At 33.2% G+C, this 72,089-nt stretch overlaps 3 protein-coding genes across 3 annotated transcripts; all 3 read right to left on the bottom strand.

Annotated features, from left to right (window-relative positions):
- Window positions 1-6,653: 6,653 nt before the first annotated feature.
- LOC120086524 (auxin-responsive protein SAUR77) lies at window positions 6,654-7,320 on the bottom strand. Its single transcript, XM_039043224.1, has one exon. The coding sequence runs from the start codon at window positions 7,260-7,262 to the stop codon at window positions 6,891-6,893; it is 372 nt and encodes a 123-aa protein (XP_038899152.1). The 5' UTR covers window positions 7,263-7,320; the 3' UTR covers window positions 6,654-6,890.
- A 3,294-nt stretch (window positions 7,321-10,614) lies between these two features.
- Window positions 10,615-16,995, bottom strand: LOC120085886 (CCAAT/enhancer-binding protein zeta). Its single transcript, XM_039042149.1, has 16 exons — window positions 16,265-16,995; window positions 15,627-15,702; window positions 15,406-15,525; window positions 15,056-15,131; window positions 14,779-14,847; window positions 14,596-14,676; window positions 14,340-14,411; window positions 14,058-14,150; window positions 13,551-13,700; window positions 13,303-13,386; window positions 13,067-13,210; window positions 12,832-12,921; window positions 12,649-12,731; window positions 12,176-12,544; window positions 11,710-11,932; window positions 10,615-11,592 (listed from the first exon to the last, which is right to left on the bottom strand). The coding sequence occupies exons 1-16, from the start codon at window positions 16,938-16,940 to the stop codon at window positions 10,924-10,926; spliced, it is 3,075 nt and encodes a 1,024-aa protein (XP_038898077.1). The 5' UTR covers window positions 16,941-16,995; the 3' UTR covers window positions 10,615-10,923.
- A 40,825-nt stretch (window positions 16,996-57,820) lies between these two features.
- Window positions 57,821-66,812, bottom strand: LOC120087051 (phosphoinositide phosphatase SAC2-like). The gene is made up of 16 exons (XM_039043895.1): window positions 66,750-66,812; window positions 65,444-65,648; window positions 65,169-65,334; window positions 64,658-64,880; window positions 64,305-64,381; window positions 63,889-64,079; window positions 63,706-63,800; window positions 63,388-63,521; window positions 63,170-63,295; window positions 62,266-62,572; window positions 61,571-61,692; window positions 61,399-61,467; window positions 60,724-60,879; window positions 60,059-60,133; window positions 59,889-59,963; window positions 57,821-57,917 (listed from the first exon to the last, which is right to left on the bottom strand). The coding sequence occupies exons 1-16, from the start codon at window positions 66,810-66,812 to the stop codon at window positions 57,821-57,823; spliced, it is 2,181 nt and encodes a 726-aa protein (XP_038899823.1).
- Between the last annotated feature and the right edge of the window lie 5,277 nt (window positions 66,813-72,089).

Raw genomic sequence — 72,089 nt, 5'->3', positions numbered from 1 at the left:
ATGTATTTCTCTCTCCTCCACTTTTCATATGACATTGGCCCATAATGACTCCTTATCAAATCTACATCAACACAAGTTCAACTCTACAAATCAAATTTTTCTAGAAATCTCGTGCAACCTCAAAAATGGAATACATGTTATTAATATTTGGATTTGGTTTATTGCATAAGCAATTTGGACATAAATTCAATTTGATCCTTTTATTTGATTTTTTTTCCTTTTATTTGATTGGTATGCCGTTCAAAACTTTTGATCTAATCTCTTAAACTTTAGTAAAATCTGATACATTATCATGTTACCACATATTTTCTAGTTTATTTATTTTCCTGTTTACTTACATGCTAATGAGCTTACGTTTTCTATTCGAGTGAATTTTTTAATTGAATATGTTAAATTTAGGACCGAGTAAAAGATAAGAAAAACAATGGGCAGAGAGGGAAAGATATATTTTGAGAACTATTTACCATGTTTAACTAAAAGAAAAAATATCTTTTGGTCTCTGAATTTTTAAAAATAAATATATTTAGTTTCTAATATTTTAATTTGACCATTTTAAATCTTAATTTTTAAAAATAGGTTTAAAGGTTCCCAACTAATAATTCTATTAAATTTAAATATAAAATTAACTAAATATATAATGTATCAAGATGACTTGAATACAAATATATTTTTTAATCTTTCTCATTTCTCTCTCTTCTCTCTCTTTTCCTCTCACCTCCATTTCCATCTTCTCTCTTTATCTCTCATTTTTTCTATGAAGAATCTCATTAAATTTGCTCACTTCTCTCTCTTGTCCTCACTTCTCAACCTCCATCTTCTCTCTTTGTCTCTTAATTTTTTAGAAAAAAAGTTTGTATTGCGTTTAAGTAATTTCCATCCTTTATTTTAATTTTCTATTTCCTTTTTATTTTGATTTTCTATTTTTTTTCCAAATTTTTGTGTTTCTGTTTTTTCATGGTGTTTACTGCTTTGTTTGTGTGTGTTTTTAAGAAAAAATAAATTGCATTTACTGGTTTTGGTTTTTTTTTTTTTTGGTGATTTTTGTTTTGTTTTCTTTGGATGTTTCAAGAATGGTTTTACGGTTCAACTATTTTAATTTAATTAAAATTAAAAAAAAAAAATTGCTTAAACATTGTATGCAGAAAAATGAGAGACAAAGAGGGAGGATAGAGATGGAGATAGAGAAGAGAGGGCAAGAAAGAGAAGAAATGAAAGAAAAAAGTATGAGATAAAGAAAAGAGAGAAGTGAGCAAATTTCATGAGCATTTTCATAGAAAAATGAGAGACAAATAGAGATGGAGATGGAGGAGAGAGGACAAAGAGTGAAGAGAGAAAAATGAGAAAGATTAAAAAAATATATTGTTTCCAAGTCGTTTCGGCACATCATATGTTTAATTAATTTTATGTTTAAAATTAATAAACTTATTAGTTGAGAGACCTTTTAAACATAGTTTTAAAAACTCGGGATTAAAATGGCACATTAGATATCAAATGCACCTATTTTTAAAAATTCAGGGATCAAAAGGATATTTTTTCCTAGTTAAGAAGTTTAACTCTATAATCGCCAAATTCGAATATGTCATAATTATAGACATAATTCATAATTTAATCTACATGTTTTTTTCGAAAATAGATAATTGGTAAAAATAACAAACGAACTTAAATGAGATCCAAAATAAAAAATAAAAAATAAATACTCAAATCAAACAAGCTTTTAACTTGCTTTTGAAAGGAGTCATTATGGGCCAATGTCATATGAAAATGTGTGGGCCTATTTTAATCTTTAGCGTGGGCCTTAATGAGGCCCAATTAGCCCACAATAGAGAATCCATGGCCTCTATATGGTTGGTTTTAGATGAATATCCTAAGAACACGATAATAATACTAAAACAACATACACTATAAAACACATATGTATACTACTATATTTTTAATTTTAATTTTCAAATTGTAATGGTCTTACAAGACTGCCTATTTCATGACTAACATGACACTCTTAATTAACAAATATTTTTAGATGGAACAATCTCCTTAGAATTTAGAGGTTATTGCAAATATAATAATGAAGTCTAAAATATCAATAAATATATCACAATACAAAATAAATTTACAAATATAACAAAATTTAGATTTTATTTTTGAGATTTTGTTATATTTATAATTTTTAAAAAATGGTTGCTATACATTTAATTATTAGCCTAAAAAGTACTACCAACTGAAATTATTTAATTAAAATATAACACTAACCAATCAACTTTTAACTTATAAATACTCAAAAAGAGTAAGATAATTTGTAAAAAAAAAAAAAAAAAAGTCTCCAAGCTATAAATTTTTGGTTCAAGAATATTTTTCTATATATCTTATTATTTCAATTGACTCAAATGACACATAATATGTGTTAGTGATTAAAAAATATATATATGTAGTTCAAATCTCCTCAATCCGTATCGTATTAAAAAACAATATATGACATGACATTTATGGTCCAACTTCGCTCACTTAAGTAATCGGTGATAATTTTCAAGATGGTATGAGTTTGAAAATAATATTTATAAAGTTTTGGGACATATGAAATACAAATTTTAAAAGGTTTTGAGGATTAAAATTGTAGTTAATTGGAATGAGATTTGGGAGAAAGTATCCAATGGGCAAAGGGGTGTGGTAATAGCACACGGTTTAAAGGCCCATTCCGCTGCTGATTCCCAATTCCCCATTTTTAGGTTCAGAAATCAGATTTGATCTATCACAAATAATTTACAACCACAGCATTTTAATAATTAAATTTAATTCGGGGTGGGGGGACAGTAAAGTGTTATGTGTCAGCACAGTAGGGCACAAATTCTTAATTTCTTTATTTTTCATTTTTATTTTTGTTTCTTTCCAGTTTTGGGGTTAAATTAAAAGAACCAAGTCAAGCCCAAACAAACGTGTTTATTCAAAGGGTCAAATAGATTCTCTACTTTAATTGCGGCTATAAATATATATTTAATTACAACCCCTTATCTAATTTCTCTTTCATTTTCCACCTCATTACCAAAAAGCTACATTTACACACACAAAAAAGTTATAAATGGTCAAGTCGGTAAAATATATTAAAAAATATTTTTAAATATAAATAAATGAGTTGACTTATTTATAAAAATATAGTAAATTATCACTATCTATTACTAATGGATAGTTTATGTTTGAAAATATTTTTCACTAGTTTTGTTATTTAAAACAATCCCCTCACCAAAATAGTAGTAATTTGTTAGGTTTTTTCCCTTAAAAACAAATGTTGCAATTTTTACTTTTTTGGTTTAATTTCAGTTATTTTAACAAAAAAAAAAAAAAAAAAATGTAGTCATTGAATATTATATATTTATAGGTTCATTAACTTTTAATTTTTCAATTTTTTCATAATTTAAAAAAAAAAAAAAAAGTAAGTTTCTTCTCAAACTCACTAATTTCTTTCAATAAGCATCAAACATCAAAAGAAAGAAAGAAAGTCCAATCATGAAGCTTGTCCATTGAATGATCTTCCTAAGAAATCACAAATTATTTGGAAAAAAAAATCTCTCTAAGGTTTAATTAAGTTAGATTTAAAAGATATATTCATTAGTTCATTACAAATGACATTCATGAAAGTGTATTTCCTTTTTTAAAGAACATTCCAATGAAAGCTTATCAAGATAATAAAAATTGTAACACTTATTTAATTTAAAACAAAGTAAGATGTTAAAATATTAAATGAAATTAAAAGTCCGTGGCTAAATATATAGCAAGTTTTTTTTTTTTTTCAAATTTATCCTATATATTTATATTGTATTTTTTTTTTCTTTTAAAACGTAAAATAGTAATTGAGTATTCTAATTAGTGTCATCTATATATGATTAGTTGCTTGCTTAATTGTAATTTTCTTATAATATTCTTAAAACAAGTTTAAATCCATCTCAACTCAGTTTTGTTGTCTTTAATTTCATAAATCACATTAGTATAAAGTGTTTTCTTAATGGCAACAATCTTGTAAATTAAGCTTTATATTAATCGAAGACATGTTCTTTCTTTGATTGTGTACAATATCTTTTAGTAGAAAGTTATTTTATCTAAAATTCTAATGGAGTTATCAAAATAAATATAGCTCTCATGTACTTAAGTCGAAGGTTCAAATTCTAATATAGTACATAGGATATATGAAAGTTCAAAATTCTCTGATAATTTGTTTTATAAAGAAAGAAGTAAAATTGGTCTTAATTATAAATTTCAATTTGACCAATAAACTTTTATTTGATTAAGTGCATGCATGAATTTTCATTTTGATACCAAAAAAAAAAAAAAAAAAGTCTTTAGCTATGATACTCAGCTGAATATAAATAACTTAATAAATTTCAAATAGAGAACCAATTAATTACTTGAACTTAATGTGTGTGGGTATATTTTAAATATCCTTTAAGCCTAACTTTTATTTGGTACTATGAATTTGCCTCAGTTTTAATAAGAAAAGAGATTATGATCTGTCATTAACCATTAAAATCTCTCATCACCATCAAAGTTCCTTTTTTCCTTCTTTTCCAACACTCTTTCTCCATATACTTTCAAGGGAGTATTTAAAATGATCACCTTCTTAATCTGAAAGCAAACTTGAAAAGTAATTAATGTACATAATTAAAGCAATATGATTAAGTATATGAATTCTCAATGCATGCATGCCCAATACAATCAAAATGGCTCTCTAATTACTTTTCTAATTAAATTAATGTAATTTTCAAATTTCAAACATGAGTTGTATATATAATCTTTCCAATTTTCTTCACTTTTTTTCTAATTAGGATGGAAATTTCAAGTTCTGCCAAACAATTTGTCCACCTTTTGACAGCTTTCTTTCATACCTTCTAATTGTTTGTATTCTTTTTTTCTTTCTTTTTTTTAAAATTTAATGCTGACTTCTGAAAGTTAATTAACACTAATTATTATTTGAAAAAAAAAAAAAAAAAACCACTCATTATAATGTCTTCATTTTCTCTTGCATAGCCATTAAAATCATTATTTTGGGATGATATGTATCTTTACAGTTGCAAATATAAATATTAGACTCAAAATATTAGCAGATATAACATAATGTTAAAAAAATTGCAAATATGACTAAATTTAAATAGTCTATCAGTGATAGACCATATCACTGGTAATAGTCTATCAACGATAAAGTCTATCGCTGATAGACTTGTCTATATTTGCAATTTTTTTTTAAATGATGTTATACATTTGGTTATTATTCCTAAAAATGCTACCAATTGTAATTACTCTATATATAAATATATATATATATAAAGCAAATGATTGCTTGGGTAGGGTACTTTCGTTGTACATGAACCCTACATTTGCCAAACTCATACCAAACAAGACTTTTGAGAGGCAGGATAACATGATTATAATCCAACTTCAAAAACTACAGAAATCACACAACTTTATGTATATAAATGGTTCATTATAAGGTCATTTTGAATTGCTTTTAAGTTTAGAGAATCACAAATTTTTTTTTTTTAAAAAAAACGTAAACAATAGAGAATTGATACAAAGATTTACGTGACTCACTAACAGTGTATTAGCTATGTCCATGAGCAGAAGGAGATAATAGCTTATTATTAGTTGAGATAAAATATCATATTACAGATTCAGAGACATCAGTAGAGTTAGAAAGTTTGTGTAGTAAACTTCTCTAAAAAATAAAAATTGTAAATAACATAAATACGAATACGACTTAACGAAACTTGATCGTTAGAAGCATCCATTAATAGATTCAAGTCATTTTACAAGAAAATAATAATAATAATAATAATAAACAATAGAAAAATTATCTATTGAACCAATTTTAATAGAGGAAGAATCTCTAACTTGATTGTTCGAGAATTTAGGAGATAGTGACAGAAAAGGAATTTTCTACCTTTGACTCCAAATTTTTAATAGATATTTTAACCCAAATAAAATGTTTATTCTTAAGAAAACAAAAAGACTACGGAGAGTTGACAACAAATATAACCCTAGCAATGACCAACGTTGTAAAAATAGAAATTTGAGGAAGGTAATAATACAAACCTAATAAGTAAAAAAATAATTTGAACAAGCAGAGGTTGATATTTTTTAAAATATATATATATATACTCTAATTTTTACAATTACTTTAAAAAAAATCATATTTAGAATTAATTTCAAAAGAATATATAAATGGACAAAATTTCATAAAATGAAATCACTATTATAAAATGGTCATGAGTCAATCGTCCCTTACACTACGTAACAGAATTTGGAGACTTAAAAAATAAATTCCTTTTCATTTCACATCAAAGAAAAAAAATTGTAGACACATTTGTATATATATTTCAAATTTTCATATTTGTAACTTTAATTTTAAATCCATAGACATCAAAATTAAAAATTGAAATGCTTTATATTATTCATATTCTAAGTAGAGCCGTCAATCAACGATTAATTTAACGCTAAATTGATTGAAATAATTTAAATAGATATTTATTCATTTTTTAAATTCTTCATAAAAAAGTACAAGTTTAGTTCACCCATCGGTTAGAGAGAGTTAACTTTTATTTATTTATTTGGAACAAAAAAAAGTCCAATTAAAATAAATGAGCTAATAGAAACACGACAACAAAAACCAAGAATTAAAATTAAATTATGTAATTAAGTAGCAATCTTTAATTATATTGTTTAATTAATCATGATTAATTATCATAAAACTAAAAAAAAAAAATACACATTCCAGCAACGACGTTCAATTTCTCTCAACAAACATTAGCTACCAAACATCTTTACACCTTAATTAAATTATTAGACTTTGTATTATGCATGCCGTTCACCGCCGTCGTCCATCCGCCGCATTAACCGCTACAACCGCCGAGTCAACAAGTGTAGAACTCGACGAGTTCCTCAGTCGACCCCAATTGCGTGGCCGCATTCTCCAACATCCACAACAAATGCTCAAACATGACGACCTCACAAGAAACCACCACCGCGCCTTCGTCGTCAAACGATGACTTATCAACCAACTCTTGAAACAAAGGATGTGCTACGACATCCAAGCTGACATAATACGGTCGTCGGGACTTACCGACATAGACCGTACGAAGCTCCTTAGAGATGTTTTCGCCAATATTGGCACCATCACTCACGGCGGCAACCGACACCGAGCTAGAGCTCCGACCGAGCTTGGTAATCGAAGGCCATCTCTTAATGGCTGACTTGAGCTTGGTGAGAGTTCCGGCTTTGACCATGGCTGAAAATTGTAGAGAGAAATAGGGAAAAGTTTAGAGAAGGGTGAGGGAAAGAGAAAGGGAAGCTTCGTTATATAAAAACAAAGGAAAATGGAAGAAGAAGAAAAGAAGAAGAAGAATTATACGTACATGGCCCACACGCATATTGATAAAGAGTGATATTTTTGGTTGCATTTTTATTTTAATTTTGTACATGAGGTTTGGTAATATAAAACGCCAAAATATCATCAAAATAAAAAAAGAAAATGGAATTGTTTGTAATTTTAATTAAAACATTCCGTTGTAATTTATTTATATATATTAAAAATGCAAATTAAGATATAATCATCAACATATACGTACCAGGTTTTGACACGTGTAATGTTTCAACTTTCTTTGTATAATTGTTCGTGTTCAACCCACCAACTTCATTAATCAATTAAACAATATTCAATTTTTTTTCTTTCCTTTTATTATATTGACAAATCAATTTTGTTATTTTGTTATCCGAAAGAATCAATTTGGTTGTTAATTCTATGGCGAACCGTTATTTTTAATGCATCACTTTTTTATTCAATAAAGTTATGAATTAAGAAAATGAAGTGGTCATAACCAATGGAATGATACAAATACATATATAAACGATAAATTTATAATGTTTTTAAAGAAAGTTTTACCAAGAATTTTGAGATCCAATTTTTAAGAAGGTGAGTAATATCTTGACAGATTGAGTTATACTCATATCGAGCTATTTGATGATTATGGTTCAAAATTTAAGTTAGTCTACATAATTTGATCAAGTAGTTTCAATTGTATCACCGCCGGACATTGGTACCAAATAATGAATATTAACAATTTTCTTGTGATGTATTTCCATAAACTAGCACTACTATATTTCTTTCGAGTTACTTTTTCTTCTCTCTCTTTCACAATTTATATTCCATCAAGTAACTCAAAATATTTCATTGCTGAATATTAATGTTCATAAATTAACTCTATAAGATTTCTTTTCCAAGTTGATTTAGTTTTCTTCTTCTCTCTTTCACAATTTTGAATTCATCACATAACTCAAAATATATCATTATTATTACCGAGTATTAACAACTCTTTCATGTGTAAGAAATCACTAATCGTTGTTTTAGTTGATGAATTTCTAGTCCTCACTAATGAATTCGAAATTTTGTAGAAAGTTTAGCGAATAAAAATTAATATCAAATTGTTAAAAAGAAAATGACATAACATGAATTTTCTGATACATGATACATCATCAAATGAACCTAAAAACTTAAATAGAGGAACTACAATAAATTTAATTAAATTATTTAATATAAGATATGAATGGAGAGTAAACCAACACTAATACATTGATAAATTTCACACAAACAAAAGTGTTTGGGAGAAAATTGATCAAAATTAAGTGATTAAATTGAAGCTAAATAGTAAATAAGATGCCAATTGGAACATATAGATAAGAATAAAAAGTATTTTATTTAGAGAGAGAGAATGAATTGAGAGAGGAAAAAGGGATAGGTGATGGAAAATGCCAGTGAAGACCCAGTTGTCGTTTTGAAAGGGTATTAGAAATATAAAAAATGATTATTATATCATATGAACAAATATTTAAGCATATCAATAGTGTCAGAAAAAGGAATCGTGCAAAAAAGAAAAAAATAAAGCTTTTTTTTAATTACAAAATAAATAAATAAATAAAATAACTTGTTGGTTGGTAATCTGCCAATGCCATCCAGCTTCAAAAATTCGTCTTTGATTCAAAAAAGGGAAAAAAAAAAAAAAAAAGGATTGATTACCTTTCATTTAAATTAGCTTTTTCTTTGATCCCATTGAACTGCCTTTTTCTTTTTTGTATTTAGTTGCACTCTATGTTTTTGTTATCTGCCTCCTCAGCTTTTCATTTTTCCAACCAAACATCTTTCAAATCCATGTCCTTTTTCTTGTCTTGTCTCAGTAACACATCAGTTTCTCTTTCAACTTTAATGAATATGGGATCTTTCTCCCAATTATTAGCATCAGTCAACCCCTTTGTCAATTTTACTGTGAGAGATCAAATCAATTTAATTGAATTTTCATTGCCTTCTCAAGTTCGATCCGAGAATGAATCATCATTCTATGTTAAGTTCAACCGTTCAATTCAGATAAAATTTGGTCAATTTTAGTCTCTTATGATTCAACGGTCATTGAATTTTCTACTTCAGTCAACAATTTCAATCGATTTGGTTAATCTTGTTAGTTGTTTTGGGGTGGTTTTATTGGTCCTAAGTTTCATGACTTCAGTGAAGTTATCAATTCAATCAACTTCAACCTATATGATCAACCTTGTTGGTCTAGTAGCTAATTGAATTTTCTCATTGCCTTCTCACGTTTGCATTCCATACGAGTACAATCTGATAACAAATCATCCTTCAATGTTAAGTGCAGTTCTTTGATTTAGATAGATTTATTTGTCTCTTAGGTTCAATGGTCAATGAACTTTCTACTTCGGTCCACAATTTCAATCAATTTTCGTTTTGAATGGTTTTATTGGTTCCTAAATTTCACCTACTACAGTGAATTCGATTTTCAACCTATTTGGTCAAACTTGTTGGCCTAGTAGCTCACCAATGTCAGTCTCGTATTCAACTTGCTAAAACACAAATCTTACTCTCAAAGAATTACTACTAATATGGTAAAATATACTTTTTTCCTTCAATATTCAACACGTCACAAGCTCCACACAATTCTTGAATGCTATTTATCGCTGGATAATAAATCACTGACATATTGATAAGATTTCAGTTTCCAGTCAGCTTTAAAAGAAAAACTTAAATTCTCCTCTCCATGGCTTATCATAGAGAGGTTGTCAGTAGTTGGAGCAAAGTTTTTCACACCAAAACCAATAGTTTTGGGTGGTCCAAATGGAGAAGACAGAAAAAAGGACAAAACCATCGAACCTGAATTGGATCTAAAGAGTAATCTGTGACAAGTTGTTATCCAATATACAACGTGATAGTTCTGCCACCTATAAACTCATCAGCAAAAACAATGCCGCCCCTCCTTGCTTTCCTTTTAAGATTTTCTTTTGTTTTCTTTTGGTAGCTAGCTTAACTAAAGCCTTCTCATCCTTATTCTATGTTTGGTGAAGAAACTTTACAGCTCGGTCCTGATTTGGATCGTACGGGTCAATCATTGCACTAATCATCATCTATCAAAACAAAAACTTTTATCTTCTACCAAATATTGAACCCATATAATCAGAGATTGCAGCTCAGAATCTTGGAGATCAATCAATCAGTAATATAGGATTCATGAATCTGATAGAAACAAACAAAAATTTCACCATGTTGAAGATATGGTGTCTGTGTAATGTGCACAGAAGTTAAGACAAAGTGGATTAAGATTAAATATGGGAATCACAGAAGACAAAATATAATTCTGAATGAGAATTGTTTGGCAAACCTGATGTCGAAAGCCGACTTCCCCACATGGCGATGTATGTTGGTTTTTGAGTTGATCCAAACCAAAATTAATGTAAAGAATGCTCATTTCTCTAATTTTTTTGTTTACCAACCAAACCCAAGACAGTTCTAATAATAAAATTTCATATGCAGGTTTGGTGGGTATCAATTGTTTTTCAATATGGGGGTGGGGTGGGGGAGGGTCTGGTTAAGGATAGGAATGGAATTACCTACTTGCGAGAGTCTCTCTTCCTCTTCCTGGCCTTCGAATTTGATTTTGATTTTGACTTCGTCTTCTCTTTAGTAGACTTTTTTTTAAGATCACCGTCCTCGTTTATTAAGTGCTCGTATTCTTCGAGGCTTGCAAAAGGTGATGCTTTTGCTTTCCTCTCCTTAGGTTCATCGTCTGAATCCTTTCCTAAGTCGTTATTATCGCTGCCGCTTAGCATTTCATCACTGCTAGAACCTAAATCTTCTCCACCTGCAATGTCAGAATGTATATCCATCTCCTCATCACTGCTATTACCAACCAAGTCTTCATCGCTTTCATTGGCAACTTGATCCAAGTCATCATAGTCATAGTCACCATCTGCTTCTCCTGAAGGATTAGCAGAATCCAACAAATTCTCAATCTCTTCGTTATCACTCTCATCCGCACCAACCATGTCGACATCTGACAGATCTTCGGCAGCATCGTCGTTGTAGTCAGCCTCAACAGCTCCACCAAACAAATCTTCAGCAGCCTCCTCATCTGCTCCTTTCTTCTTTTTCTTCTTTGGTTTCTTCGAGGAGTTCATTTTAAACGTGTAGAACTTGTGGAACACAAGATCTTCTGGGGGCACATCTTCTTCAGCCAATGACAATATTTCTGGTCCAATTAAATGGTTGTTCATGTCAAGCTGAGAGAAACAAAACATGAGTCAGCTACTCAAATCCAATAACTTTTTCTAAGCATGAAATGACATGAAAATGTCACATAGCAAAAAAATGATAGAATAACAAAGTCAATTGAGCACCTTCTTGGCTGGTTCTATTTGGGAACCACCATGCCATGTGCTTGCTTTAGGTTTCTTCTCCATGAACTTATCCAAGAAAGCTGTAAGTGACAAGTCATTAAGCGGGTTCCCATTGTAGACAATATTAGCACCGGAAAGAAGAGTTTGAGCCATGGTAGCAACTGATGGGTGCACATGAGAAGCTAGGACTACAAGCTCCCACCAGCTTGCACGATCTGCGTTGCTGATGGTAGTTCAATAAGAATTAACGAGTAAAAATCGACACTTAGAAAGAAAGAACAAAAGAATAAGTGTAAACGATCCAAAGTCGCATTGGCTTCACTTTTTTGAGTCATGTTAAGCAAATACATGTTACTAGATGGATTAGCTATCATCCACTTGTAATTAATATTTGACTTCTACTACCATATACTAATTTAATATGATGGTTGAAAATTGCTAAAAAAGATTTGAGAAAGGAAATTACCAGTAAGATGGCTCCCTGTGCCGTGGATTGTACCCTCCAGGAAGTGACAATCCCTTACAAGGTGTAAGAGATTGCTGCCCGTTTTCACCAGGTTTTTTTACGGCGGGTTCATCAGCATCTTTGGAATCATATCTCATGAGCAACTCCCCATCAAGATCTAAACTTTCGTCTTCAGAATGAGAAACTGGAGACTCGTCATCTTCGTCAGGAGAATCGTCGTCCTCCGATGAAGCAGCGTCACTGTCACACTGGACATCATCTTTATGTACTCTTAGTTCAGTGATTGTTTTGTTGATATTTTCTTCTTCTACTACATCTTCAAAATGTTCAAGTTCATCATCAACCGACTCATTCTGGAGAACCATATTCCTGTAAACCCAAGGCTCTTTTAGACTTAACTGAACTGAGTAAATACTGTTAATCCTTCCAACTCAAACTTAAAATCATCATTAAATCGTACTAAACAGCATTACCATAAGGAAGGCCTTGCTTTAAGAACTTCAGAAAGAAGAAATAGGCATCCACAGGCATATTGAGGTGGTTGTTGAAGAGCAACCTGTACATCAAAGATTCGAGATATAGCAATTCCACAATAAATGTAAACTCTTAAGAACAAAAGTAAAATGACATTGGGAGGAAGAGTAAGCGACAATTGCCTGCAAGATACGCTTTGCATAAGCAGCTACACGCTTTAAGTTCACATCATTCTTCATTGCTCTCAGAAGAAGACCAATAAACATTTCTGCCTGCAAATAGGTCAATTAAAAAAAATATAATTCAGGATGCTCTTAGAAAAGATTAGAACACGTAAAATTACAATTATAATGGGGTGCTCGACATATCCTAAGTAAAGATATGTGAGTCCCAAAATAAAACAAAAGATAGGCTTGCCTTTGACGAGTTCATGGCGGCTGGAAGTAATAATTTTGAGTACAGGGCACGGAAGAAGCGGTCACTGACAACTTGATTTTTGGACGATACTTTATCGAGAAGCATAAACCCTTGAACTGCCACATTAAAATTCTTGGAGTGAACCTGAAAAAGTAGACGTTTATCAAAATTTGAGCACTTTGATAACATAACCTCAAAACTCTTGAAATAAAATTAATGTACGCCATTGAGCTTACTAGCTGAAAAAGCATCGGTGATTGAACCTCAATGATGTCATCAGCTTCCTTGCTCAAGACGTAGGGGAACGCTCTATTTACTCCCTATTAGACAGCCACACAGAGAGAACAATCAGAATATAAATAGAACTCCCATAAATAGGATCAGGGAAAAAGAACTTAAATTTGACTAAAGAAAATGCTTGAATTCATCTTTCAATTTACCATTTCTTAATTTATAACTTTAGAAAAATAAACAGAATACTAACAGTTAGAAGAGCAGACAAAATCCTAGAATCCATTTCGACATGTGATTCCAAGAGATCTTTTGCCTTGGTGTCTTTTGAAGACCTTGAAGCTTTTTTCTTGTCTTCTTCACGACTGTTTTGCTTCTTTTGGTCATCGGAAGCAACCAAAACCTGCGATCATTGCACGCAAATCATTTTCTTCTACTGACCACAAAATGAGTCCCAAATAGTGGAACTAGTATATTTGAGATGATTTGTTAAGATCAACTAATCAAATCAACCTTCTTTTTCCATGCATTATGTTGTGTCAAATTAGCCAACAATAATCCAATAAGAGGTCATAGCATCATATCCTTTCGATAGTTCCCTAAATGACAAGGACTTCTAAACATTACTCAACTTTCAATATTGTAATCAGAACCTTTTGAAAGTTCACTAGATTTTGATTTAACCTAGAGATTTATAATAAAGGCACAGATAGATACTATTGTACTAAACAATAGAAATTAAAACTAACTCTGCCACTACCTTGAACAATGCAAAGTACACATCTATCAAATGTTTGGCCACCTGCGGTCCATCTCCTTTCTGGCTGAGGCGCATTTGGCTCAAAAAATTCACCTACATGAAAATGGCTAAAACAATAATACAGTGCACCTAGTAGGTCTCAAAAATGACAGATCATGGTTAACTTGCTGCACAATCCCATATAAAAGGTTTGGCATACAAAACCACCACAGCTAAGGAGTCTAAGCTCTTCCATAAAACATTTCTAAACACAAAAGAGTAGGGTGAGTAGGAGATACATACAGCATGATACTTCGCTCGTAATCCCAAATGAGGACGAAAAAGGAAAGAGTCCACCTCGTCAATTACGACAGCCTGTACAAAAGAATTTTAGTGAAAAACATGTAGAAGATTATGCACAAAAGCTTATATAAGATACCTCTGTGGATCTATCAGGTTCAAAAACTTGTAAAAACCACCCTAAAATGAAGCCTCATTTTCATGGATGATGGAAAATGGATTGATGAGGTACCAGCAATGTCTAATTCTAACATTATACCTTCATGTTTGGATGATCAGACAACAGGTTTGATAAATGATAATCGGCACTGGAAGCAGTCTTGTTTTCAGGATCACCCAACTGGAAGATGATATCAAAAAGGTATAGGCAATAAAAACTACAACTACCAATATATAAATATTAAAATCGAAATAAGATAAAGAAATAGAATGTTCAACTCACTTTGTTAACTAGTGCTGACAGTAGCCTGCGCTCTTGTTCAGATTTACTCTTAAGCAGCACATAAATGGTCTGGAACAACAGTGAAATTTAAGCATTTTTTAGTTTAGCTTTAGGATAAACTATTCTAAAAGTTAAGTTGACTACAGAAGTCCATTACTGTTTCCACGATTGAAATACTCGATGCTAAAGAATCTTATAATATGACTAGACCAGAGAAGAGGAAAAAAAAAAGGGTGGGAATAAATTGTGTCCAATGAGTGAGAGTCAGAAAACCAACCTTCAGGGCCTTGTTTTTCAGCGCTGGCAGATCATCTCGTGATGCTTCCTCAAGAGCAATAACAAATCGCTCATACCTTGTACATTTAACATCAGACAAGAAATTTAAAAGTTCTAACAAAAGAGGATACCAAAAGGAACTCCAAAGTGCAAAAGCTACGAAGTAGTGTAATTACTACAAGTTGGTTTAAAAGGCATGCACCAATTGGAGGTTTCAGAAACAACCATATCAAAGTAATGCAAGAAATCAGTGATCCAAACGTATCAAGCTTAGTCGAATACTTGAATAAAGAGAGAAAATATATCATCAGTTGCCATTCTGCTCAAAAAATATAATGAAGTGCAAAGTACCTTTGCTTCAGGCATTCCTCCCAAAACCAAAATAGTAATAGAGAATTTCCGTCTTTTGTATCAAGAAGATGATTTAATGGCCGTTGTAGTAAATTCTTCAGTTTCCGATCAGGCAACAAACTGACACAAAGAAGTAAGAGGTAAGTTTATGATAAGCTAATCCATAAAACAAAAATGTAACTACTCTACTGCACAACAGATACCACAATTAGAGATGCCACCTTGAGATGAACAGTTCCATCAACGCTTCAAAACCCGTCAATGCATGGCGCTTCCCTACTTTTGATGTGACCATCCCTTTAAAAACCAAAAATACAGTTTCAGAACAAAATATGGTGCAAGTCCGAGGCTCTGATGTAACTATCAAATCCTCCCTGTTAACTTAACTAACACGCTAAGCAACCCTAAGATAACCTGTTTCATTGCGCAACAACAGATCACATAATCCAAACTCATATTCATCTGTCTAGTCTAACAATCCAAGATTGAAAATGTACAATGTCTATGGGTGTTGAGGATAAGAGTATTGGGTTCTTCACATTGGCTTTTTTAGTCAAGCCAACATTTTGTATCTGATTTTGCTTTACTTAAACAATAAAATGCAATGACCTCTAAAACCCCAAACAGACGGTTAAAGAAAAACAAAAACTTGCCAATTTCAGCTACAAATATCAAACTTCCAAAACCAGCAATTCAAATGCTCCTCTATAATGATGATGAATATCCACGATGTAATGAAACAAGAATATAAATTCCCCCGTACTCCAATTAAACTTACAGCATGCTGAATGAAAAAAAGAAAAGAAAAAAGAACTACTATCCCTACAATATAAAGTGAAAAGTTTACCCTAAAACTTACCTAACAACGCATCAAGTGACCTTATATTGGCAACTGGATTATCCCCCACCATGACCGAAAATGCCGAAACCTTATCAGCAGCAGTACCCGACCTTTGTGTGGTGACCAACATCTTAATATCTCCACTCTTTCCCCTTGAAGCCTCATAATCCTGAGAATATTGCGCCATTAATCTCTCCCCAAGCTCCCTCTTCTTCTGCACCAGTTTCTTCCACTCTTCCACGTCTTTTTTCACTTCAATCTTCTTCTCGTTTCCCATAACTTTCGCTTCCAGTTCCGCAGCATCAACATACCACGTACCCAGAACACTGGCTTTCACTAAAGGAAGCTTCGGCAGGTTCTTGAATTTGTCAAAACTTCGAGGCTTGTCGTTGCCATCGTCGAGAGCAAGAACGGGGGGCTTAGGCTTAGGCTTCGGCTGTTCCTTAGATTTGGAATTGAGAGCTTTTGGCTTCTGGGTTTTGGTGGGTTCTTGTTCAGGAGTTCGTTTAGGCTTTTTTGGGTGTTTGGTTGGCTTGAGAGGGCCTTGTTTGCGAAAATCGACATCGTTGAAACCTGAAGATGGGGTTGAAGAAACGAAGCCGAGTGATGAAGCAAAGGAAGCAATTTCGCCTTTGAGAGTGTCGATGTCGGCGACGGTGTTTGAAGCTTTGTTGGTGGCTTTAGAAGCCGCCATTGTTGTAGAGCTCGCGAAGCTACTTTTCGCGGGGGACAGGGTTTTAACAAGTTCACGGAAACAATTTGGGGGGTTTGACCAGGTCTCCGTTCTGCAAACCCATTGGATGACCCACCTTAATCTAATGTTGGGCCTAAAGTTCGGCCCGTTGGAACAATCGCTGCCCATTAGAGAATGTGAAAGTCGATCTCGTCGAGTAACCGTTAGTTGTGCAGTATGGCCAAAACGCAATATCCAATTGGAAATATAGTCATTTTTTTATTTTCATGATTTATGGTAAAAAAATCGTCGATGTAGAGTCCATCTCTTACTTACGTTTCCAAACATGTCCCCACAGATCTCACAACTTCTTCCACAATTCTACCAATATCTCCCAAAAAATTGTTTGCGTATTTTTAGACAAACTACCTAGCGAGATTTTTGTGGGTATAGTTTCTATTTTTTTAATTACAATTTATAATTTAATAAAGAATAAAGGGTTAGTTACTTGTCATTGATTCTGTCTTCTATTTACCTACGATCGTCGAGACTACACAACAGCCGAGAAAGGTATTTCCTCCCTTCTGTCATTTGGTTTGTTTTCCTTTCGTCGTGGAGTCTTTTGAATTTAGTGTTGCTTCCTTTCTACTGGTGTATTTTCTAAGCTTCTTCCCTTTTGGTGTATTTTTTGAACATAAAGTATTTATTTGTGTACTCTTATATTGAATTCTAGATATTTGTGTAACGTTAACACATCGTAATTATAGTTTTTTTAATTTATATTTCAGCCAAATATCGCAAGATCGAGATTTTATATGGGGACATGTGGGACGACAACAAACGATATAACAACTTTAATATTGCTTGTTTGCATGTTTCGGTTGATTTCAATTTTTGACCGTTCACGAAATTTATTGTTAAGAAGTTACATATTCGGGATAACTGTTCAAAGCCTCTTTCAGTGTCGTTTATTATCGAAAAGAGTCACAAATAAAAAAATTAGAATACTGAACAACTCCTATCACTACAAAAAAACATAGTAATGGTAGTAAGTCCAGGTCGATCCGCAGAGAAACACGATTTGTTTCATTAAGCCAATATCTTCACTAGAGCGGTAAATGGGAGGTTTTAGTATGAAATAGATAAACGTGTAAAACATAAAATGTAAGGGAAAATGTAATCTAGGATAGTGATCTATCTAATTTCAAGAGTAAGAGAGAGAATCCTATGCAATTTCTATCATGGGACTCGATAAATAAACAAACTTCAATTCATACGTGTACAACTACCAAATTGATATAATTTAACTAGACTCTACAAAAGCCGACAACTAATTAAAACAAAATCAATCAAGCGTCCTAATTATCAATTAAGGTCAAAAAGTCAATACCCTAATTGAACTATATGCTCTTAATTCTACTAGGTTCTCAGTGATCATATAAAATTAAAATCATATGCATTAAGAATGAGGATTCAATTGTGTAATTAACTGACCGGATAGCCTTGTTCAATTAACCCATTCTTGGAATCTAGGTTAAACATGCATTATCAAGATTCAAGACCAACCTATAAATCTAAGCATTCACATTCAATCTTTTGCCATTGGGTTATTTCAGGCACAAACGAACACAAAGGAAATGCACAGGCTTGAAATCAACTAGCTAAGACGTGCAATTATGATACGGTTGTCACTCCAACACATAATGCAAATCTAAATTATAGCGAGATTCAAAGAAAGCATGGAATTGAAGAATGTAAAATTCAATCAAAGAAATCTCAAGAAAATTGCATCGAACCTCTTACTCAAATAAATTAGATGGATTTACCTCTTAATCCATAGATAAATCAAGAACGATAATCCAATCCATCGATTACAATCCAAAATTAAACATAAATCTAACCTATGGATACTGAAAATACAAAGGGAATGAGTGAATTCCATTTTGTGTAACTGTGTTCCTAGCTCCCCAATCAGACAAATCCCCAAAATAATAGGCTTGTTGAGTCGGCGATCTGGCCACTCTCACCTATACAAATCAAAGGACCGCCCTCATAGGCAGTAGTTCACAACTATTCAAGTCATGTTACCTATGGTTATCATGGTGAAATGAAAGTCTCTATTATGAACGACGTTATATAATGAGACTAAACATTTCGTGGTCTGGTTTTATACAAACTTCTTTATATAGAATATCTCCGCATACATGTCTATACATGAATAATCAGGATCATATCATTTGTAGAACTATACAACAATTGTAACACCTATAAAATGAGTCATACTCGTAGTGTCACAAGGATAAGGTACCCAGCCTTATCCATCTACTGCAAACCATTTAAATTATCACTTAAACATGATCCACCTATATGTCTCCACTTACATGTTTAAGTTACAAAGATAACCTTGAATGTTAGTTTATTGGTTTGTAATTAATGCAACTAAAATATCATATATTTTATAAACAATGAATAAAATATCACATATTTTATTAAATACATAATGAGTTTGTTCAACAATGTTTACAAACTATAGAACCCTACGAGATTTAAGGCATCAGCCCCAACAATCTCCTACTTGACCTAAAGCTAGTGGGGTGTAAAATATAATCAAAATACAAAGTACACAAAATAAACTAGGGCATAACATGCGTTCAATACAAAATCTCCCACTTGCCTTGGTCCAGACGTGACCTGTCCCATAGACCCATAGTCTACTAGTGACTTTCAAGCACCATAGTCATGAGGGCCTTTGTGAATGGATCAGCAACGTTGTGCTCTGAAGCTATCTGTGTGACAATCACGTCCCCTCGATGCACAATCTCTCAAATGAGATGATACGTTCGCTCTATATGTTTGTCACGCTTATGACTCCTAGGCTCTCGGAAAGTAACCACAGCACCACTATTATCACAATAAAGTGTGATGGGCTTTAACATGTCTGGAACAACTTCCATATCAGTCAAGAATTTCTTAAGCCAAACGAATCCCTTAATAATTTCACAAGTCACTACATACTCAGCCTCCATGGTGGAGTCAGTGCACCCTTGCTTAGTGCTCCGCCATATTACTGCCTCTCTAAAGGAACTCGTTTTAAAGAGATCCTTGAGCGGAAGCGGATCGTCCAAATTCTATTTTGATTGAAAAACAAATTTACAGCAAATATACAAGATATGCATTTTTAAATAAATTACATAATGTTTTTTTTTAATTAAGAAATAGAGTTCAAGAGATTATACCTTTGAAGAATGTTTCTTTGTGTAAACTCCTCGAACTGTCACGAACTCAAAAACAACAACAAATCTTGAAGACCCTATTCAAGAAAATCACAAACCAAAATAGAAAAAACAACCACCAGGAGCCTTCGGTATACTCATGATGAGAGCCTAGGAGTTGTGGGCTTTGACTATTTTGATAAGGAGGGAGTTTGAGTTTGGAGGAGGAAGAAAATTGAAGAAAGACACAGAACGTTTCTGTGATTTTTCTATCATATAGTAAATGGTCTTCAATCGTGTAGTGTCTTGGGAAAGTATCAAAGAAAAGAAAATTTATTTTTCGTTTATTCCAAATTGCCACAAAAACTAATTAACCACCCACTAAGGTGGTTGAAGAGAAATTAGAAAAATTAATAAAATAAATATAAATAAATATGATAACTAACTTATATATTATTTATATTAAACTATATGTTATATCAAATATAACACATAAACTACAGTTTTAATATTGTATCATATACAATATAAATCCTAGTTCCTTTTCTCTATTTTATGGCATTTAATATAAATCATATTTATATTATATTTAACAACTATTTGAATCCCATTCAAATATTTATTTCCTCCAATTAAACAATAATGTATCAAATACATTATAACAATTATATAATATATAATTGAAATATATAATTAAATTCCCTCTTATTAATTTGAACAATTCAAATTAACCCAAAAACTTATTCTCAACTAAATCCGTTTAAGCTACCAAGAGGACCTTATGGACCTGTAGTTTGAAGCTCCAATAGTACGTGAATAATTAATTAAACTCTTTAATTACATTATCTACCATCATTTAACTGTCGGGCACTCCACTAAAGACCGACAGCTGCACTATTCGCACTACAGATATATTTCTCCATCTATTGGATATAACCAATCAACAGTACGATGACCTTTCACAAATTGCTCGTAAGTACAATTGGGCCAAATTACCGTTTTGCCCCTGTAGTTACATCTAATTCCTTAAGTACCATTGATTCCTCTAATGAACAATAGATCATAGTCTCACTATGACTACATCCCTCTCGAGGCAAGAGAGGGTGTGGCCCCACATTGTTGAAGACCCGGAATCAGCCCTTAAGGGAGAAATTTATCTACTTATCCATGCTTCGGGAAAGGAGTGAATTCCATCTTGTGTAGTTATGTTCCCAGCTCCCCAATCAGACAAATCCCCAAAATGGTAGGCTTGTTGAGTCGGCGAGCTGGCCACTCTCACTATATAAATAAAAAAACCGTACTCATAGGCAAGAGTTCACAACTCACTCAGGATTCAGGTCATGTTACCTATGGTCATCCTAGTGAAATGAAAGTCTCTGTCATGAACGGCGTTATATAACGAAACTAAACATTTCGTGGTCCGGTCTTATATAAACTCCTTTGTATAGAATATCCCCGCTCGCATGTTTAATACATGAATTATCAGGATCAGATCATTTATAGCACTTTACAACAATTGTAACACTTACAAAGCAGGTCATACTCATAGTGCCGCCAGGATAAGGTACCCAGCCTTATCCATATACTACATACCATTTAGGTTATCACTTAAACATGATCCACCTGTATGTCTCCACATACATGTTCAAGTTACAACGATAACATTGGATGTTAATTTATTGGTTTGCAGTTAATGCAACTAAAATATCACATATTTTATAGACAACCTATTTTGTAAAGTCAACTGGAGGCCTCCCACTACTACAACTGAGACGATGTGCCCGGTGCCAACTCATATCGTCATCTCACCAATCTCAAGTTGTCGCTAGGATCTAATCCCCTAAAAAGAAGAACAAACATGGTTAGTGGCCCCATAATCTATAATCTAGACAGAATCATCATTCTCCACTAAACAAGTCTCCAAAATCAGTAACTCACATTTACCTTGATTGGCCTTAACCTTCTTCTTTTCCTTCAACCAACTTGGTCAGTTCCACTTCCAGTGTCTATCCTGATTGCAGTGGAAACATTTTTTCTTTTCAACTGGCGCTGGTTGTCTACCCACTGTACGACAGTTTGTGAGTTAGTCGGTGCCTTCCCCTTCCCCTTACTACCCTTCTTCTTCTTCCACTTGTTAGTGCCGGAAGAAGAAGATGCAAACTTAGTTCTTGAGGTCGAACCTCGGAGGAACTTTTTAGATGATGAAGCAACATTTGCCTCACTAACTGTCTTCTCCTTGCTTTTCGGCAAGGATTGGAATGTCTGTAACTCATTGAGGAGAGTTGTATGAGTGTAATCAATCCTATTTAGAAAAGCATTGCTTACGAAATGTAGGAAACTTTCTGGCAACATCTCCAGAATAATGCTAACCTGGTTGCCCTCATCGATGCGAGCCCCGTTCATCTCCGCCACATTAAAGTGGACCATCATGTTCAGAACATGTTCTCGAACAGATGTACCCTTCTTCATTTTGGAGTTGAAGATGCATTTTAGAGCGTCATGCTTGAGCTGCCCGGACGGTTGTTTGAACATTCCCTTCAAGGACTCCATGATCTCACGTGCAGTGAATATGGGCTCATGCTTCTTGGCCAAGACGTTGTTTAGGCTGACCAAGATTTACACTCAGGACTTCTCGTTCGCCCGTGTCCATCGCTCATACGTGTCTCAAACATTTTGAGTAGCAGTAGGAGGTGGAATAGGAGAACACTCCTCCATAAAGATGAATCGGAGGTCATCCATGATAATTATTGTGTTTATGAGTTCTTCCAACTAGCGTAGTTGTTGCTAGTTAGTTTGTCGGCGGCTAAAAGAGCTAAAGTAGCGGTTGCCATAATTTAAAAGTTGTTGAAAACAAGAACAAACTTAATAAATTTACTTGCATTACCACTTTTAATACCAATTTTAGGTTTTAGCAAAATAGTTCTATTGTACCTTAAGAGAAATGACATCTATTTTGCAATGATGTCCCAGCGAGGTAGAACAAAAGTCACCGTTGGGGTGATCAAGTACCCTTTCACTAGGATGAGACATTCTCAACCATTAGACACAAACAACTCTTGTAACTGACTCTAACAATCATTTTTCAGTCCATAATTTGTTAGCAACCTTAACAATTCCGCATAAGTGTAACCCCTCATTTTAGGCCCTAGAGTCCCACCTTAATGCGCCCACCATAGGAAAAAAGCAGATTAGGACAAGAGACTAAAGCAACCTTATTCTTTCAAGAGATCAGATAAAGAGTTGTGCAAATATTGCCATCCTTTTAGGGGAAAATCCCAGGATGTCTCGAGGCGATGCATAAAAACGTTATCCAACCTAATGAGAGAGACCATGGGATATGTTGTCACATGTCCCCTCCCACTTACTATGAACATTCTCTCCATTCATCTTGGTATTGACCTACCCAAACATCATCCTTTAAAGGGATACTCCCAGGGTGCCACGAGGCCGAGGATAGATCTCACGGTGTGAACTTTTAGGGAGAAATGTGTAGAGGCTTAAGTGAAGTATCATATACCCCAAGTAACTTCCACTGAATGTTCTACCTAGGATTTCATTAACTTAGACAATCCGGCTACTGATTTTATCTAAGTGTGAGTTAACTTGCTAAAAAACAACTTTTGCTTTTGATAATTAAACAAGTTCGAATCAAGTCTTATTAAACACTTTAAACAGACTATCATCAAATTTGCATGCATACAGCAAATCTATCTAATTCACCTTTCCAGGTAGGTTCCTAGGTAGGGGTGTTCCGTTTTTATCAGCTTAAATACCCCATCCTAGACAGAACTCACCTTAGACAAAAGGTCCCTTATAGATATATTTGGTACATATTTAATCTTTTATTAGTCAATTTAATCCTATTAAACCGATTAAAATATTAAACTTAGGTTTTTAATCTCATTAGAAACGTGATCTTAGGTCTATCTCAATAAAATTTTAAAACTCTTTTAAAACATGATTAAACATGTCAGGTTTTATGTCCTAAAACTCGCAATTTGTAAAATGATAAAAATTTTCTATTATCAATATACTTGTTATTAATCTCATAAATTTTATGAAAGTCTAAATCCAATAAACTAAGACCCATGATTATTGTATGAGTACTTGAACTTTATGTGGAGACATAAGAGTGGATCGGGTTCGAGTAAATAGTCAAAATGATCTATGGTACATGAATGAGATTGGGTAACTTATTCTGGTAACACCATTGGATGCGACCTACTCTGTAGTTGTTACAAAAAATTGTAAAGTGTTACATACGATGTGATTCTAATTCATACATGTTATGACATGAAGAGTGGAAGCGTCCTATGCAATGAGTTTGCATAAGATCAGGACCAAGAAATAAGTCACTCTTACTTTATAATGTTGTTTACTGTTTAAGACTGACTATTTCACCTAGATGACTTAAGTAACTCGATATTAATCCTGAGCTAACTATGAACTCTTATTTATTCAGGATTGCCCTTAAATTTGCATAGTTGAGGGTTAGCTCAACAAGGTTGGCTCAATAAGACTCCCATTTCAGGGGTAAGACCGGATAGATAGCTGGGGATATAGGATGCAAAACGGAGTTCACGCCTACCCAATTTAGGGATAGGAGAAAGGTTGTTCTCTCAAGTACTGAATCCAGGTCTTGAACAAGGGGTCACACCCTCTCATTGGGTTGAGAGTTTGGTTTGGTGATTGGATTACAAACCAGTTGTTCATTAGAGAATCAGTAGGGACTTGGGGAATAAGACGTAATCTCGGGAGTAAAACAGATATTTGACCCAACCGTTATTACGAACAACTTGTGAATGGTCGACTTGCTGATTATGGTTAAATCATGTGAACATAATATATCTACAGTGAGGAGAATGCAATTATGAGCTTTAGTGAAGTGACCCATTAGTTAATAAATGGGGATTAATTTGGTCTAATGAGTTTAGTCGATTAATCTCGAATCGTTGGAGCCCATGATCTATAGGTCCGCGAGGTCCCCTACTAGCTCGTAACGGACTAGCTCTAGAATAGTGTGATAAGTTAATTTGAAACATTCAAATAGAATTAAGAGAATTAGTAATTATATGAGATATAATTATGTTTAATTTTAGAATTAAACGGAATAGGAGAATTTATATATTTAAATATGATTGAAATATATAAAGATGGATATGTGTTAAAATTAATTTAATATTTGATATTAAATTAATTAAATTTTATTTAATAATTAATTTATGAAATTAATTAAATTTTCATTTTTAAAATCAAAATAGACTTATAAAATCAAATTTTGATTTTTAGATAAAATTGGAAAAATTGGAAAACAAAAACACAAAATGGAAAAATGGATTTTTCCATTATCCATCACCTAAATAGCTTACACATGAAGCATTATTTGCCTTGTCTTCTCCAAGCATGAGCTGCAACTCATGCAACTCTTCTCTTTGCATGTTGATTTGCAATATAATGAAGAGACTAGAGTGAAAATCGGGCATGCAATCTATAGAGTTTTGAGAGAAAAACTAGTTTGAAGAAATGTTCTTCAACAAGGTTGCAGCAGTGAGCTTTTCTCGTTCATCCCTTGATTCAAGCTTGTTTTGAGTCCCACAACTCAATCTAGAGAACCAAAAGAATAGTGGGGAAAATCTTAAGGTGGTCTACAACAAGATATGAAGAAGATTGTAGCTGGAGAAGGAGCTTTGAAGAAGTTCCACAAGAGGTATGTCTTGAAACCCATTTTTCTGCAGAAGCATACTTTATATTATGCCAAAATTAGTGAATTTGAGTGCTTAGATGATCCTTGTACTTCCGCTGCTGTTGATACAATCCTACAAAACCTGTGTCTTTTTTATTGATTTTAGTTCTAATTTCTATTATAACTCTTATAAAAAGAAACAACTAAAACCAACAACATTGCTAAGCTGGACTAGGTATTTATAACTTTTATAAGTTAACCTAAGTGTCATGCTTCATGCAATGTTCATTTATTACTATATATAACTCTTATATAACTTATAATGAACCAAGCATACATGCTTTCATACACCCTTATACTATAACACTTATAATATAAAAATGATGCATGGATATGCTTAATGCATGCATATATTATAACTCTTATATTATATGATGCACAAGCATGCTTTAAAGTAATTCATTCATGCAAGCTACTATATCATAACTCTTATATATAAAGATGATGTATGACTAAATGCATAACCTATGGTGGGTTTTAAAACTATATGGCATACTTTATGACACATAATTAAACATACATCACATGTACATTCATTAAAAATCAATGGATCGGGATAATTAGCCTAAAAAACTGGAAAAGAAAAACTATCTATTACAAAAACCATCGAGCCAACTGGTTCAAACAGGCGAACCGGGTCTTGAACCGCCCGGGCGAAGCCTTGTTCCTTGATCGTATAGTTGCTCCTTGTGATCGTCGAGTAACGCTGAACGAGTATAAACAATCGTGCAGCATGGATCGAGTGCCTATGACTATGCAATGAAGCATGAAGGCCACTCGATAGTGTAGCACACATCGTGTAATGCATGCTGAAACGATCGAGTAGACGACAACTATGTGATCAAGCATGATCCTCTAAACCATCGAGCAGTAAGCCTCTAGTATCCCATACCGAGTGATCGAGTAGCTAGTGACTATGCGATGAGTATGTTGGGCCTACTTGATCGTTTAGTTCTGTCTCTTATACACATCTAGATGTGTATAAGAGACAGGACGACAACTATGTGATAAAGCATGATCATCTAAACAATCGAGAAGAAAGCATCAAGTATCGCATACCGAGTGATCGAGTAGCTAGTGACTATGCGATGAGTATGTTGGCCTACTCAATTGTTTAGCACGCGTGCCATGCATAGAGCTGTCTCTTATACACATCTAGATGTGTATAAGAGACAGGTTTTAATTATAAAACTGTAAAACTATTTCTCAGTTGAGAATAACCCTTACTGTGGATAAAACAATCCTAACACTAACTGCTAGTCAAGAGAGAACCCTTTTGCTCAATCTCTGACTCTAACTACCTACGTGCACGTGGCCATACTAAGTACCGTCATACCTTAGGTACTTCTGTTCAGATACCTTCTCAAACGTCCTTCAGTATCTGGTTGGTTTGGTACCTTCTCAAACGTCCTTCAGTACCAATAGATACCTTCTCAAATGTCCTTCAGTATCTAGTTGGGCGGATACCTTCTCAAATGTCCTTCGGTATCGCGTTTTAAGTAAAACTAGTCATAAATGACTTTCTCTTTAAAGCATGTAAAGTATAACACATATAAAAACATGGCTTTAAAGGTACTAACGCATGCTGAGTATATTTAACACATATAAATCGCTTTTCAACAATTTCTCGCACATGCATGCATTTAAAACATAACTCATGGTTTGCTTGGAATTCACTTTGTAAAACTAACTGCCATGAGAATAATCTTCTTTAAAACATGCTTTCTATAACATGTTGTAATCAAATATTTTAAGCAAATGTTTTAGTCAAAACGTTTTAGCCACTCATCTTGATTGCTTAGGAGCTTTTCACTCTAGTAGCTCCCTTTTCTATCTTGGGCTCCCTTTTCACCCCTAGAATTCAGATTCAACTTACAATTAGATTGCTCATAATTCTGGACCTTATTTTGAAATACTTCCTTCTACAAAACTATTCTAAAATGTATTAAGAAGCTTAGCCTAAAATTTGAGCTTAGAAATTTTCGTGGTTTGTCCGAAATCACAGAATCTTCATGACTGGCCCAAGCTGATTTCACAGCCTAACCCTTCTGTCTTCCTCTTAGTTTCCAGCCCGATCGCTTCGAGCTTTTCTTCCATAAACCCTACCCTAAAAACTATACTTTCAGAGCTTTCAGATGACTTTGGAATCACTCTAAACGCACAAGTAAATTAGGAGAACTCCTCATCCCAAGTTGATGCGTCCTCTTTAGACTTCTCTGTCCAATGCGTCCTCTATGACTAATGCATGGATTTGGCTCCAACGCAAGGTTTGCTCCACTCTTCCACTCTTTTTATGGTATTTCTGAATTGTGATCTAAAAATCTCATGGCTCTATTTATAGGCGTCCAAACCTTCTCCGGAGTTGACACCACCTACTTGGCTGCATGGCCAAGTGTCTCATTCTCACCTCATCAACGCAATGTTATGATCATCGCAAGCTAAGTGTCTTACTCCCATGTTGCCAACGCATGAGCCTCCAATCTGATGCCACCACCTCAAATTCTTAAGGCTTAAGGCTTTCCTCCCAAGAAGACACATGGTTTTGATGACATTTTCTATGTGACCTCACCCTTGTATGCGTCCAACTCTTGGATGCTCAACGCCTAGTCCATAAACAATGCATAGCCTCTACTAAACGCATAGCAAGCCAATTCACTATCATTACAATTTAACTTAGCCATCGCAAGGAGCTAACCATCACCAACGTATAAGGTGACCGTCCATCCTCGACGCATGGCTCACTCGCACGGCTTGCTTGGCATGGGTGCATGGTGCTGGCCACCAACGTATAGGCACATTGCATGGGTTGGCCGCTCGATGCATGGGCGTGCTTGGCCAGGTGCTTAGGTGCATGGATGTGCTACTTCGACGCATGGGCGTGCGACGTGTGCTGGCCATCGCTCGCTCGCTCAGCTACTTGGGCGCATGGCATGGGCTACGCGCTTGGCTGCATGGCAGGGCACCTTGACGCACTACATGGCTGCTCAACAAGGTGATCACCGCATGGACGTGGCCGCTCGGCAGTGCACTCAACACACGGGCGTGTCCGCTCGACGCATTGGCAGGGCGTCTGGTCGAGGCTGCTCGATGCATGCATTGGCATGGGCGCTGGTCGAGGCTGCTCGACGTATAGCCTAGGCGCTGACCGAGGCTGCTCGACGCATGGCCTGGGCACTGGCCGAGGCTGCTCGACACATTGCATGGGTGTGGCTGAGGCTGCTCGATGCATGGGCTGCCTTTCCATGCATGCCTCACCTACTCGTGTGCCTTCCAACGCATCAACCCGCAAATTTCTATACTTAGCCAATTTTTTCCAACTTTCCTTTTGTCTTCTAATTTCCATTCTTTTCTCTATCATTCCACACTAGTTTCCACATCAACCTACTCATCACACTAATCTCAACAGGGAACATACTCAAGTAGAGAAATTAGGATTCGAGGTTCACATTTACCCCCCTATAAAATTTCGTCCTCGAAATTTCGCTACAAGTCTGTCAACTAAACAACTGTGGGTACTTGTTTCTGATTTTCTCTTCAGCTTCCCATGTTGCTTCTTCCGTGCTATGGTTTCGCCATAGTACCTTCACCAATGGGATTGTCTTATTCCTTAAAACCTGTTTTTTTTCTGTCAAGAATCTCCACCGGTTCCTCTTTATAGGACAAATTTTCTCACAACTGTACTGGTTGATTAGGCAACACATGGGTAAGATCTGGCACATACTTTCTAAGCATTGCCACATGAAACACATCATGAATATGAGATAATTTTGGAGGTAAATTCATTCTATACGCCATTGGACTGACTTTTTCTATTATCTCATAAGGTCCAATATATCTTGGGCTTAATTTCCCTTTCCTACCAAACCTAAGTATTTCTTTCCATAGAGATAACTTCAAAAATACTTTATCACCAATTTCAAACTCTAATTCTCTTCTCTGCTTATCAGTGTAACTTTTTTGCCTATCTCGGGCCGTCTTAAGATTATCTCTTATAATCTTAATGTTATCCAGTGTCTGTTGTACAAGTTTTGGACCTAGTAATTTCCTTTCACCCACTTCATTCCAGGATATCGGAGTCCTACATGGCCTTCCGTATAGTGCCTCATACGGTGCCATCCCGATACTCGAATGGTAACTGTTGTTATATGCAAATTCGATTAATGACAGATGTGTATCCCAACTGCCCTTAAATTGCAACACACATGCTCTCAGCATGTCCTCTAATGTCTGGATTGTCCGCTCAGACTGACCATCCATTTTTGGACGAAAAGTGGTACTAAAATAAAACTTGGTTCCTATAGCTTTCTGCAAACTAGGCCAAAACTTTGATATAAATCTGAAGTCTCGATCTGATACAATTGAAACTGGAGCTCCAAACTGACTTACGACTCAATCAACATATAGCTTAGCTAATTGGTCTAGGGTATAAGTAACTTTAATAGGTAAAAACTTAGTTATTTTTGTCAATCTATACACAATTACCCATATACCATCATAGCTCGCTGGTGTCTTAGGTAATCCAAACAAGAAATCCATCGTAATATACTCCTATTTCCACTCTGGTACTGAAAGTGGATTAAGTAATCCTATTGGCCTCTGTCTTTCTGGTTTAACTTGTTCACATATTAGGCACCTGTCAACATACTCTGCTATCTCTCTTTTCATACCAGGCCACCAGTACGATCTCTTTAATATTTTGTACATCTTCGTACTGCCCGGATGCATAACATGGGCCCGAACTATGTGCTTTTTCTAGAATAGCTTGTTTAAGTGATAAGTCCTTAGGTACGCATATCCTACCTTTTTTCAATAGCACTCTGTCAGCTCTTAATTGGTAGTCCGTCCTCAATCCTTTATCTACTTCCTCAGCTAACTTCTAAAAATCAGAATCCTTTAATTGCTCACGTAGAATATCTTCTACGAGGGTAGGACGCACTTGAAATGAAGCTAATAACCCTCCTTTTTTACCGATTGATAATGCTGCCCTAGCATTATATAACTCATGAATCAGTGTACCCTTCACTGAATTGATACTAGCTCTAGCTGATCTAGTTTTTCGACTTAAAGCATCAGCTACTACATTTGCTTTAACTGGGTGATAGTCAATGGTACAGTCATAGTCTTTGATCAATTCGAGCCATCTTCTCTGTCTCAAGTTTAGTTCCTTTTGATCAAAGATATGCTTTAGACTTTTATGATCCGTAAATATATGACACCGCTCACCAAACAGGTAATGTCTCCACAACTTTAGAGCTAACACAACTGCTGCTAACTCCAAATCATGTGTAGGGTAGTTACATGCATGCTTCTTTAACTGTCGAGAAGCATAAGCTACTACCTTTCCCTCCTGCATCAGCACACATTCTAACCCTTGTTGGGATGCATCACAATAAACCTCAAACTCCTTACCTGGTGTAGGTAGAGTTACTGGTGCTGATACTAACCTCTGTTTCAATACCTGAAAACTATGCTCACATTCTGGCGACCACTCAAACTTCGCATCTTTTCTGGTTAACTTTGTCAATGGTAGAGCTATCTTAGAAAAACCCTCCACGAATCTCCTATAATAACTTGCTAAGCCTAGAAAACTACATACTTCGGTTACATTCAGGGGTCGTTCCCAGTTAACTATTGCTTTTATCTTTTGGGAATCAATGCTAACTTCGTCAGCTGAAACTATATGCCCAAGGAATACGACTTGATTTAACCAAAAATCACACTTACTAAATTTGGCACATAACTCCTTTTCTCTTAGAATCTGTAACACCATCCTTAGATGTTCCTTGTGCTTCTCTACACTACTAGAATACACTAGTATATCATCTATGAAAACTATCACAAATTGATCCAAATAATGATGAAATATTCTATTCATCAAGTCCATAAATACCGCAAGAGCATTTGTCAATCCAAACGGCATTATTAGGAACTCAAAATGTCCATATCTAGTTCTGAATGCAGTCTTTGGAACATCTGTGCCTTTCAACTTCAACTGGTGATAACCTGATCTCAAACCTATCTTAGAGAACACCGTGGCTCCCTTTAACTGATCGAAGAGATCATCTATACGAGGCAATGGGTACTTATTCTTAATGGTCACCTTATTCAATTGTCTATAGTCTATGCATAATCTAAAAGTACCGTCTTTCTTCATAACAAACAAGACTGGCACTCCCCAAGGTGACACACTGGGTCTAATGTACCCCTTATCTACAAGTTCCTATAACTGAACTTTTAGTTCTGTTGGTGCCATCCTATATGGTGCCTGGGATATGGGTACTGTACCCAGAACTAACTCAATAGTAAACTCTATTTCTTTGTTAGGTGGTAAACCTGGTAATTCTTCAGGGAATACATCTAAGAATTCTTATACCATAGGTACATTCTCAGGTTTCAGTTTCTTATCCTGTGAAACTGCTACATAGGCTAAATAGGCTTCGCATCCCTTACTCAACAATTTTCTAGCCTTTACTACTGATATTAAGCTTCTTGGAAGTATTCTTTTACTTCCCATCAGGGTTATTTCTTTTTCACCTAGTTTTCTAAACACTATTTCTCTTTTAAAACTGGCATAGTGTTTATTTAGAAAATTCATACCTAAGATAACATCAAACTCTAGTAATTCTAATGGAATCAAGTCAACCCATAAACTCTGATTTCCAAGAATTACATCATAATTCTTGTAATACTCGTGTACAACTAGAGTATCTCCTACAGGCGTAGAGATAAACAAATCCTCATTCATACACTCAGGTACTCTATCTATATGTAATGCACACATGCTAGATATGAATGAATGCGTAGCACCAGGATCAAATAATGCATAAGCAGATTGATTACCTAAAGTTATCGTACCAGTTACGACATCTGAAGCCTCTTCCGCTTCCTGGTGTGTCATAGTGTATACTCTACCCTGCTGCTACTGTTGCTATTGCTGTTGAGGTCGTCCAGCTACCCCTTTCTACTTAGCTATACCGGATCCTTCTCCTCTAGTTCCAGTCACTCTAGGTTGGTTTATAGTTTGTGTAACTCTTCTTTTCTCACTATGTGCTCCATGACCTAGCTAAGGACAATCTCTCTTGAAATGTCCCGCTTGTCCGCACTGGAAGCACACATNCTCTACCCTGCTGCTACTGTTGCTATTGCTGTTGAGGTCGTCCAGCTACCCCTTTCTACTTAGCTATACCGGATCCTTCTCCTCTAGTTCCAGTCGCTCTAGGTTGGTTTACAGTCTGTGTAACTCCTCTTTGCTCACTATGTGCTCCATGACCTAGGACAATCTCTCTTGAAATGTCCCGCTTGTCCGCACTGGAAGCACACATTCCTATTGCCATAACATACTCCTGTATGAGGCTTTCTACAGTTTATACAAAGCGGTTTCCTCCCTATACTAGCTACTGACTTGCTAGCATGACCTGATACTGATCTACCACTCTGTCCAGCTATAAGTCTTGACCTCTTTCGACTTGAACTTTGTTGGCTCATGCCTCCAAAGCTCCTTATACCCGATTGTCCAGAGAACGAGGGTCTAAATCTCCTACTTCGCGTTTCTTCAGACATTCTAAATTGTCCTTCACCTGGCTGGAGTACATCTTCCCTCTCTATACTTTGCTCTACTCGGATAGCGATCTCAACTAACTGAGTGAAATTTACCCAATTGGATGTTGAGGTAACGGGTGTACATATCTTTCTTCTTAAGCCATTCTCAAATCTTCTACACCTCTCCTTTTCTTTCGCGATGATCGGAAGGGCATACTGAGATAACTCAGTAAAACTTTATTCTTACTCAACAACCGTCATCACTCCCTGAGTTAGCCTAAGGAATTCCTCCCTCTTTTCTTCTTTAAAAGAACTAGGGTAGTATTTATCCTAAAATACTTGTCTGAATTCAGATCAAGTCATAGTTTCCGAACTATTCCTTCTAGCCTCTATCACTTTCCACCACTTCTCAGCCTCTTTCTGCAGCAAGAATGCCGCTAACTCGACCTTACGGTCCCCAGGGCATCTCATAACCTTAAAACATTTCTCAATCAAATCCAATTAGATCTCAGTATCTACTGGATCTGTGGCTCCATCGAACGTCGTGGCTTCAAAGCTTTTAGCCTCTCGACGTCAAATTTCTTTTCTGGATCGTTTTGAATCGATCCTACACTTATCGCCAATCTTTGAGTGATTCTATCAAATACTCGATCCTCCATCTGAGGTTCTACACCTACCCTTGGTGTACTCGACTCATTTACAGAAGTTGCTTCCTGCTCTACTGAGTCTTTAACTCTTTTCCCCTTTGGATCTGGGTCCCGTCCAACTTCAGAACCTTCGCTGGTAGGGTCAACATTCCTATCCTCAGTCTACTTGGTCTGCTTGCCACTTCTCTTCAACATCTTTGCCTAATTATTAGGTACACATGTTAGGGACTTATCTATGGGACTTAATTTAATGCATGAACTCTCTTTCACCCAAAACCTTATGCTTTAGTACTAAGCTAGCTCAACCTTTCCCAAGTTTACGTATACCTTTGCTCTGATACCAAGCTAGTATCAACCCAAACTTTATTCTTAACCTTCTCCCAGATTTTACGTAAACCTTTGCTCTGATACTAAGCTGTCACATCCCGCCCCAGACCACCCTCTTAGCCTAGAGAAGGGCGTGACTGCAGCAGTTATCAACCCTTTGGCTGACACTTACTGCCTAATAATTCTTGTAGAATAACTCTGATACCAAAATATAACTTATATACAACGGAATGTATTTAGGCCAAAATTTATTAATTCAGAAACATAACATATTTAGAGTCATTATAACACTAGATTCACAAGTCCTAAAACCCAAAAACCCTAGTCCCTATATGAACAACAGGAACATGTGTACAATATTAACAGTAACCACCTAAACCGACGGGTTACAAATCTCTTATTCCTTTAGTGGCAGAGCAGATGCAAAGCTATCTTTAGAGGATTTGACCGCTACTTAGGGGGGGGGGGGCATTTGAAAATGGGGTGAGCTTACGCCCAGTGAGTAACTTAAGAAAGATAATTGATTCTCATGCAAAATCTCAAATAAGAGTTCAAACTAAAATATAAGCTTTTACAATACTTGTACTGCAGTGTAAACATTTTCCAAGCATAAAGCATATAAAGTTGTTCTAGTCATAAAACAGTAAAACTATTTCTCAGTTGAGAATAATCTTACTGTGGATAAAACAATCCTAACACCAACTGCTAGTCAAGAGAGAACCTTTTTGTTCAATCTCTGACTCTAACTACCTACGTGCACGTGGCCATACTAAGTACCGTCATACCTTAAGTACTTCTGTTCAGATACCTTCTCAAACGTCCTTTGATATCTGGTTGGTTTGATACCTTCTCAAACGTCCTTCAATACCAATAGATACCTTCTCAAATGTCCTTCAGTATCTAGTTGAGTGGATACCTTCTCAAATGTCCTTCGGTATCGTGTTTTAAGTAAAACTAGTCATAAATGACTTTCTCTCTTTAAAGCATGTAAAGTATAACACATATAAAAACATGGCTTTAAAGGTACTAACGCATGCTGAGTATATTTATCACATATAAATCGCTTTTCAACAATTTCCTACACATGCATGCGTTTAAAACATAACTCATGGTTTGCTTGGAATTCACTTTGTAAAACTACCTGGCATGAGAATAAACTTCTTTAAAACATGCTTTCTATAACACGTTGTAATCAAACATTTTAAGCAAATGTTTTAGTCAAAACATTTTAGCCACTCACTTTGATTGCTTAGGAGCTTTTCATTCTAGTTGCTCCATTTTCTACCTCGGGCTCCCTTTTCACCCCTAGAATCCAGATTTAACTTACAATTAGATTGCTCATAGTTCTGGACCTTATTTTGAAATACTTACTTCTAAAAAAATATTCTAAAATGTCTCAGGAAGCTTAGCCTAAAATATGAGCTCAGAACTCCTTGTGGTTTGGCCGAAATCACAGAATCTTCAAGACTGGCTCAAGCTGATCCGACAGCCTGACCCTTCTGTCTTCCTCTCAGTTTCTAGCCCGATTCCTTCGATATTTTCTTCCGGCAGCTCTACCCTGAAAACTAGACTTTTAGAGCTTTTAGATGGTTTTGAAATCACTCCAAACACACGAGTAAATTGGGAGAACTCTTCGTCCCAAGTTGATACGTCCTCTTCAGACTTCTCTATCCAATGCGTCATCTATGACTAACGCATGGATTTGGCTCCAACACAAGGTTTGCTCCACTCTTCCACTCTTTTTACGGTATTTCTGAATTGTGATCTAAAAATGAAGTCTCATGGCTTTATTTATAGGCGTCCAAACCTTCTCTGGAGTTGACACCACCTACTTGGCTGCATGGCCAAGTGTCTCCTTCTCACCTCATCGACGCAATGCTGTGATCATCGCAAGTTAAGTATCTTACTCCCATATTGCCAACGCATGAGCCTCCAATTTGATTCCACCACTTCAAATTCTTAAGGCTTAAGGCTTTCCTTCTAAGAAGACACATGGTTTTGATGACGTTTTCTATGTGACCTTACCCTTGTATGTGTCCAACTCTTAGATGCTCAACACCTAGTCCATAAACAACGCATAGCCTCTACTCAACGCATAGCAAGCCAATTCACTATCATTACAATTCAGCTTAGCCATCGCAAGGAGCTAACCATCACCAACGCAGAGGGTGACCGTCCATCCTCGACGCATGGCTCACTCGCACGGCTTGCTTAGCATGGGTGCATTGTGCTGGCCACCAATGCATAGGCGCGCTGAATGGGTTGGCCGCTCGACGCATGCGGCGTGTGCTAGCCATCGCTCGCTCGCTCTGCTACATGGGCACATGGCATAGGCTGCGCGCTTGGCTGCATGGCAGGGCACCTCGACACACGTCATGGCTGCTCGGTAGGGTGCTCACCGCATAGGCGTGGCCGCTCAGCAGTGCGCTCAACGTATGGGCGTGTCCACTCGACGCATTGGCAGGGCGTTCGGCCGAGGCTGCTCGATGCATGGCATGGACGCTGGCCGAGGCTGCTTGATGCATGGCCTGAACGCTGGTCGAGGCTGCTCGATGCATGGCATGGACGCTGGCCGAGGCTGCTTGATGCATGGCCTGAACGCTGGTCGAGGCTGCTCGACGTATGGGCTGCCTTTCCATGCATGCCTCGCCTACTCGTGTGCCTTCCAACGCATCAACCCGCCAATTTCCTCTTTTCTTCTAATTTCCATTCTTTTCTCTACCATTCCACACTAGTTTCCACATCAACCTACTCATCACATTAATCTCAATAGGGAACATACTCAAGTAGAGAAATTAGGATTCGGGGTTCACAAGTAGAACATTTCTACACCGATCGCGTAGCCAAATCTAAACGATCGTTTAGCCTGGGCTACATGATGAGACCAACCCTTGGTCTTCTTCCTCGATGAGAATGACATCTCCATTTGTTGAAGCTTCATCACGAACGACTCTTAAAAGCTCAAATACTTTGAATACAGACTCAATAGCAAAGTTATTATGCCCAAAAACACAAGGGCCCTAACAAATTTACTTGAAATTTAAAGGAAGCTTTAACAAATAGAGGCAATCATCCTGAAACATTCATCAATTCACAACCACAATTACATCTAACACTTAAACGCATTGCAGAAATAGAAAACCCACCAAGACTGTAAATGTAATTGAATACATAATGGAATTTGGAATATCAAAACAACCTGACTCTGATACCAACTGAAGGAACTCTAAAACAAGAGAACCAATGAGCAGAAACAGATCGTTCTAAATCCCATTGTGAAAGAACATGCACATTTACAATCAAACAACAATAGTTATGCATAAACTTTAAATTACAACATGCTTCAAGAAGAAAATACAAGAGATCGAATGAACACACCGTTGAAGAACCTTTTCTTCTTGTACTTCTTTGATCCATCAACACAAACGTTCAACAGCACGAATGCTCAACAGCATGAACGCAACGTCTCTGGAATAACTTCGAACAAAATCGAGTAACACTCGACCCTCGACCCTCGAACAGCAAGTAAACACTACCACGAGGTTACATTGGTATTCTCGGTGTGAGAATCCAGGAGTTGTAGGCTCTGTATGGATTTGATAGAGGGAAGGAGGAACTGAACGATCGGATAAACAATCGAGTAAGTGGGAGAATGAGAAAGTCTATCATATAGACTTGGGTACACGATCATTTAGGAAGCGAGTCACTATCGTATAGGTAAATTCGATTGATCATTTACTCTCTCAAAACTATCGTGTAGCTTTTTGTTTAATACGCGTTCGCTTATGAAAAAATGAAAACGATTTTCATTTTATCCATCAGTTACCATAACTGATTTCAACTTCCCACTAAGTTGGTTATTAGGAGAAAAAATCGAAACCAATTATCTCATAATTGATTTAATTATAAATAAATATAATAACTAATTTATCATATTATATTTATAATATATAGTTTTAATATTACATATCATGCAATATATAAACCATAGTTCTTTTTCTCCTATATGACATTTAATATAAATCATATTTATATTAATTCCTCCAAATAATGTATCTAATATATTATATCAATTATATCCCATATAATTGAATAAATTTAATTATATCATATATAATCAAATTCCCTCTTGTTAATTTGAACACTTCAAACTAACCCAAAAACTGATTCTCAATATGAATCTATTAAACTACCAAGGGCACCTTATGGACCTATAGTTTGAAGCCAATCATGATATCCACCATCCGTTAACTTTCGAACACTCCACTAAAGACCGACAACTGCACTTTTCACACTACAAATATATTTTCGTGTCCATCGGATATAACCAATCAAAAGTACGATGACCCTTCACAAATCACTTGTAAGTATAGTTGAGCTAATTTATCGTTTTTCCCCTGTAGTTACATCTAATTCCTTAAGTACCACTGATTCCTCTAATGAACAATACATCATAGTCCTACTATGAGTAAATCCTTCTTGGGCTAAGAGAAGGTGTGACGCCACATTGTTCAAGCCCTGGAATCAGCCCTTAAGGGAGAAATTTATCTACTTACCCCTGCTTCGGGGAAGGAGTGAATTCCATCTTGTGTAGTTGAGTTCCCAGCTCCCCAATCAAACAAATCCCCAAAGTGGTATGTTTGAGTCGACGATTTTGGCCACTCGCACCCATGCAAATCAAAGAACCGCCCTCATAGGCAAGTGTTCACAACTCACTCAGGATTAAGGTCATGTTACCTATAGTCATCCTAGTGAAATGAAAGTCTCTGTCATGAACAACGTTATATAACGAGACTAAACATTTCATGGTCCGGTCTTATACGAACTCCTTTGCAGTAGAGCATCCCGCTCGCATGTCTAATACATGAATGGTCAGGATCATACCATTTGTAGCACTTTACAACACTTGTAACATCTACAAAGCGGGTTACACTTGTAGCGTCATTAGGATAAGGTTTTCCTCATTTATCTATATACTACAGACCATTTAGGTTATCACTTAAACCACAATCCACTTCTATGTCTCCACATACATGCTTAAGTTACAACGACAACTAAGGATCTTAGTTTATTGGTTTGTGGTTAATGCAACTAAAATATCTCATATTTCATAGACTGTAGTGAATAAAATATCTCATATTATTACATCACAAAGAGTTTGTTCATATAGGTGTTTACAAACTACAGGACCTACGAGGTTTAGGGTATCAACCCCAACATAATTAACTTAGGAAAAATTCGGCTACTGATTTTATCTAAGTATTTGTTTAATTTGCTCAATAACAACTCTTGTCTTTGATGATTAAACAATTTTAATCGAAGTCTCATTACTCTTTAATAGACTTTGGTCAAATTTGTATGCATATAACAAATCTATCTAATTCACCTTTCTAGGTAGTTTCCCAGGTAGGGGTGCGGCGTTTCTATCGACTTAAATACCCCAGCCTAGCCATAACCTGCCTTAGCCAAAAGGTCCCTTATAAATACATTTGTTACATATTTAATATTTTATTAAGAATCAATTTAATCATATGAAATCGATTAAAATCCTATGAAATCAATTGAAAGATTAAACTTAGATTTCTTATTAGAAATATGTGATCTTAGATCTATCTCAATCATATTTTAAAATAATTTTTAAAAAATTATTATGGTTTCAGATTTGCATGCAACTCTTTGTTATTAATTTTAATTCTAATTTCATTTAGTTATAAATAAATGAAACAATTAAAAACAATCATTGTATGCTAGACATACTTTAGTTAATTATAACATTTATAAACTAACCTAAGGTAATGTCATGCTTCATGCAATATTCATTCATTACTAATATGTAACAATTATATAACTAAGTAATGAATTACATCCATTCAACCATATATTATAACAATTATAATATAAATGATACATGGATATGCTATAATGTATGCATACATATACTACAACATTAATACTATATGATGCATAAGCATGCTTTATGAAATTTAAATCATGCATATTCATATATTATAACACTTATAATATAAAATGATGCATGAACATAAATGCATAACATATGGTGGATTTTAAAACTATATGACATACATTATGACATATAACATAAAACATACATTGTATGTATATTTACTCTAGCAGTTGATGGACCAGGACAAGACCTCTAAAAAGAAAAAAAGAAAAGGCTAACTATTACAAAATTTGAGTCAACCGATTCGAAACAGGTGAACCAGGTCTTGAACCGCTCGAACCGAACTGCCCTTCAAAGAACCACTTTGCAGCTGATCGTGTAGCAAATGAACTATGCGATGAACATCTATGTGATCTTGTAGGAAAGACTACACTATCACGTAGCAAGCAACCATGCGATGAGCATGAAAGACTGCGTGATTGTGTAGCAAACAACTATGCGATGAGCATCTAGAGACCGCACGATCGTGTAGCAAGCAACTATGTGATGAGCATCTAAAGATCGCACTCACACGATCTTGTAGCAAGCAACTGTGCGATCTTGTAGCAAATGTCACACGATCGTGTAGCAAACCCTACACGATTGCGTAGCATTAGCTACGCGGTTATTTGGCAAATGCTATACAATTGTGTAGCAAAAGCTACATGATCACATAGCAAGAGCTACACGATCGTTTAGCTGTAGCTCCACGATATAGAATCTCTGTTTCATCTTCTCCATTGAAATAACACTCTGCAACTCTTCTTTGAAGCTTTTCGGGAACAGCACGAGCGACTTAAACTTACAAATTACAGATTTGATTGCAAGATTAATGCCCAAACACACAGGGGCCTTTACAAACCAATTTTTTAAATAAAGAAAGCCTTAAACAGAGCATTCTATCCCGAAACATCCATCAACAAATTACATCCATAACCATTCATAGCATGAGACAAGATTCAGATAATAAAATTCACCAATACTGTAAAATGATTCAATAAAAGAATGGAATTTGGAATAAAAAACCTACAACCTGGCTTTAATACCAATTGAAAGAACTCTAAAGATAGAGAACCTTGAACGGAAGCGGATTGATCGACTTCTATTTTTTATTGAATACAAAGTTTACAGTAAACAAAATATGCATTTAATTCTAAATTACAACATGTTTTATAAAGAATTAAAGGGTTTTAAGAAACCAAATTTTGAAGACCTTTTCTTCACGGTTTCCCTCGAATAAATTACGAACTCCTTGAAGGCCTTCTTCAAGATTAACCTCGAACAAAATCGGAAAGTACCACAAAAGTTACTGTTCACACGAGGTTTCTTGAGAAATGTATTTCGTGGAGTTGAACTTGAGTTGGTGTTGGTGTTGATGATGATTTGATGCAATGTGATTCAATTTTTAGTACTTAATCCTCTTATTCTCTCTCGATTGAGTGGATGTGCTTGACTTGAAGAAGAAAGGCACTGAACGTTCTTGAAGTAGAGGTCTTGGAAGAGTCCTCGTGTCTTCAAGGGTCTTCTGTCTTCTAGAAGTGCAGCTTCAGGAGTCTTGAAAGTCTTCTGCTTGTTGATGAATTCTTTCTAAGCTCTCTGAATGTAGAATTGCTGACATCTGCAAATGAGGAGAGATTCTCTATTTATGGAGTTCACAGGTGGGCTTTATAGGCTTAGGCTTGGTTGACCCATGGGTCTGGCTCTTGGGCCCAATTAGTTGGATTTGGGCTTGATTGATCCACGAGTATGACTCTTGGGCCCAATTAGTTGGATTTGGGTTTGATTTGACATTTGGGTCAAATTCAACCTATTTTTGAGTTTAGAGACTTTAACCTAAATAATAATAATATTAAATTGGATTAAGTTAATCTTATCCAATTCAACTATCGTGATGAAACCATGTGGCATCATCAAAATTGATCTTCAACTTCAATTTGGGGCACATGTCAACTCCTAATTAGTCCCAAATTTAATATTTTGGAATTTCATCATTAATTTAGCAAACGACGTGGCAATTTGTGGTTGGTCCAAAATGTCTCCTTCAACAGTTACCTTGGTATTCTCAGGGTGAGAACCCATGAGTGGTGGACTCTGACTATTTTGGTTAAGAGGGAAAACTTAATATAGAGGAGGAAGATTGAGAACTCTAAAAAACCCAAGACAAAATACACAAAACACTTCTATATTTTTCTTTCTCAATCGTCCAACCAACCTTAGAAGAAGAAGAAGAAAACATTTTTCTTTTATTCTTCTTGCTAAAAATAACCACCACTCACTTACGTGGATAGAGAGAAAAGAATGAGAAAGGAGTTGTAACTCCCTTCCTTATTATTAAAATAATAATATAAACATAAATATGATAACTAACTTATCGTATTATATATATATATATATATATAATTATACGTTATATCAAATATAACATATAACCTATAGTTTTAATATTGTATCACATACAATATAAACTATACTTTCTTTTCTCTTTATATATGACATTTAATATAAATCATATTTTTATTAAATTTAGCAACTATGAATCCAATTCATAAATACTATATTTGAATCTCATTCAAATATTTACTTCCTCTCATTAAGATATAATGTATCAAATACATTAGGACAATTATATCATATATAATTGAAACAACTTAATCATATCATATATAATTAAATCTCTCTATTAATTTGAACAATTCAAATTAATCAAAAAACTTATTCTCAACTAAATTCTATTGAACTACCAATGGGGACCTCATGGACCTGTAGATTGAAGCTCCAACGGTACATGAATAATTAATTAAACTCTTTAATTACATTATTCATTTAATTAATTAATCATCATTCGTTAACTATTGGGCACTCCACTAAAGACTGAAAGTTGCACTCTTCGCACTATAGATATATTTCTGTATCCATTGGATATAATTAATCAACAATACGATGACCCTTCGCAAATTGCTCGTAAGTACAACTAGGCCAAATTACCATTTTACCCCGTAGTTACATCTAACTCCTCAAGTACCACTGATTCCTCTCATGAACAATAGGTCATAGTCCAACTATGACTTAACTATCGGGCCAGGAGAGGGTGTGACGCCACATTATTTAAGACCCGGAATCAGCCTTTAAGGGAGCAATTGAAAAAGTGAATTCCATCTTATGTAGCTGTGTTCCCAGCTCCCCAATCAGACGAATCCCCAACATGGTAGGCTTGTTGAGTCGGCAATCTGGCTACTCTCACCCATACAAATCAAAGGATTACCCTCATAGGCAGGAGTTCACAACTCACTCAGGATTCAGGTCATGTTACCTATGGTCATCCTGGTGAAATAAAAGTCCCTATTATAAATGGCATTATATAATGAGATTAAATATTTCGTGGTCCGATCTTATACAAACTCCTTTGTATAGAATATCCCCGCTTGCATGTCTATACATGAATGATCAGGATCAGATCATTTGTAGCACTTTACATTAATTGTAACACCTATAAAATTGGCCATACTTGTAATGTCACCAGGATAGGTACCTAGCCTTATTCATCTACTACAGACCATTTAGGTTTTCACTTAAACATGATCCACCCGTATGTCTTCACATATATGTTTAAGTTACAAAGATAACCTTGGATGATGGGATTCAAGGTTTTCTGAAGGATTCGGGGTTTTGAAGGATTCAAGGGTTTCTAAAGATGAAATGGTGTATTTCAGTGTTGCGTGGGAAGATGAAATGGGGTATGAGAGGTTGAAGGAAGATGAAGGATTGGGGTATGGGAGGTTGAAGGAAGATGAAGGGTTACTGATAGTAAAGGTTGTGGGAAGACGTATTTTTGTTTTGCAGGTATAAATGTTGATTTGATTTGATTTTTGTTTTGTGATATATTCTATAATTATAGCGCGATTTTCAATGGTACTATAGTTTATTTTATTAGTTTATGTTGTCATTAAGGATTTTTTATTCAAAATATTTTGTTTATAAATACACAAAAAATATAGAGATTTCATAGGAGGGTATAACTGTCACTTTTTTAAATACAAAAATGTACCATTGGAATATTCTGACCATTTTTATAAGTACAAAGTTGTTTGGCTGTTTTTAATAAAGCCAATTACTTTTGGCCATATGTTCAATGTGTTGGGGTTGATGCCCTAAATCTCGTAGGGTCTTGCAGTTTGTAATTGTATTATACAAACATTTTATTTGTTTAATGTAATATGAGATATTTTATTTGACATTTAGTAGTATTAAACCCACAGACCAATAAACTAATATCCAAGGTTATCATCTGTAGCTTAAACATGTATGTAGAGACATACAGGTGGATCATGTTTAAGTGATAACCTAAATGGTCTGTAGTAGATGGAACAGGTTTGATAACTTATCCTTGTGACACTATGAATACGATCCACTTTGTAGATGTTACAATTGTTATAAAGTGCTACAAATGATCAAATCCTAATCAATCATGTGGAAACATGTGAATGGGGTATTCTATGCAAAAGAGTTTGTATCAGATTGGACCATGAAATGAATAGTCTCATTATATAACACCATTCATAATAAATACTTACATTTCAACAGGATGACTATAGGTGACATGACTTAAATCTTGATTGAGTTGTGAACTCCTGCCTATGAAGGTGGTCCTTTGATTTGTATGGGTGAGAGTGGCCAGATCGCCAACTCAATAAGCCTACCATTTTGGGGATTCGTCTGATTGGAGAGTTGGGAACACAACTATACAAGATGGAATTCCTCCATTCCCTAACGTTGGGGTAAGTAGATAAATTTCTCCCTTAAGGGCTGATTCCGAGGCTTAAACAATGTGGCACCATACCGTCTCTTGGCCCGAGAGGGGTTTGGTCATAGTTTTGAGTCTTTTATGTTGAGTTACCTCAATTTTAAACATTTCAGTGTTATGGAGCAATTTAGTTGCTAACAGTGTTAGCACATATAAATTATTTTTCAGTTCAGCTGAACAAATATTGACTTCATTATTAGAAATAAATACTATTTATAAAGAAGTCTATGCAATAAGATTATTCGAGTAAATATTTTACAGAAATTAAGTTCCTTTTCAAAACAGGAACTATATATACATTTTCTGACAAAATTCTGACAAAATATATCTATTATGTAAAGTTAATTGGAGACCTCCCACTGCCACAGCTGAGACAACGTGCCCAGTTTCAACCCGCATCGTCATCTCTCCAGTTCCCAATTACTGCCAGGAACTAATTCCCTAAAATGAAGAATAAATGTGGTGAGTGGCACCCAAATCAATTATCCAGACTGAATCATCATTCTCCACTAAACAGGTTTCCAAAACAAGCAAATCATATCTACCTTGTTTGGTCTTCTTCTTTTCTGCCAAGTATTTGGGACAATCCTCTTCCAATGTCCCTCCTGGTTGCCATAGAAACAGATTCCCTTTGCAACTTTGACTTTCTTATCCTTTTGGGCAGTAGCTGGTGGGTTAGCTTTTCCCTTTCTACCTTTCTTCTTCTTCCACTTTTTGAAAACACAGACTTTGTCCCAGAGGTCGAACCTCTGTGGAACTTTTTAGAAGATGAAGCAACAGTTGCTTCACCCTTCCGTTCCTTATTTTTCATCAAGGACTGGAAGGTCTGTAACTCGTTAAGCAAGGTGGTCAAGTTGTAGTCAATCCTGTTCATAACAACATTGCTACGAAACTGTAGGAAACTTTCAAGTAAAGATTCTAGAATGAAGCTAACTTGATTGACTTCATCGATGATGGACTCATTCATCTCTGCCACGTTGAAATGAACCATCATGTTGAGAACATGTTCTCGAACATATGCCCCTTCTTGCATTCGAGCATTGAAGATGTGTTTGAGAGCGTCGTGCCTGAGCTGTGTGGACGAATGTCCGAACATTCCCTTCAGAGACTCCATAGTCTCACGAGCCGTGAGCATGGGCTCATGCTTTTTGGCCAAGACTTCAAAAAGGCTTCCCAAGATGTACGTTTGGGCTTTCTCATTTGCCCATATCCATCGCTCGTATGCTTCTCAAACATTTCAAACAGCATTGAGAGTTGGAACGGGAGAACAGTCCTCCATGAGGACAATACGCAGGTCATCGATGATAAGGATTGTGTTAATCGTATTTTTTCCATGAAGTGTAATTTTCGCCCATTAATTTGTCAGCAGCGAGTAAATTAAGTATAGCAGAAGTCATATTAAAAAGATTGTTGAAATCATACAAATTATTTATAATTAGTCTAATTGCATTAAACCATCAAAACAACAATCAAATTTTAGTAAAATAGTCTAATGTACCCTAAGTGACATCTATTTTGCAATGATGTTTCAATGAGTCAGGAAAAAAGTCACCGTAGGGTGATCAGGTGCCCCTTCACTAAAATGAAATAATCTCAACTAATAGACAGAATAACTCTTCGTTACTGTCATTATTAGTCACCATTGTTTAGTCCAGTATTTGTTAAACTCGCTTAACAATTCTTGTAAGTGTAACTCCTCATTTTAGGTCCTAGAGTTCCGCCCCAATGAGCCAACCGTAGGGAAAAACCGATTAGGACATGAAACTAAAGTAACCCTATCCATTGCTAGAGTTTGAATAGAGCGTCATGCAAAAATGTCATCCTATAGGAGTACACTCAAGGTGCCACAAGGCCATGCACGAAACTTTACTGCAAACTAATGAGAGATATCGAGGGATATGTTGTCACATATCCCGCTCCCACTTATTATAAACATTCTTTTCATTCACCTTGATATTGACCTATACAAATGTCATCTGTAGGGGGACACTCAAGGTGCCTCGAGGTCGAGTATAGATCTCACGGTGTGAACTTTAAGGGAGAAATGTGAAGAGGATCAAATGAAGTATTATATACCCCATTTTCTTCCCATTGAGTGTTTTACCTAGGGCTAATTAACTTAGGAAAATTCAACTACTAATTTTTAACTAAGTGAATATTTAATTTGCCCAAAAACAACACTTGCCTTTGGATAGTTAAGCAGTTTTGATTATAGTCTATTAAACTTTTTAACAAATTTTAATCAAACTTGCATGCATGTAACAAATCTGTCTAATTCACCTTTCCAGTTAGTTCCCAGGTAAAAGTGTTATGTTTCTGTCAACTTAAATATCCTAGCCTAGACAGAACTCGCCTTAGACAAAAAATCTCTTATAGATACATTTGTTACATAGTTAATCTTTTATTAAGAATTAATTTAATCCTATTAAACCGATTAAAACTTTAAACTTATATTTCTAATCTCATTAGAAATGTGATCTTAGGTATATGTGAATCATGTTTTAAAACAATTAAAAAAAAATGATTTTAACCTAAAGTTTGCATGCAACGCTGAATTATAGATTCTAATTTCTAATTTCATTTTGTTATAACAATTATAAACAAATGAAATAAATTAAAACCATACATTGCATGCTTTGACATACTTTAGTAAATTATAACATCTATAAATTCTCTAAGGCAGTGTCATGCTTCATGCAATTTTATTTCATTACTAACATATATAACATTTATATAAATAGTTGAAACAAAACTATAGTATACATCCATACATACATTGAACTATATATTATAACAATTATAGTATAAATGATGCATGGATATGTTATTAAATCATGCATGCATATATTATAACATTTATATTATATGATGCATGAACATGTTGTAAAAAATAAATCATGCATCTAAAATTATAACATTTATAATATGATACATGAAATTAAATGCATAACCTATGGTGGAATTTTTATACTATATGACATATAAACAAAAATAAAAATCATACATTAGATGCATAACTAATAAGCAAAATTATTGGATCGGGATTGAACACAAAATAAATAAATTAAATTAATATAACTCTTATATTAATTTAATTAACCAAAGAATCTAATTATTACAAGAATAATTATCAATCGGTTAAAAAACAAGCAAACTAGGCCTTGAACCGCTCGAACCAAACCATCCAACCTTCAAACCGAACTCGTACCACTCAAACTGACTGAACCGCAAGCGAACAAGCGAGTTACGAACCGAACCGAACCAGAACCGGTTGGTTCTTTCTGCCTCGGAGTGTTGCAATGTTGTGTCCAACGTTGCAACGTTACGAAAAGACACAACGTTGTTCTTCATCATAGCGTTGCAACGCTGTGATACAATCCTTACTATACAGCTGCATCCCCCATCGTTTCTCTGCCAAATTTGGTCCCATTTTCTCCAGATTGGCACCGAAAAACTCACAAATGACTCAAGGACTTAATAATTACAGACTCTATTGCAAAATTATGCCCCACAACATGGGCCTTTACATACCAAAAGTAAAAACAAAGTAATAAAAACAATGTCAATCCTAAAAACATCCAACAATTTCAAACCACATTCAACATAGAACATCATATGAACAATTTGAATGCAGTAACTGACCAAACTGTAAAATCAATTCTGAAAAATTGTGGAAAAATTGGGCCATTAAACCTGACTCTGATCCCAATTAAAGAAACTGTATGAAGGGACCATAAGCAGAAGTAGATCGTCCCAATTCCTAAGATTTTACAGAATCGAAATTTTACAGCGAACATAACGATAATTATGCATTCCACAAAAAGAAAAAAAAAATACAGCATGCATCAATTGAATTACAGGAAAAATAAATAGGGACGAAACCCTTACCTTTGAAGAACGAATTCAATTGAAACCCCTTGATCTCTAGATGGGCATAACCACAAAAGCTACCACGGTAATCTCAGGATAAAAACTGAGGAGGAATGAGGCTCTGACTATTTTGGATTTAGAAAGGGATAGAAAATTGAGAGAGAGGAGAAGGAGGAAGAAAAACTTCACAGAACGTTTATGTGTCGTGAGAATTTCCGAAACCCTTTTTCACAACCACTACACAGAATGAGGGGGTTTACCCACTCTCACGTTAAAGGTGGGGAGGGAGTTACAACTCCCTCCCATAATTGTTTTTAAAATAAAATTAATAAAAAGATTATTAATATATATATGTGTGTGTGTGCGTGATAACTACTTTATCATATAATATATTAAACTATATGTTATATCAGACATAACATATAATCTATAGTTTGATATTGTATCCCATATAATATAACCTATAATTTAATTCTTTCAACACCGACATTTAATATAAATCTATTTATATTAAATTGTAGTAAATTTAATTATATGAATACAATTCACATAATTAATATTTGAATCATATTTAAATACATAACTTCTCTCAAATAAATACTTAATATTATAATGTATTAAATACATTATAGTAATTATATCATATATAATTAAAATTTAATTAATTATATAATATATAATTAATCCCCTTAATTAATTGGAACAATTCAAATTAATCAAAAAACTGATTCTCATTAATTCCTATTGAACTACCGAGGGGACCTCATAAATCTGTAGCTTGAACTTCAGTGGTATGTAAATAATTAATTAAACTTTTTAATTAAATTATTTACCATCCGCTAACAGTCGGACATTCTAGTAAAGACCGATAACTGCACTCTTCGCACATAGATATATTTTTATATCCATTGGATATAACCAATCAACATTACAACGACCCTTCACAAATTACTCGTAAGTACAACTAGGCCAAAATTACCGTTTTGCCCCTGTAGTTACATCTAACCCCTTAATTACCACTGATCCCTCTAATGAACAATATATCATAGACTAACTATGACCAAACTCTCTCGGGCCAGGAGAGGGTGTGGCGCCACATTGTTCAAGCTCCATAATCATCTATTAAGAGAGCAATTTATCTACTTGCCCCGACATTGGGGAATGAATGAATTCCTTCTTGTGTAGTTGTGTTCCCAGCTCCCCAATCAGACGAATCCCCAAAATGGTAGGCTTGTTGAGTCGGAAAACTGGCCACTATCACTTATACAAATCAAAGAACCGCCTTCATAGGTAGAAGTTCACAACTCACTCAGGATTCAGATCATGTTACCTAAGGTCATCTTGGTAAAGTGTAAGTCTTTATTATGAACGACGTTATATAATGAGACTAAACATTTCGTGGTCCGGTCTTATACAAACTCCTTTATATAGAATATCCCTACTCGCATGTCTCCACATGAATGATCAGGATCATATCATTTGTAGCCCTTTACAAAAATTGTAACATCTACAAAACGGTCTATACTCGTAGTGTCACCAGGATAAGGTATCCAATCTTATCCATCTACTACAAACCATTTAGGTCTCACTTAAATACGATTCACCCGTATGTCTCTACATACATATTTAAGCTACAAGATAACCTTAGATGTTAGTTTATTGGTTTGTGGTTAATGCAACTAATTTTGAAATAAAACATCATATATTTTATTACATAAATAAAATGTTTGTACAATACATTTACAAACTATAAGACCCTACGAGATTTAAGACATCAAACCCAACACCCTTAAGGGCTGATTCTAGGGCTTGAACAATGTTGCCACACCTTGTCTTGGCCTGAGAGGGATTTGGTCATAGTTGGACTATGACTTATTGTTCATTAGAGAGGTCAGTTGTACTTAAGGAGTTAGATGTAACTATAGGGGTAAAATGGTAATTTTGGCCTAGTTGTACTTACAAGCAATATGTGAAGGATCATTGCACTGTTGACTGGTTGTATCCAATGGACACAAAAATATATATGTAGTGTGAAGCGTGCAGTTGTCGGTCTTTAATGGAGTGCTCAATAGTTAATGGATGTTGGGTAATTTAATTAAAAAGTTTAATTAATTATCAAAGTACCATTAGAGCTTCAAACTACAGGTCCATAAGGTCCCCTCTATAGATTAACAGGCATTATTGAGAATTGATTTTGGATAAATTTGAATTTTTCAAATTAATTGAGGGAATTAATTATATATGATATAATTAATATAATGTATTCGATACATTATAACATAAAGGTTACTTTGAGAGGAGTTAAGTATTTGATTATGATTCAAATACTAGTTATATAAATAAATTTTATATAATTAAATTTAATATAAATATGATTTATGTTAAATACAATGTATTGTTGAACTCCCCCCTCCTTAATTCTTTCTCAACTAGAATGTGAGAGAGGGTTCAGTTTTGACCGATCATCTTCTTCTTCTCTTTGAGAGTCAGTGAGAGATTTCTGGAAAAATTCTCCAAGAATAGTAAAGAAAAATTATTCTTCTTCCTCCTCTCAAATCTTTCCCTATCTTCCAAAATTACAGAGTTCACAACTCCAAGAGAATACAGAGGTTGACCTTGGTGGTGACTATTTGTATTTGTTGGAAGTTTTTTTTGGAGATCGAGATCCATAACGAAAAGTTCGTGATCCGAATTGAGGGAATACGTGAAGAATTATTTGGTTACAAGGGTAAGTCATTTTCTTCCCTAATTCTTTTGTGAATTAAGAATGTTGTAAATTAAATCTGTATAATGCATAATTTTGTTATGTAAAATTGAGTTTCTGTGAAAAATGAAAATTGGGACCGATCCCCACGTTTCCGCTCAGAACCTTCATAGGTTCCTTCAGCAGGTTGGTTCAATAATCTCTTTTCTCTAAGTATTTACATATATGTTACTTTTCTTTTGTCATTATTATTTATTTATCTTGTGAGTGTTGACTGGAGTGGAGATAGAATAAATGGTAACCATATGACTCATGAGATAGTGAAACAGTAAATCCAATTTATTTTCCATTCAAACTTAAATTCCATCCTAATTCTTTTATTTCGTTATTCTTTTCTTATTCAAAAAGTGGTGGCTATTTGTATTTGTTGGAAGTTTTTTTTTGGAGATCGAGATCCATAACGAAGGGTTCGTGATCCGGATCGAGAGAATGCGTGAAGAATTATTTGGCTACAAGGGTAAGCCATTTTCTTCTCTAATTCTTTTATGAATTAAGCATGTTGTAAATTAAATCTGTATAATGCATAATTTTGTTTTGTAAAAAAATGAAAATTGGGACCGATCCCCACGTTTTCGCTTAGGGTCTTCACAAGTTCCTTCAGCAGGTTGGTCCAACACTCTCTTTTCTCTAAGTATTTACATATATGTTACTCTTCTTTTGTCATTCTTATTTATTTATCTTGTGAGTGTTNACCGATCCCCACGTTTCCGCTCAGAACCTTCATAGGTTCCTTCAGCAGGTTGGTTCAATAATCTCTTTTCTCTAAGTATTTACATATATGTTACTCTTCTTTTGTCATTCTTATTTATTTATCTTGTGAGTGTTAACTGAAGTGGAGATAGAATAAATGGTAATCATGTGACTCATGAGATAGTGAAACAGTATCCAATTTATTTTCCATTCAAACTTAAATTTCATCCTAATTCTTTTATTTCATATTCTTTTTTCATTGAAAAAGTGGTGATCATTTGTATTTGTTGGAAGTCTTTTTTGGAGATCGAAATCCATAACGAAGGGTTCGTGATTCGAATCGAGGTAATACGTGAAAAATTATTTGGCTATAAGGGTAACTCATTTTCTTCCCTAATTCTTTTGTAAATTAAGCATGTTGTAAATTAAATCTGTATAATGCATAATTTTCTTTTGTAAAATTGAGTTTCTATGAAACATGAAAATTGGGATTGATTCCCACGTTTCCATTCAGGGCCTTCACAGGTTCCTTCAGTAGGTTAGTTCACTACTCTCTTTTCTCTAAGTATTTACATATATGTTACTCTTCTTTTGTCATTCTTATTTATTTATCTTGTGAGTGTTGACTGAAATGGAGATAGAATAAATGGTAACCATGTGACTCATGAGATAGTGAAACAGTAAATCCAATTTATTTTCCATTCAAACTTAAATTTAATCATAATTCTTTTATTTCGTTATTCTTTTATCATTCAAAAAGAAATCTCATCCAAATTCTTTTATTTCTTTTTTTCTTTTCAATCTTATCCTAATTCTTTATTTCGTTTTCGTTTCCTAAAGAAATAGCATCTTCAAGGAAAGTTTTTCACTTCAAAAAATTTCTCAAAAGCACACTACTAATTTAGCCAAAAAGATAGATAACAATACCTCTCCATAAATCGAATCTGAATTTTCAAGGCCTCATCTTGATCACGTTCAATGTTTTGCTCCCAAAGAATTTTTTTTTTTTTTGAATCCTCATCATTTCTGAAAAGGTTTATTTGATATGAAAACTTTTTTGTGGTATCGCATTGAGATTGTGAAAATTAATAAATGACAATGAGATTATTAAGTTATTTATTTTTATAGGTAGATTGCACCCATATAATATAGTAGAAGAGTTGTGTTGTTAATATTTGCAGTTGTAGTGAGAAGTCGATTTTTTCCCACCCACCTATTTGTTTGTATATGATGTGCCACTATGTAAGTTTTTTTTTCCCCTTTCCCCAAAGCATATAAACAATTGCAGGGGCAAAATATGAATTATTAAAAAACACAAGGGCAAAGAGAGAATGTATAAATTCTCCATTTTAGATATTGTAGATATCTAGAGCATAACATTTCTTTTTTTTGGATCGAAGTTTACCCCAAAATTATTTAACATCTCTTGATTAAGAAGAATAGATATGCGAATGAAGTTCAAATCTTCATTGATGTGATTCGAGAGATCCACATCTATTTTTTTTTTTCCTTTAATTAAATTTAAAAATTGAAAGATAAAGAGTTTTTTTTATCTACGACAAATATTTTGTAAAAAATATTACTTTCATGTGGGGAAATCATCAATGTTGATTGGTTGCTCATGTTTTAACTTTTCATATATGTATTAACAATTTACTGGGTGGCTAAAAAACCACCTTCCATGGACGAATTCTACTATTCCCTCTTGTTTCATTTGTCTTTAAGCATTTTTTTAATACCTTTATTTGTATTAAAAAAAAAGTAGATATAGTTTAATTAAATCTTAAAAGGTAGTCTTTTAAAATTAATTTTTTATCGATATTGGTAAGATTTAATAATAATTTTCACGTAAAAAATGAGACTACGAAAATATTTTCATAATTTATAGAAAGTATGCTCACAAAGACAAATTTTATTTAGAAAAATTAACAAGAAACTAACCAGATTCAAGATCTATTAACAGTAGAAAAACTAAAGTAAATAGTTGAAACTATAGACATCGAAATATAACTAAACTCAAAATATCGACTTGAAAATGAAATTATCAATTTTGGAATTTTTGTTGAAGGCGCAAATGTGTAACTCGTTGCTATAAATAGTAGTCTTCAGGAGAAAAGCGCGGGTCGCATTTCAGAGTTAGTGCGGTTCGTCAAGTCCGCCACTGTATCTCAGTGCGATCGTGCGCATCGCTAATTCGCACAGAAGGAACAAGACATTGAACAAGACGTTGAACGGCGACTTGATTCGAACGGTGCTGTCTTCGATCACCGAGCCGCCGCGGACGGCGACTTCGAATAATGGAGCGCTCTGTTTTCAAGTTCAGCACTAACGACGGTATGATTCATCAGTTACGTCTATTATTTCCTGATCATCTTCACGATCTGTTTATTGTTTTTCTATGGAAATCTGGAATTCTTAGGCGATTTTCTGTTATCGTTTTGCTTAGTTATGGAGTTTAGCTGAATTTAATGTAGGAATCTTCGATTGCTTGCTTATGCATTTATTTGTTCGTCAAACTTGAATGCGATGCCAGATCTTGTTATATTTGGAGTAATTTCGACTATCAACCGAATCTGATTGTTAATATGTTCGCGCATCGGAAAATTGTATTTCAATCTTCAACTAGTTTTTTGACGTACTATTAATTCACGAGTCATAATATCAATCACGATATTGAAAATCTCAAGTGATGTGGTCATATTAGGTCGTGGCAGCAAGCTGCCGCGATTTAGTAGGTATCATCAACAGTAAGGTGATGATATCGACAATAATTTAGTTTCTTCACAGAATCGGTTTGAGTTAAATCACAGTCGGGAGATATTTGGCTTGAGTTTCTGTAACCCGTGTTTCCACGACATGCAACTAAGTTTGTGATTTGTAAATATGTAGATTAAGAAATGAACTTTAGAAGATTGTATATGTAAGATTACTAAACTAAAAAATAAATGATCTCATATGTCAAGTATCCTATATATATAGAAGATAGACAAACTTATTATTTCTATGGCACTGAAGACTGAATTATCATCTAACTCATTGCTATAGAGAAATCTAACGAGTAAGTCGTTTTGTCTGGTTTTGGAAGGCCTTATCTCATTAGCGGCCTTTAGGTCTGCACAAAATACAGTGCCCCTACAATTGCTAGCTCCACATATCATTCAGTGGGTCTTATCTCTTGATCTGAAAACGGAGCGCACCTAGGTTCATTTGGTTTTTTAGTTGTTGATTTTTAAATATTAGGATTATAGATACCACTTCTATGCATTGATTTTTATGCTTTGTTATCTACTTTTTTTAGTAACATTTTCAAAATGGATCTAGCTACCTTTTGAAAGCTAAGAAAATACATCTTGAAAACTTGTTTTTGCATTTCAAAATTTGATTTAAAAGTCAAATGTTTACCTAGAAAAAGATGCTATGGTACAGGAATGGTGAGAACATAAGAACCCTTTTAGAAAATAGAAGATATAAAATCAAACGGTTATCAAATGGTTCAACATTCTACCCATCGATTTTGTTATATGATGGATGCACCATATGTTTGCAGTTTTAGACCTTTATGTTTCCTTGAATTTTTACTTCATGTTTTTCGTAGCTAGTCACTCATTGGGTTTTTTAGCTCCCGTTTTTTAGAGGTTTTCTCTCCCCCAAGTAGCAATGAGTTCCCGGTGCCTAACCTACTACAGTTAGTCTGCCACATCCTCAGCTTATCAGATAGATCAGAGTCCTTCTAGGTCTTAATTACATATTTTGTTTTGTCTTGGTGTTTTGTAACATATTAGCTAGGGTGAGAGGAACTTTTTGGATGTACATATATGTCTGTAAATATATATGTATGTTGGACCATTATGAGATGTATAAAGTTTTTTTATTGTCTAAGAGCTTAAGAAATGAGATGGATGTATGTTGCAAAGATATTACTATTTATTAGGACAAGCAGATGAGCAGATTAAGCTAGGAGATAAGCTAGGAGATAGGTGGACAGTAAATGTCATAAAATGGTTGATATTTACTATCTTCACATCCAGTTTCAGGTTAAGATAGTAATTCGGAGGGGGTGGGACATGAAACTTTGGAATTGAAAAGAAATCAATATAAACAGAATGACAAAAAATTGAATTGATTTTCATATTTATACATTTTAAATTTGGTAAGATAATTAGAAGGTAGAAAAAAAATAAAACTACTCTTAGTTCTGTTCATTTAATAATATTTATAAATCCAACGGTTTAAGGCATAACAAGGTCATAAGAACTTCTACATCTATTGAACTCAAATAATAATTGATAATAATGACGCATCATTACTATCATCTAACTTAATTCTATAAACATCTTCCATGAATTAAAACTAGTTTGTATACTCTTAATTAAGTTTTTAATAAAAATAAGGAAAATTAAGTGTATATTTTAAATCTTGTAAAAACTACTTTTTAATTAATCGGAGTTTTTAAAACCTTTTCTTTAAAATAGTCCTATCTATTAAAAGGAAGAGTCATGTCCTTATTCTTATACAACAAATTTCATTATAATAATAACGAATTATTAATTATTTTTATTATTATTTAAAAATCTAGATGAAATGATTTTAAAAAAATTGTATTTGAATTTTACATGTGATTGTTTTAGAGGCGATATGGTATAAAATAATTACAAATTCCTTTGGTTATTTTAGAAGATTTAAAATTTTTAATATAAGGAAATTAGAATCATAGTAACTTTCTAAGAAATGATATTAGTATAATTTATTAATTAGTTTTTTAAAATGTGATACCTAATTAATTAAATGTTAAGTTTGCTGCATGAATGTAACAAATCATTTAGAGACCAGATTTCAAATGAATGAAAACGTGACTGAACATCATGAGTTGTTCAGTAATAAAACTTGTTGATGATACTTTATTCTCGATTCCTTATTCCATAATCCAAGCTCGGAGAAGGAAGAGCCGTGTGCAATGAAAAATGCAAGTACGGTTTGGTGATGGATTTATTTATTTATTTTTTAGTTGAATACCTCATTCAAGAATTATTTTTGATCCAATCCGTAGGAATCAATAGTTATTCTTTTCTAAAGAAAGAAAAAAAAAGTGTATGAACTACATATATATAACTACAAAATTTGATGCCACGAAAGCTTTTCAAATAAATTGAATGAACTAATTATTAACACAATTAAAAAGAAAAGATGGTTAGAATACAATTAAAAAAAAAAAAAAAAAGTTAGGAAATATACATATGTTAAACAACGAGATAAATATCTCCCTAGCTGGTAACTTAGCAACTTTCCCCGGATCTTTACAACGGTCTTTACAATTACAACTTTGGGGGAAAGATAACTTTTATGTTAGAGAGGTTAGTTATTTATTCAAAGGTAAAAAGTGCCTCCCCTTGTAATCCATCTTCCAAAGTCAAATATCGGATAGCAACTATCCTCTCCATTTTCTCCCGAGAAGTTCATAATTCTGTACATAAGCATTGTTTTTCAAAATTAAACGTGATATTACACTTGGTTTTTGGAAAATTAAACCTTCTATTTATTTGTTTTCTTATCAAAATTTTAGCAGTGTTTCAATCTAAAAGCTAAAATATTTGAAAATCAAGAGTCCATTTGTTTTCTTATCATAATTAAATACGATGATTTTTATTTTTCTTGAGTAATAAAGTTAAATTCTTATTTAAATTTTATATATAAAAAAAGTTTTTAAAAGCTAGTTTTCTTAGTTTCAAAACTTGGGTTGATATTTGAAACATTGGTGGATAGTAGAATGGATGTTCATAGACTTAATTTTCAAAAACTGAAAATTAAGATCCATTTATTAATTATCTCGTTTTTTGTTTTTTGTTTTTGAAAATGAAGGCAATTTTTCCTATTTGTTACAATGATTTGCATATTTCTTATGTACAATAGTTGAATTCTTAGTCAAATTCAAAAAATAAAAATAAGTTTTTTAAAAGTTACTTTTTGTTAGTTTTTAAAATTTGGCTTGTTTATAAATCATTGGTAAAATGCAGATAACAAATAAAGAAATTTAGAGACTCTATATGCTTAATTTTAAAAGACAAAAAAACCAAAAATCAGATGATTACCAAACTACTTTTTGAAAATTAAGTTCATAAATACTCATTCCATCTCTAAATTTCTTACTTTTTTAATTTATTTTTTTACCAATATTTTTAAAAATTAAGTCAAACTTATACAACTCTTTGTACTTAAGTAAGATGCAAATCTTTCCAAAAAATTGGAAGAAAATAAACTTAATTTTCAAAAACCAAAAAGAAAAAATGAAACGACTACCAAACAAGACTTAAAAAATGGTTTTTAAAAAAACTTGTTTTTATTTTGGATTGTACATAGAAAAGATTAAAACCACGATTAAGAAATTATGGAAAAATAATAACAATTAAAATAGAAACAAATAGTTTTCAAAAGAGTGTCATAGTATCTAATTTTCATGTATTTTCTGAAGGATATCTAGAAGATGTTTAAATTTTAAATTTTGAGTCTATTTTCGAGAGCAACTAAATACAAAATTTAAATTTATAAACTTAAGTTCCATTGGGTAATCATTTGATTTTAAATTTTTGAAAATTAAGTTTATAAACACCCATTTCACCTCTAAATTTCTTGCTTTGATATCTACTTTTTTATCCATGTTTTAAAAAACTAAGTCAAATTTTGAAAATTAAAAAAGACTACTTTAAGAATTTGTTATTGTTTTTGGAGTTTGGCTAATAACTCAACTCTTTTACTCAGGATTGATACAAATCATGATAAGAAAATGAGTAGGAATAGACTTGATTTTTAAAAAGAGAAAAAAAAAATGGCTATCAAATTAGCCTTATAAATTGTTTTTGAAAATTTTTGGACTTATTAAACAAAGACCTAAATGCTTAAGTTGTAATGGATGACGATTTTGTTGTTAAATTTTTGTTCTTGAAACTTATCTTTACTATATTTTTTACATTTCTTACAAAAAAAAAATCGAATATTTAATCAAATTTCAAAAATAAAAACAAAATTTTAGAAATTAGTAGAAAAGCAAAAGAAACCATGAATGAAAATAGAATTTGTAAGCATTTTTTAGAAACCAAAAAATATATATAAACAAAACCATGCATTTGACTTTTAAAATTTGTTTCAATTTTCTCACAATTTATTACTACTGTTTTCATTTTCCTTAAAAGAAATATTTAAATTCTTAGAAATATTTCGAATTCTAAATTCCAAATCTCAAAAACTTAGTTCATAAACTATCTTCTTTTTTCTTCTCAAAACTTAGTTTAAAAACATTTGCCAAAAGTAGATTAAAAAAACAAAAAAAATCTATATAATATTTATAATCTTAATTTTAAAAATTAAAAAAAATTAAAGGTTATCCAATGGGTTTAGAAATTGAATTTGTAATATGAAAAGAAAAAAATATGTGACTTACCTGTTATAGAGGTCTTCTTCACAGGAATAAATCGATTCAGAATACCAATCTGCGGTAAGAAATCTCGAGGTTGCTCTGTAGAACTCAACAAAATACCGTTTTAATGAGTTATTTAATGCAATTTTGTATCGCATGGAGATAATAAGCAAATAGAAACAATGAATAATTACCTCATTTCTGTATCTTCATGATTAGAATCTGACTCAGAACCAGAAACTACCTCGGGAAATTCTGGACTTGTGTACCTACCCAATTTTTTCTACCTATTAGCTATTAATGAAAAAGATTCCGAGATTATTTTTATATATTTTATTTTACTTCATACGTCAAAAAAAATAAAAAGAAAAGTAGGTTTTGAAAGACTATTTTTTTCAAGCCACATTCCATAGCTTTATATAATTTATTTTTATAAGTTGTTTTTTAAAAAGGTTATTTTAGTTAACAATTTTATTTTTCAAAAACAAAAAAAAAAAAAAATAGTTATCACAAATTCCCAACTGTAAAATATGAAAGTTTTTTTTTAAAGAAAAGAAATATGGTTAACATATACAAACATGTGTTATTTTAAAACTACATCACGTAGAGTCCACCATTCTTAAAAATGGATAATAAAAGGCTATATATATATATCAGAGATACTTTCGTTTTTAAAAATTTTAATATAATTGTTTTTTTAGTAAAATGAAAGTAGAGAAAAATCAATAAATAGCAATATATTTTTTTAAAAAAAAAAACAGAAAAATAAAAGTGTTATAAAAGCTTTAGAAATAATAGAAATAAAACAATTAAGTATGGATAAGGGAATATAAATACAGATGTTTGGAAAAATGCATACCTGCAATAGGTTGAGATTTCTGGCATTAACTCGACGAGACATTTGTTTTGCGATTCTTCGTGCAATAGTTGTAAAAGTTCACTATCTTGTTTGGTCGTAGGAATTTCATTTTCTAAGAAAATATTGCTATCTGAGAGTGATCTTTTCATGGTAGACCTGCAATCCATAATATTTACGAATATTTATGATTTTTGAAATTTAAGTGAATAGAAACTTTGATTCTCTATTTCCTTTAAAAATGATTCCAAATAATGTCATATTTTACCACCATCTTTATTATAACCGTTTATTTGCAGTCCAATCATTCTCAAGCTCTACCATTCCTAATTGTTGGATATGAATTTGAAATTTGCATGGCTCCTACACCTATTAGATATTTAGTAACCTAGAACTTTGGATCACACCGTTTTGTCATCCCTCAAATATATATATATTTTTAATATGGGTAATTGCATTAGATAGGTTTTTTAAGAATAATAGTTAAATGTATAACAACATTTAAAAAAAAATTAAAACTATAGCAAAACTTGTCATTGGTTGGATCTATCAGTTATATACTTATGTGAGTGATATGGTTTGTTAAGATAGGCCTCTACTAGCATTATGGTTTATCACTAATAGACTTCGAAAGCAAAACGAAACCTAATATTTTTATAATTAAAGTTAAAGAAAAACCTCCATTTATTGTGCGTGTCTGGATCCAGCAGCAACGTGCGCTTCTGAGGAGGAGGGTTCCCTAAAAACCTGCCAAAACAAGAACACCTATAAACATCAACTCCTTTTGCTATTTAGAAAACCAATTTTTACTGCATTCTGCAATTACAAACAAACCCACCAAAATACTCACAGGTCAATGCCATTTTGTTTCTCTTCGTCCATATACACATTGTTTACAAATCTTTGAACAGATTTAATAATATCTGCATACTCAATCGTTGGTTTCCATTGACCTCTTCTCTCAGAAAATATCTGCAAGAAAATGCCTATTCAGAACTTCGACTCTAAAAATATAGTCTCCGTTTGATAACCATAGTAGTTTATTTTTTAAATTTATATATGTTTCCTCTCGATTTCTCTAATATAATTTTCATTATCTACCATTGATAGAGAAACTATTTTTTTTTTATACGATTGAAAACTGCTTTTTTTAGTTTTCAAAACGTGGTTTTGCTTTTATACATAAGAAAGGTAACAAAACATAGAAACTTGTGATAAAATTAGTGTTTATAAGTTTAGTTTAAAAAAATAGTTATCAAATGGGGCATGTTTTAAGTGAACATGTTCAAGTATGAGCATAATATTAGATTGTTTTATTAATTGCCTACAAAAAGTTAAAATGAAAGTTAAGGTGTGTTTGGCTGACCAACTTCATAAGTTGGTATTAAACCGTTTAATTTCACTTCAATAATAAAGATAGTTGAAGCTAAACATTTGTCGAGAAATTTTATCTTCCTCTCTTTTTTATTTTGTATGTCTATCGAGAAACTTCATCTCAGAAAAAGAATGCATCTTCAACTTGAAAAAGCTAAAAAGAATTATTACCTTATTGTGGGCAGGTGAACCACCATATTGGAGAGCAAGCTTGTCTCCCATTATCTCATAAATATCCATCAAGTGTCTTGTAAGAGGGTCATCTAGATCAATGTCCGGTGATTCTAAATATCCAAAAGTTTGAAGCTGATGTCCTAAAGCAGCAAGCCCATAGGCATACTGAGCAATATTTGTTCGATCTAAACAATCAAAACAGTTGGTTCTGAGAACTCCATTTTGAACTCTTTTTATTTTGACATTACATTTACCGTTTGCATCATCGCTCCCACTGGTATTATTTTCACTAATATTTACATCTCTGCATGAAAAGTTCACAGAAGAAAAATAATAATTAATATTAATATTTTTTTAACAAATGTGTGTGGAATATCTATACCATTAAACTATGCTTATGGTCACATAATAAATTATTTACAATAAAAGAAATAACACCAAAAGAAAAACTAGGAGAAGATTGTCGCCTATCCAAAAATCATATATGCTTTATTTTTTTCATTTTTCATTTCTTTTGTTTGAGAAAAATAAGAGATGAATCCTATTCACGATATCGGTAATGAAAAAAAAAAATTAAGCTAATTTAATTTTCACAAAACATTGATAACTAAATGAAAATATATAAGTTTTAGGGTTTAAATTAGAATATTCCTACGAAAAATTAAAATTTTCTTGTAATCATGTTTTCATATGAAATCTCATATTTATATTGTTTTTAAGAACTCTATATATAATAATTAGAGTGAAATTTTGATAGTTTTAGTTCTCTGTTTTCATATTATCTTTTAGAGAGAAAAAAAAATATATATTTTAGAGATCATAAATATGACTAAGCCAGATCAGTGATTCTTTTGATTCAAATAAACTAAAATATATATACATTTTTTTTTATCATACTTACTCGAGATAGGGCCGAGCAGAACCCTCTGATGGTGAATTTCGAGTCACTTGACAATGAAATATTCCATTCAAGTCCAATGCTAATTTTGTCAATCCTTTTAAATTTGACAATACGGTTGAAGCTTCACTGAAAAAAAGTTGTCGTTTTTTCTTTTAAGTTTTAAGTAAAATAATAAAATAAGATGTGATAATGAGAATGAAGAGAAAAATTAAGATAACCTTCTTGAGTGTTGTTTTAGATCCCATTGAAGAAATTTTAGACGATTTTCCTCTGAACGTTCTGCGTTGATACATCCTATAGCATTTACGTACTCGGCATGGAGTAGAGTTTCTCTAGGCTTCTTTTCTCGCGTCTGTGTATTAGTAAATCGTTATTGTTGGAAAATTACAATTAATAGATAAAATTAAATAAATACTTAAAATCTATTAACCTATTAATTATTAAAAAGGAAGAACAAATAATTTTGAAATAACTTATCAAAAGTTTTAACAAAAACATACAAAAAAAAAAATCAATCATCATGTATTATTAAATACCTTAGTTAAATCTAAGATGATTATTGGGTTCCCGTATCTCTCAGCAAGATTTTTGAAGTGAAGTTTTGTGGCTTTATAATCTTCTTGCTTCGGTACTGAAAGCAGAAAATAAATTAAAAAAATAATTCAAAATAATATGTAGAAATAAACCAGTGAAACTTAAGATAAAATGTAAATGCATACATATAACGACTGGATTGAATATTTTCAATAAAGAAGTTTCCTGTGACCAAAAGATTGGAATTGAGCCTCTATTTTGGACGACGGAACTTATTTGCAATGTTCGTCCTTCAAACATAATCTCACTAACAACTTGTTCTGTCTCAACATCATTTGCAACTTTGCCTTTATCATTTACCCCTCGTCTTAAAAATCTGAAGAAAATAGTAAACAATTATTTTTCTTTAATAGTTATTACTATTAGTAGTGTCAAAACACAAAAAGAAATAAAATTATATTTATATCCAACACAAAGTTTTACACAATAAGCTATATTTTCTTTAATCTAGAAGAATCAATAATTTCTTAATATTATTTCAATATATTTTAATTTGTGGGTAATATAAAATTTATATAATATAATATTTCAAAGTTATTACCTCGTACCGGCATAATGACGTGAACGTCGAGCTATAAGAGTTAAATCAAAGTCCCTGCCAGATACGGAAAGTTTAATCTGCAATATTTGAAAGGTGAAATCAAAATTTATATATGTATATATATCTAATTATACCTTCTTATAAGTTATATAATAAAAATATTGATATTAGGGAAAATGTATTAAAGGTTATTATTATTATTTTTCTCTATTCAAATAAAACAGTTTAAGAATAAAAATTTATTAAAATATGAAATCAAAATTAATATATTGTGGATAATTTTTTTTAATTAATCGTGGCAATTCATATATTTTTATTGACAAAACAAGAAAAATAAAAATATATTTACATACCTGTTTAAAAAAGCCGTACACTAAAGCCACTGTCCAATTATTATTCATGAGCTGCTTTCGAATTCCTCGAGTTAAATATTCATTCCACACGAACATTGATTTATAAATATTTTGATCTGTTTTATTTTTATTTAAATTATCTTGAAGGCTACGCATAACATTATATGAGTAGCTGAAAAAGAAATCTTTGGTTAGATCCACCGAATTAAGAAGCTTCTGATATCTGTTTAAGAAAAAATAAAAATCACAAAAATAATATTAATATTATTAAATTATGGGGAAATGTAAAAATAAATGGTAAAATTTGAATAAGGTGTGAACAATTATAAATAATATTCTCCGTTTTCTCAAATTTGATTTAGAAACAAAAACAACATTAATAAAGTCAATCATAAAACAATAGTGCAGAAACTTGTGAAAAAGAAACAAAAGTCTTACTTATATTCAAACCAAACCTAAACCAATCAATAGTTTAAAAACAAGAAAAAATTACAAAAGATTACAATGTTACCTTTTCTCCGTATTGCAATAAGCCTTTTTGGTCCTTACAATAGGATTTGGAATTATAACCATCATGCTCCTAGAAACGCCGTATACTTTAGCCCCAAGCATGGTGCCTATTTTCTTTCTCTCGGTAATTATTAGCATGTAATATGGTTCTAGAAACCGTATGAATCCTAAATTAACCCAAAAGTGATAGAGACAAAAAGAAGTATGAGTTGATAACATAGAAAAAAATACATAATCAATAATTAAACTTTATAAGGCATAGACATAAAAGCTTACCAACTATTCCATAGCCAATGGTAATTAATTTAAGACCACCCATAGATCTGTTCCCCTGATGTATTCTTTTCAAAAGATCAGAGCACTCTTCTGCCGTATAAGTGGTTTGATCTTCAAAAATATTAAGATCGGAAGGTTCCATTCTGTCAATTGAAAACACCTTCCACAAGGTTCTCTTCCTCCCTCTTCCAACTACATAATATCGCTGTAGTAATTGAAGTAACACATCATTAGAATCATATTGTGAAATCAGTTTATTGATTTTAATTTTCAACCATTTATAAGCCCATATATTTGATGAAATCAAAATTAAACAGACACTCTTCGGCCATCAATAACAAGACATTGCATTCCACATTCATTGAGTGTTCTTTGCAAACTCCCAAATCATTCTCTGGACGTATACATGAAACATATAAAATATATAAGAAGAGTAAAAGCAAGCAGAAGATGTTGGAACAGAATTTCATAAGCAAGAAACAGTAGAAGAAAGTAAAACCAAGCGTTACAGTAAAAACATATTAAAATCTTTCTCAATGAGCTAGAATTTCGATAGCCATAAAAAGTAAACGCAAGCAGAAGCACCATAAATTTTTCCCAAAAGCACTGCAACGCCTCAGAAGTACTAAAACTTGAAAACTTGAAAACTTGTGTACATTTAATGTGGCCTAAAGAAATTGAAAAGACAGAAACAGAAGGGATATTTATAGGACTTTCAAGCATTGAATGAAGAATATACCAAACCGAATATCAAACGAATTTGCACATATTTGATAACATTGTACTCACATCTATGTCTATAAAAGAAACCGCCAATCATTGTGATTCTGGCATTATAATTTCCAATCATCTACCTTACTCAAGTTGCTATCTAAGGAAACACAAAAAGTCCTTACAATCTCCAGTTTATCACTCCTAAAGCTCAATTTCAGCATCAAATAGAAGCCAAACTTTGTTTCATTCAAGTCGCATACAGATGGGAAAAATTATCAGAAAAGTAGACAAACTCATTCTCGGATCAATAACAATTTTGATCGCTCTTCAAAAACGTCAATAACAAATTAAGGTTTAAGGAAGAAATAATTGTCCTGCAAACACGTTTTAAACATCTTCCTAATTCATCTTCTAATCAATGAAATTCGATAGGATGCAATTCATGCTTCAAAAATACAATGTAGCATTCGAAAACACAGAAACACAAAACCTATAGGATGAATTACAATGTATGCATCAAATCAACACAGCAATACTATTTCAAACAAATTAAACGAGCGCTAGTTTGCATAGGAAAAAGAAAAAATCATACCGCAAATGTTTGGTAGAGCCAGAATTTCTGGACGTCGAACGTGCAGGAGTTCGACGATTCCATTAAACCTATTCAAATTGCTCGAGTTCAATCAACAACAATCCGGTAAACAATCCGGTAATCAATCGTAGCTCAATGCAAGTAAATACCGCCGATTAACGTAAAAAGTCGAAAATCGCCAAAATCCTTATGTAGCTTCTCTGTAATTCCAGCAATGCACAAAACCTCTAAACCTTCTCGCCACAAAACGCGATCGCATTTACGATGAAATTCCGTGGACAACTAGAAAAATCGTAATCTATATTCGATAACGATTCCAAGAGTTAGACGGAGATTGATTTTTAGTGATAATGAAGAATGTGATCAAACATTGGGAATCGAAAATTCAGAAGGAAAAGGAAAGAAAAAAAAAACGGAGAGAAACCTGCGAAGAAGAAGATGGAAAGAATCGTATGGTTGCAACACTCACCATTCTAACCGCGGGAAGTAAGCTTTTCTGATTCTTATTATGATTTGTTTTGGGTTTCTTTATTCAGTTAAAATTTCTTATTTCTTCCCTTTCCTATTCCCTTGTTTAGCATTCAAATTCAATTTTCAGCCGTATATTTTATAATAATCTTTTTAAAAAATAATTGAAAATGTGAAGTCTATCTTTTTCGTTTATAATGATTTTATCATAAATAAATAAATAAAGTAATTGTAATATATATCTTAATTTATTTTTAAATATTTTAAGGATGTTTATGTGTTTAAATATGAGTGGCTTGGCCAACTAATTTTACATTATTTAATTTAGTTCTTTGGTCAATTCCTAAAAATTTTAGTGGTCTTTTATTATTTGTATTATTTCATTTTCTACCTACAATTTCTTGTATTAATTTTTTTTTTCTTCGAAGATCTTGATATTATATTAGTATAGGGATATATAAAATTTTTAATTTTGATTAGGTTATATTACATAATAATTGTATTTCCTAATATTTTTATCTATATATATAATAGTATCAGGAATTGCAATTGATAGCATTTTTAAGAATAATAATCAAATGTATAACATTATTTAAACAAATTACAAATATAGCCAAGTCTATCAGCATTGATAGACTCCTACTGGTGATATGGTCTATCATTGATAGACTCCTACCAATGATATGTCTATTTGATAAACTATTTAAATTTGGCCATATTTATAATTTTTTTATATTATGTTATATCTATTAATATTTTAGGTTTAATGTCTATATTTGCAACTGTCCCTATATTATAGGGACAAAAAAATATTTTATGTTAAGAGATTTATATTATTCAAAAATAAAAATTATTAAATTAATTTTGGAATTTTTAAATTATAAAACTAGTTTTTTTTTTCCTAACCCTCAATCCACTTTATAAATCGAAATCTAAACAAATTTCAAATGACAAACTAAGAATAAAAAAAATCTTATCCAATAGAATAACAACAATAATTTTAATATGGTATAATTTTCATATATAAATTCATTTATAAAAATTAATCTCAGGTAATTTTTTTAAAATTAAAATATAATTTGTTATTCTTTTTCTAAAAAAGGAAAATGTAAGTCTTTTTTTTCATTTAACAACTCGATAATTAAATAAATTTTAGATAATTATTTTCACGATGATAGCACAAAAGTTTTTGACTAACTACTATTACAGGGAACTGATTTTAAGGTTTAGTTTTCTAATTGTAAATTAACAAATAAATGAACAAAATCTCTAAAAAAATATATTAAAGTCTGAATTAATATATATTTTATCTTTAAAGAAAAAATTAATAATTATACCCCAGATATACAAATGGATATCCTATTAATTATATTTTTTCGAGTTTGTCACTAAATTTAATATAATAAACATAAAACTATTTTATTATTTAGTTTTAAGTATGAAAATTGGAACTACCACTTTTAATATTAGAGAATTCATGTCTATTGGAGAGTACGTGTTAATCAAGGAATTGATTTTATTTCACACACATGTATACACATTAATATTTAATGGCTTCTTGTTTTAATTCATATTGATTAGCTAATAAAAGAATGGAAAAAAATACTTAATATGATATAGAAGTTGACTATCAAATATATTATAAAATTGTGCCCTTAAAAAAAAAAATTGAAAACTATCTTACAACAACATAATCTACTTTGATAGAGGAAACTATTATGAATATTTAATTTGCATCTATAATTTTAGTTATGTTTGACCCTTATAATCTCTAAAAAATAATTTTGAAAACATTGCTATATTTTATCATATTCGACCACCTAATGATGGTTACGTTACCGTGTTTATATTTGAAAAAAAAAAAAATCTAAGAAAGAAATATCAGATAAAACATTAAGGATGTCAACTTTATCTTGGTAACCATCTTAATATTTTAGAGGACATATGCATCACCAACTTGTTTTGAGTGAGGTCTAGCCTGTACCCAACTATTAATTATTATAACTCAAACTAAAATAATTTTATTCAAACACATTCATGTCATTAAGGGTATATTTGTTTCACAGACATTACCATTAGATTTCAAATAGACATTTAATATCTATGTTTATTTGATTTCACCTCTTAAATTTAGATATTATTATCCAATACCCTCCATACTTATAGGGGTGTACATAGTCCGGGTTGGGAGAATTTTGTAGATCAACCCAAAAATTCGGGTTGGCTAATAATGAACCCTATTAGTTCATTTTTGGAAGGTTAACTCAACCCAACCAACCCAAAATTTTCGGGTTGGGTCACCGATTCTGTTACATGATCGCTGAGTAAAAAAACGCTATACGATTGCCTGCCCAATGTTATATGATCGCCTACCAAATGCTATATGATCGCTTACCAAATGTTACAAGATCGCTTAGCTCTGCTACACGATCGCAGAGTAACAAAATGCTATACGATCGCCTACCCAATACTATACGACCGCTTACCAAATGCTACATGATCGCTTACCAAATGCTACACGATCGCTGAGTAACAAAATGCTATACGATCGCCTATCCAATGTTATACGATCGCCTACCAAATGCTATACGATCGCTTACCAAATGCTACACGATCGCTGAGCTCGGCTACACGATCGCTTAGCTTTGCTATACGATCGCTGAGCTCTACTAGACGATCGTTGAGTAACAAAATGCTATACGATTGCTTACCCAATGTTATACGATAGCTTACCAAATGCTACACGGTCGCTTACCAAATGCTACACGATTGCTGAGTAACAAAATGCTATATGATCGCCTACCCAATGCTATACGATCACCTACCAAATGCTATACGATCGCTTACCAAATGCTACACGATCATTGAGCTCGGCTACTCAATTGTTGAGCTCTATATATATTCGGGCCGGGTCGAGTCGACTTGACCCTGAAATGGGGTAACCCGAGACCCGACCCGAATTTAATATTTTTAAAATTTTTTTAATCAAACCCAACCCAACCCTTACGGTTTGGGTTGGGTAATCCGGGTTGGTCGGGTTATCGGATTTTTTGAAACCCCTACATACTTATGCGATTTTTATACTGATAGATAGAGGCTAATTTCCAATATCAATTAATTATTACTATTAATTTAAATTAATTATTAAATACAAATAATTTGTCTTTATGTTATCTTAACTATTTTAATATAAAATTTTATTATTAATTATTAACATTCTAATTAATTTATATTTATTTAATTACTTTTATTAATTAATAAAATAATTTAAATAATGTTTAATTTAAAGATATTTTTAATTGATTAAATAATCGATCAATATAACAATATATTAAATAGTTAAATTTATTATGACTACGTTACTTATGTTGGGATTGGTGTCCTATTTCTCCCGGTGGTCTCGTAGTTGTAAACATTTTGTACATATTGTTATTAATAAAATAAGTGTTATTTTATTTGCATTTACTCATATCTAATAAACTAAGATTCGTGGTTATTTCATGTAACTTAAGCACGTATTTGAGACATACAACTAGATCATGCCTTAAGTAATAAGCTAAACGGTCTGTAGTATAAGGATAAATGAGGGATACCTTATCCTAGTGACACTATGGATACGACTAGCTTTATAAATATTTACAAGTGTTGTAAAGTGCTGCAAATGGTCTGATCCTGACCATTCATGTGGAGACATGCGAGCGGGGGTGTCCTATACAAAGAGTTTGTATAAGACCGGACCACAAGATGATTAATCTCTTTATATGACGTTGTTGATCATTGAGACTTACATTTCATTAAAATGACCATAGGTGATATGACTTTAATCCTGAGTGAGTTGAAAACTCCTGTCTATGAGAGCAGTCCTTTGATTAGTATGGATAAGAGTGGCCAGATTGCCAAGTCTACCTTTTTGGGATTCATCTAATTAAGGAGCTGGGAACTCAACTACACATGAATCATTCCCTAAAGTAGGGGTCAGTCATAGTAGGACTATGATTTATTGTTCATTAGAGGAATCAGTAGTACTTAAGGAGTTAGATGTAACTACAGGGGCATAACGATAAATTGGCCCAGTTGTACTTACGAGCGATTTGTGAAGGGTTATCGTATTGTTGATTGGTCATATGGACACAAAAATATATATATATAGTGCAAAGAGTGCAGCTATCAGTCTTTAGTGGAGTGACCAACAGTTAATGGATGGTGTCTCGTGACTAAAGAGTTTAGTCAATTATTCACATACCATTGGAGCTTCAAGCTACAAGTCCATGAGGTCCCCTTGGTAGCTCAATGGGTTCAAGTTGAGAATCAGATTTTGGGTTAGTTTGAAGTGTTCAAATTAACAAGAGGCAATTCAATTATATGTGATATAATTGATATGATGTATTAGATACATTAATTGGAGGAATTAATATAAATATGATTTATATTAAGTATCAAAAGTTAGAAAAATAACTATGGTTTATATGTTTCATATGATTAAATATTAAAACTATAGGTTATAAATTAATATGATTAGTTGGTTATCATATTTATTTATAATATATTAATTATACGATAATTAATTCTTTTTCTTTAATAACCGATTTGAGTGGGAGGTTATTGGAAGTTTTATGGTAACCATGAGATAAAAGAAAAATTGTTTTCCAAAAATTAGTGGCTGCTTCATTCATAAAATTCTCGCGGAATAAGCTATCAAGTAAAAAGAGTTTTTACTAAGCGATAATGTTAAAAAGCTAAACGATCGAGCTACGAGTTGACTATACGATAGTTACTCGTTGATCATTGCTACACGAGCGAGTAGAAAAGTCTATATGATAGGCTTCTTTATCTAAATGATCGAGTACATAGTCTATACGATAGACAGTCTTC

Source organism: Benincasa hispida, chromosome 9, assembly GCF_009727055.1.
Source record: "Benincasa hispida cultivar B227 chromosome 9, ASM972705v1, whole genome shotgun sequence".
Classification (NCBI taxonomy): Eukaryota; Viridiplantae; Streptophyta; class Magnoliopsida; order Cucurbitales; family Cucurbitaceae; genus Benincasa; species Benincasa hispida.
Note: the sequence above shows the minus strand (reverse complement) of the source record. Positions and strands in the feature narration are given on the sequence as shown.

What these genes read in the sequence shown, in the direction of transcription:
- LOC120087051 (XM_039043895.1), bottom strand. Translation starts at nt 66,812, where the DNA reads ATGGAATCGTCGAACTCCTGCACGTTCGACGTCCAGAAATTCTGGCTC. An exon ending in CTAAAACAACACTCAAGAAG is followed by an intron (nt 63,296 to 63,387) that starts GTTATCTTAATT and finishes ACTTTTTTTCAG; the next exon opens with TGAAGCTTCAACCGTATTGT. An exon ending in GACACGCACAATAAATGGAG is followed by an intron (nt 60,880 to 61,398) that starts GTTTTTCTTTAA and finishes TATGGATTGCAG; the next exon opens with GTCTACCATGAAAAGATCAC.
- LOC120086524 (XM_039043224.1), bottom strand. Translation starts at nt 7,262, where the DNA reads ATGGTCAAAGCCGGAACTCTCACCAAGCTCAAGTCAGCCATTAAGAGA.
- LOC120085886 (XM_039042149.1), bottom strand. Translation starts at nt 16,940, where the DNA reads ATGGCGGCTTCTAAAGCCACCAACAAAGCTTCAAACACCGTCGCCGAC. An exon ending in ATGGAACTGTTCATCTCAAG is followed by an intron (nt 15,526 to 15,626) that starts GTGGCATCTCTA and finishes TCTTTGTGTCAG; the next exon opens with TTTGTTGCCTGATCGGAAAC. An exon ending in AAAGCAAGGCCTTCCTTATG is followed by an intron (nt 12,545 to 12,648) that starts GTAATGCTGTTT and finishes TTGGGTTTACAG; the next exon opens with GAATATGGTTCTCCAGAATG.